We start from the raw sequence: 65,747 nt of genomic DNA, 5'->3' as shown, positions 1-65,747 counted from the left end.
GCAAAGTAAACATTTCATTTTTTCTTATAGCTTGATGTAGCCTACTAAAATAACTAAAAATGAAATAAAAATGAATAAAAACTATATATATATATATATACATAAAAAAAAAGACAAACAACAAAATTGCTAAACTAAAACTAATTCAAAATATGAATAAAAACTATAATAGTATCTCAATGATACTTAATGACTGCTTTAGAGCTACTGTATATTACACATAAAATTAAAAGTTTATGGCAAATAACATCAGTCAAGAAACACTGTAATATAAACATTTTAATTACCTAAAATATAAGAAAACAGTATAAAATATGGAAGTGAATGCAACATAACAGTAATAATACCTACTTATGACAGACACGGCATTAAGTGGCGCTATGAGAGAGAGCGGAGCAAAAGCATAAGACACAAACAGAGCGCCCTCCCCCAGAACCATCAGCATCAGGCCGGACCACCATGTCTTAGTGTAGTAGTATTGCCTCGGGTCTTTATTTCCTGCCAACGTCACATGACCTTGTTTCTGTGAGAGAAAACATCAGTCATTATGCATGTTTGTCTAATACACCTTTTTAAACTTACTCTCCTAGATACAATACCAAACAGCAGCAGGGTTATAAAACAAGATGTTGGGAAAAAGCAAATAAAAGCAGATGACTTGCACAGGGCGTAACCTGAACACACCCTGATCCTGAATTACAATGTAATTATAAATGTAGGCTGCAAATACACACTTACCTGAATGCTGACTGAGATGCTGACCAACAGGTTTCCAAAGATAGCTAACAATGTACCAATGAGGTTTTCCTGTGTATAAATCACAAAGATAAGACATGTTAAAGTCCTGTTAAAATGTAACGATATTCGATATATATATATATTAGTAATGTGAAAAAAAGAAAGTACACCCTTTTGAATTCTATGGTTTTACATATCAGGACATAACAACAACAACACATGACATATTACACCGTGTCATGGTTTATTTAACAAAAACTAGGCCATGTGTGAAAAACTACGTACACCCTTACCGCTTCCATAGGAATTAAGAGGGTAAGTAGCAGTCAGGCGCTACTAATTAAGTGTCTTTGATTAACTGATCATCAGCAAGCGTGACCTACTCTATAAAAGCAGAAGTTTTGGCAGTTTGCTGGTCTGGAGCATTCAGGTGTGTGATAACACAATGCCAAGGAGGAAAGACATCAGCAATGATCTTAGAGAAGCAATTGTTGCTGCCCATCAATCTAGGAAGGGTTACAAGTCCATTTACAAACAAATTGAAGTCCATGCAGATGAGCTGTTTTTTCCCTTCACTTATCCCCACAATCAAACCTATGTTTTTAAAAATGCATTTCAGACTCTACAGGCCTCAGTTAACATGTAAATGAAAATAAAATGAAAACATAAAAATAAAAACTATAATAACTGATACTATATCAATATGTGAAAACTATAATAATATCTCAATGGGGCAGTCGTGACCTAATGGTTAGAGGGTCTGACTTGTAACCCAAAGGTTGTAGGTTCGAGTCTCAGTACCGGAAGGAAATGTAGGTGGGGGAGTGCAAGGCACCAAACCCCCAATCACTCCCTGGGTGCCACAGTAAAAATAAGCTGCCCACTGCTCCGGGTGTGTGTTCACAACTCCTAATGTGTGTGCACTAACTTGGATGGGTTAAATGCAGAGGACAAATTCCAAGTATGGGTTACAATACTTGGCCTTCACATCTCCCTTTTTCACTTTCAATGATACTTATATAACACTGTTTCAGAGCTGTTAAAGTTCATGGCAGTACAATTAGGAAAGAATAGACAAGTATGGCATGTTTGGAAGCGTTGCCAGCAGAAAGCCTCTCCTCTCTAAAAAGAACATGGCAGCACGACTTAGGTTTGCATGGTTGCATCTGAACAAACCTCAAGACTTCTGGAAACTTTGGACAGACAAGACCAAAGTGGAGATGTTTGGACATAATGCACAGCGCCACGTTTGGCAAAAACCAAACACGGTAGTGGAGGGGTGATGATTTGGGCTTTGTTTTGATTTTGATTTGTTTTGCAGCCACAGGACCTGGACACCTTGCAGTGATTGAATCAACCATGAATGAACTCATCCAACGTATTCTAGAGTCAAATGTGAGGCCATCTGTCTGACAGCTAAAGCTTGGCCGATATTGGGTCATGCATTAGGACAATGATCCCAAGCACAACAGCATTTCTACAACAGAATGTCTGAAAAAGAAAAGAATCAAGGTGTTGCACTGGCCCAGTCAAAGTCCAGACCTCAACCAGAATTAAATGTAGCGGCGAGACCTTAGGAGATCTGTGCATAAACAAATGCCCACAAACCTCAATGAACTGAAGCAACGTTGTAAAGAAGAGTGTGCCAAAATTCCTCCAGAAAGATGTGAGAGACTGATAAAGTCATATAGAAAATGATTTCTTCAAGTTACTGCAGCTAAAGTTGGTTCTACGAGCCATTAGGCTAAATCAAAGTGTGTACTTAGTTTGTCACACATGGCTTCTCCATTTTGGCTTAATTTTTGTTAAATAAATAATGGCACGGTGTAATATGTCATGTGTTGTTATTGTTGTTCATCTGAGGTTGTTTTATCTAATTATAAGACTACTAAAAACCGGCAGGTGTCTTTAGACCATGACAGTATATGCATTAGTGTAGCATCAAGCTATATATCAGTATTAGGCTAACAGTCAGTTTAGTATAACATACTCGCTATTTCAAGATCAGCTTTTGTAATCAGCTTTTCTAACTTAGTTTGATTGTTATTGCAAACATTGTAGCATAGACTCACGGTGTAAGAGTCTTCCGTCACACTGTCGTCTCGTGCCATCCTCACGCCGTTCATCCTTACTTCAGTTGACTTCCTTCCCCTACACACGCATCACCGAGCCCGTCTCGCAGCTCAGTCCAGTCGGGACTCGGATGAAAGACAGTTCTACTTTCCTCTGTTTGGGCTGCAGTTTACGTGGATCGCCATTTTCGAAACGCCGTTTCTTCCGGGTACACCTGTCAATCGACTTGACGTTGTACGCAGGTTCCGTGTGACGTCGAATTTGTGGGATGTGACGAAGCACGCATTCTATGCCAAAAAAAACCCCATGTCGTGTGACGGTGTGAATGATGGAGATATATTTCCACAATATATATATGTTGACAGTCTGGAGGCTGTAAAGTTGCTTTGGACTGGAGCTGTGAAAAACACTTTTAAAAATAAATTAGAAAATTAGAATTGAAAATCTTTTTCTAATATTCAGGAAACTTGTAGGCTACTTTGTAGAAAAATTGTACGCTATGTGCTTAATACAAGGTAAATAGCCTAATTGAATATATATATATATATATATATATATATATATAGCCTATATATATACAGACAATTGTTTAATTTTAAAAACAACATGCTGTCTTTGTAAAATCATGTTGACTATTTTCGTCAGACAGTGTATAAAGTATAAAGTGGTCTGTATATGAAGATATGAAGGCTACCTTTATAATTTAGGAAGGGGCGCCTTGCAAGGGGGTGTCCTTGGCATTAGCTGATAGCCTAGCCTACTGAACACAAATGAAGATCTTTTTGATGGAATCTGAGAGCTTTCTTTCCATAGACAGTCTACGCAACTACCCACTTCAAAATTCATAAAGAGTTTGTAAAACTAATCCATATGTGAATTAAGCGGTTTAGCCCGAAATTTTCTGAAGAGACACGATCGTTTTAATTTAGGCTTTTATTCATTCATCAACTCACACATCAGTTGTGGTAAATGAAAGGTCAAGCATGTTCGCTTGTGTTGATATGTAAATAAGCCTAGATTCAAACTGTTCGTCAAATAAAGAGATCGAGTCTCTTCGGGAAATTTAGATTAAACCGCTCAATTCATATAGCTTAGATTAGTTTCACGATCTCTCACGAACTTTTTAAAGCCTCAAAGTGCAGTATAAGGAACAGAAATTTCTCCGATTTCATAAAAAATATCTTCATTTGTTTTCCGAAGATAAACGAAAGTCTTACAGGTTTGGAACAATATGAGGGTGAGTAATATAAATGACAGAATTTTCATTGTTGAGTGAACTATCCCTTTAATTGTCTGCCATCTGTAAATTGTTACTGGGACAGTTCCATAGGTGTATGTGCAATAATTATTTATGGTTAGTTCATTGAACAAGCATGAAAAGCATTGTTTAAACCCTTTACAATAAGGATCTGTAAAGCTTATTTGGATTTTACAAAATTATCTTTAAGATAGGCTACATCCTGTAAAAAGGACATCTTTCTTTCTTTCTTTCTTTCTTTCTTTCTTTCTTTCTTTCTTTCTTTCTTTCTTTCTTTCTTTCTTTCTTTCTTTCTTTCTTTCTTTCTTTCTATAATTTGCTTAAAACACTTAAACATTGACACTTGGTGTCTGTTTTGGACAGTAGATGGCACCAGTGGACCTTCTTAAAGTAAGTACACATAAATGTCAATATCAGCCTGGTCAGGGTTTGACTCTGCTGTTGTACCACACAATGAAATAAAAAAATGTTTTTTGTGAGAGTAGTTTTCTTCAGAAAGTACAGTTGGCGTTAAGATCAGACTTTCCCAAGACCTACACCCAGACAAAAATAATAGCACATCTGGGCCATAACACCATTGACAATATTATCAATATCTCAACTTTCAATAAAGTTTCACATGAGGTTCCCCAAATTTTTCAATACTTGGTTACATCTTTATACCAGAACCTCTGAGATCCAGACCAAGACCTGTTATGCCACGAACCAGGATTTATATTCTAATGAATTGAAATGCTTACTTTCTAGTATACTGCAGCCAAGTAGCAGTTCAAAACCATTGAGGTCCTGTGAATTCCCTGCAGTGCTGAGGATATTTATTGTCCCAACTTGTGGTTGAGGTAATTATCCTCTATAGTTTGTTGGAAATAGAGTAATGACCCACATACCCTCAACAATGTTTATATGAGCCCAAGACCACAACCTTGAGATGTTCCAACACTGATATTTAGATTTCCAATATCATATCCCAGAGCTATGGGGCTTTAACAGACTGCTAACAATTATTATGACATTCATCAATCGCACAACTGAAATTACTCACATATTAATGTTGTTTGAGGGTTCGCTCATTCCTTTAGGCAAAAAATGTGTATTTTAACTTTTTTTTTTTCACCTGCTAGTGACAGATAAAACACTGCAGACAATGAATAAATGTAAATTGGTTTTGGTGTAGCTGACATGAAACGAATCTGTGACCTTTCACCATTTTGCGAAGGATAAAATAATCTATAGCTAATTCATTTTTTGTAGAGAAGAGGTACACCCATGTCATAATAGTTACATGATGTTATGAAATGTGTCATCACTCAACACATGTTCAGATGTCATTGGGTGTGGAAGGCCTGTGGAAAGCTTTAGATCATCAAGTGTATGTACCAGGATTATTATTATCTCCTGATCAGTAGCACACCTATGGAAAATGTCCAACATCATTTTAATCATAGAAACATTTAATTGATTATGACTTGGAAATAAACAGGAAGACAATATTCCTCGCAATAATTTTAATACAATTTAAAAATGATAAAACTAAACCTGTAGTTAAAAAAAATAAAAATGATTTGCTGTAAAAATGACCGGTAAAAAATAGGAACAGAAACATCTCTGTCAAGCAGCAAGGTATCATATTTCTTTTTACAGTTCCATGGAATGCATCTAGAATGAATATTTGACTTGAGGCAAGATCTGAAATCACGTTTTTAGTTGGCAAGTTTTATAAAAAGCAGATTGTTTTTTACAAAACGCTGGAGAAATGCCATAGTATAGATGCATCAGATGGTTTAGAGCATTAGTCTTCCCTTCTGTGATGTTTTCAACACTAATTATGAATGATTAATAATGCTTCTATCTCTGTGGAGAAAAAACTCCCTTTCACTGACATCACCCCCGGAAGAACAGGAACATTCTTTCCCTTAAGGTCTATCCTCAGGAGGGAAACAGCACCCCTGATGGAATGGTGTAACGTACTGTAAAGTTTCAGATTAAAATCAAAGATTCTTAAATATTTTTTTTAGAGAAAAATGTCACTGAAGCGTTTGCTTGCGGTCTTGAGGGTTCAACAGTTTTTTTTTGTGTGTGAATGATTTGTCTCGTTTTGTCCCATTCTTAAAAGCTTGTGTAGTAGTATACCAGAAAATTGCTTTTGCCTGTCAATGTCAAAAAATCTATGCTGCAGGAAAAAGCCCCTCAAAAAAGACTTTAATATGAAAAATGCAGAAGTCAGAAATCAGTCTAAAAAGGAGAAAGCCTCCCAGGACAATTGTTTGAGGTTCAATCCATTTTTTACGTATTTTGGGAAATACCAGAAAATGATCTGTCTTTTTCCTTCCTGAAACTCTATTATTCTACCTGTAGGCATGTTACTACTGTCATTTTTGCTTAAGCCTTTTATAATTATTGTTGACTCATGAACTAATTTATTAAACACACTTATTAATCATTCAATTTATTCATACTTCTGTTTATTGCATTTACATTTGGTCATTTAGCAGACACTTTTATCAAAAGTGATTTGAGGAGCATCACAACAGTATTTGTTGTACACATTGGCAAAGTAAAAAAATTAACTAAAAATGTCTAGCCATTCAAAACTTTACTGAATTTTTTTTTTTTTCTATAATTTATGGAGATTACAAATGAATGAATAAACCAGTCAAATAGATGCTGTAGCAAAGCTACCTCTTCTGTTGTGGTTTTGCCTAATGTTGCAAGTGTAGATTCTAAGAAAAATAAATTCTTTGAAACATTCCTAAAACTGCAGCATTTTTCTGTTGTTTATTTTTGATTTTACGAAGCACATTCAGATCACATCTCACAAATGAAAACATACTAAATAAATACGAATAAGACTAAAGCTTTCTAAGTAATACAAAGTTAACTTGTACTGTGTGACAGCAGATACCTGTTTTAAAATGTCTTAGTAGAATACTGTAGAACCTGTAAAAATAACTATAATTCAGTGGCTTTGTATATCATAAATAAAATATATAAAATAATAAAACATCATATTCCTACCTTAATAAAATCTCTGAATGCACTTAAGTGATTGCTTGTGTTGGATATTCCAAAAAAAAAGCCTAAAAATCCAACAGTTACTTTTGTCTAAAATCCTTTCACTAAAGAAAATTTGTATTTGACTAACTAATTATATTTTTTATCCAACATTTCAATCAAACATTTTGAGAATGGAGAAATTATACTGATCAGTTTTAAGACCAACAATGACTTATTTCAAATTCAATATTATTCATATTTAACAACCACTTAAGAAATTGAGTAAGTTGAACACAATTAGCAATCATGTGCAAAAAAGTGGGAAATTGATTTCCCCAGCATGGTTTGCCATGGACTGTATAAGGAGAGCAAGTGTTGAAATTAAGTGTAATTTTGTTTGCTTTTGCACAAAATTAATATAGGAGAAGATCTGTTAGTGTTTAATGTTCTGTTATTTTGATATTTAAGGTGTTTCTGCTTCTGTTGGCATTTTGTGACAGTTGCCATTGTGGTGAAGAGTGTGTTTAGATTGAGTACGGGCCAAGAGACAAAAGACTATTGCAGGTTTTGCATTTTAAAAGCAAGTACTATGTGTGCCAATGAAGTGATCATTTCTTAGTTATTCATATACTTAAGTTTTGTTGTTGTTGTTGTTGTTGTTGTTTACTCAATTCATAAGGTATATTTCATTGATTCCACAACTTTAAAATGTACTCAATTTTTTATATTCATGTTAAAAAAAAAATCAACTTACACCATAGTTTAATGATCATTGAAATATTGCAATATCTGTATCTTTTTTGCATCATCATTTTAAAATAACAGGTTTATTTGACACAGAAAGAACAAACTGTCATGGGTGAATTTCTTTAATGGAACTCGAAACAAGATATAGGCTACTCTATGAATGTGCAGGTCATTTCTTTCCATGCATTTGCAGTGAAAAGATAGTGCAGCTTTAAAGCTTCAAAAAATATGCAAAAGCGCTAAGTATCATTAAATTGGTCTATAGGACTTCTGTGCTTTATTCCAAGTCTTCTGAAGCCATATGATAGTAATGGCTTAAATGTCTTTAAAAAACAAAACAAAAACCAAACAGTGCAATTCTTCATAATTTCCTTTTTGTGTTTCACAGAAGAAGGAATGTCATGGGTTTGGAACATAATAAGGGCGAGATATAATATTCAGTGCAGTTTGTTGACAATGCATCTGATAAGAAAAAAAAACAAAACAAATTCTCTCAAGATTAAATAGATCTTAGGTCCTATGTAGATCCTATTTCTCTGATTTTATTCCTCAAAAAAGATTGCACATTTCTCTGTGCGCAGATTATTAAAGTCTGATCTTTCATTATAAACTCTTTTCTCACCCATCATTTCCAGGACTATTTTTCTTGTTTATAATGATTATACATTTATTTTATTCGTCTGGTTTTTTTTCTCCCTAAAAAAATCCGAGAAATTAAGCGTAGCGCCGTCAGTTCTGGCAGGTCACATTAGTCAAGCTCTTATCAGCTGACTCTCAGCTGATCCACGTCTACCTATAGGAATACGACGCCTATCACTGTATACATAAGCTGCTTCAGTATTATCAGCAGCAATCGCGTTTCTCAGGAGCTAATTACCCTCCTCCATCCCCAGCTCCTCCTCTCGTGCACTCAGTATTTGGAATTCTGATTCCCCTTGAATAAGAATAAATTCTCGAATTATGTTGTACTTTAAAATCTTGAATTAATTAATTAGGGAGTTCTCGCCCAGAACGGAACCGTACCGCCAATCCAAACTGCTAATTGTCAATCGTATTTGACGATAGTGGTCCTGACAGAAACATTTGTTTTATTAGTCACTTCTTTCTTTATCGAATTGTAACTTGCTACTACTTGCTAATCTTAATAATAGGCTACTATAGTGTTTTTACCCAATTTAACAATATAGAAACGATTATATTTCATTATACAGACATAAGATTTGTTCCTGATTGTTGCTATTTAATTTCTCAGAGACTCAAAAGAGAATTTCCACAGCAAAGATACAGTATCAAGCAGCAGAGGAACTGATGCAAAAACATTGAGCTTGAATTTCACTATACGAGACAATTATTTGAGTGCACAGATTATGATTCTTTTTATGAATTCATGACCTTTTGATCGTTCCTATGCTTTCATGATTCTCTCTCTCTCTCTCTCTTTCTGTGTGTGTGTGTGTGTGTGTGTGTGTGTGTGTGTGTGTGTGTGTGTGTGTGTGTGTGTGTGTGTGTGTGTGTGCTCAGGGGGTTATTCAGACTAGCTGACAGACCAGTTGTCTGCATTTCCTCCTTCTAAGTCAGGCGTTTCTATAACTCTACCTTTATTCATGCTACCTGCAGGCTCATACTTTGATGCCACTATAGTCTTCCTTTACAGCCTTTCGCATTTGAAAGGTTCTTCATGTTGCGCTTGCTGATTTGACTCCAATTTGTCCCTCAAGTTTACAAATGAAAAGCTAAAAGGACCTTAAAGTGAAGAAAATTCATGCGATAATAATTTTAGGGGGGGATCACTGAACTGTTTTTCCTCGACTAGGAGCTGCAATGCGAGCCATGTGGACTTCTCTGTTAAAATAATTTAATAATATTTTTTTTTACTGTTATATAATTCAGTTTGTAGTCTATAACACACCACCCACACTAAACACAACTTTATTCGAAATAATTCTTCATCATAGACATTATGGGGCCATGCAAATGACTTTATCACAGTTGAGTTGCTCTACACATGCTCACTTCACACTCTCACCTCCAGACTTAAAATGTATCTTCTCTTTTAATGTCACTTCTGTGTCTTGTCATATGTGGGTGGCTGTCTTTAAACCCCCTCCAGCACGAAAGCGTTAGCAAATAACTCTGTCCTGTTTCATTGAGAAAGAATGCATGAACGTTAGCGATTGCAGCAGCAATGAAAAAATAAATAAATAAATTGGTAGCTACTCCATTTCGCTCTATTTTTGGCCTTTCCATTTTTCTCCGGAAGTAGGGTTTTCTGGCGATACCTGATTTTAAAAAATTTTTTTTTTTTTTTTTACTTTTGCGATGGAATGAAGGTTCGTTAGAGGTTTGTGGTAAGGCAGGCTTTTCCTAAAACTTCCACAGGTTTAGACTTGCCTTGGTACGCACTCAGAGGTATTTAAACATTGATCCAAAAGACAACAATGACAATGACACCTCAGTCCAAATGTGAGCGCAGCCATGAGGGAGAAATGAAGCATAACGCGGCTGTGACTCGTTTAATCAGAATGACAGCCATTAGAGGATAATAGGGTGTAACCATACCTTCATCATGTGTCATAACATTTGCCTTAGAAAGACTTAATTAAAATGTTCTCATTGCAAGAATGTAAAAAAAGCCTTATGTCTACAAATAATTCGGTGATGGATACACAAATGCAATGTTGAAACTGAGAGCAGTCTGACTGTGATCCATTCGTTCATGGGCAGCACAATGCAGCACTTTACAATCAGTTTACAGTTTATTTTGGTATAGATGTATGCTGCATGCTGCATGCCAAAGCAAATATCAAATGTAATAGCGTCTGCTGAAACAAAATGTGCATATGATTGATTCCCCTATTGTGTCATATGGGCCTAAAATGGCCGTCATTGCGACTAATGCATGGTATTCTGCTAAAAACTGTGAGGTATAATGGCTTTTCTTGTATTTCAAATTGTTAAGGATGTTTTTCACTGTCCGAATACTCATGAATGATACTGTGATACTCATGCTTGTTTAATTAAAATATTTATGACCTGCTTAAAATGAAATCATTTATGATGGCTAAATTTGTAACGGTTAAATTTAAACAAATAATATAATCTTCTGCATCATTCATTTGTGCATATAAAGTAATATATATGTGTACAGATTAATATTGTATTTGTATAATATATATATATATATATATATATATATATATATATATATATATGCTGTATATGAAGACTTCAGATTCGCAAAAGCCTCTAAGTGCCATCTGATATTTTCTTCTAGAATGATCATTTTTTATCAAGCTTGTATGTTTATGTTCAGTTATTTCACTTTAATGGCAATGAAAATTACCTATTTATTGTCATTAAAGTGAAATTACTGAACTTAAATATGCGAGCTTGATAAAAATGCAGATGGCACTTAGAGGCTTTTGCATCTGAAGTCTTCATATATATATATATTGATTGTATTTTTATTATTTTTATTTATTTATAAGAAAAATAGATATGTCCTATAGATAAATGGGCAAAAAATAAATAAATCAGCATCTCATAAAGGACTGAAAAAACCAGTTTGAACTTCATGCATGGATTTAATCTTTACATCTAATTACGTCATATATGTACATGTAAAAGTGTGTGCATGATTTCTTGTAGGTTTGATTAGACGCATGATTTCACAAATAAATGCTTAAAACAATGAAATGCAATATTTAAAAATAAAGTATAACATGAGATAAACTATATAATGTATTATATAAATTAATAAATTAAATATTATAACTTTTCAAACTATATATAACTTATAGAATATAACTTTTTTATAAGTTTTCTTTTTGGGGAAGAATTTAGAATAGTCTGTAATAGACGTCTATGGGATGTCCTAATTGTGAATAGCTAAGCAAACGTGTGTCTTTGACGACTTGTGAACTGTCACTTGTCTAGGTCAGTGTTAATGCAATAATGGTTTGTTTGTGCAGACTTGTGCTAACCGTCTTCTCTGTGTGGTGAAGAGATGGACATATAGACAGACACACAGGCGCAGGGGAATAGGAGCTCTCCACGATGAGCCCTGACTTTTCAAAAGCCATCACGTTGGAACAAAAGGCGCCGTTTCATTTTCTTTCTGTTTGTTTGTCTCTTCCTTCATTTTTTCAGCACCTTGTAATCATAGCCTTTGTTAGCATTCGGTTCAGGTTGAACCTGTTGTGTTACTGTGGGCACCTCCTCTGCTTTATGCACGTTTGCCCCTTTCTCTCCTTTGCCCCATCCTTTCATTTGCAGGCGTGTTTAACAGTTTAGAGCCATAATGACATAGCATTTGTCTTAGCCGAGTCCCTTCTCTGCTCTTCAGCAGGTGTCTGCTGTTAAAGCTGAGCAGGTGCATTCTGCATTCTTTCACTCCATGACTCAACTTCACTGGTTAATCCACAGATCTTCTCTAGATTACAATCTTCTTCCTAACCCATTATTCCTTGGGATTACAATAATATACAGAGGAAGTCATTCATTATGATGTATTAAAAGAAACAGTTAAAAATGCCTAAAGCTTTAGGCGGTCCTAATCTAATTTATAAATTAGAATGAATATAAAGTTTGTGGATTTTGAGAAATAAGAAATATTTAAGATTTTGCACTATATATAGGTCACTGATCAAGTAAGTGAATCTGTTTCCTTGATCATGTGAAGTCAAAGCAAAAAGAAGAATACCACACTAAATAAACCTGGAATGCAGGTAAAACTAAATTCACATGATTTCACTCAAATGGTTATGATGATCTTTTGAAATAATTATTTATTTATTTATAAATAAATAAAATGACTCCACTGTGTATAAAACGGTATTTACAGGAAATATAAAGGATAGGGCTTATATATAAAGGATCTATTGAAAAATATTTAACATAACATATAACATTTGTCCTCATGGGTTATAATTTGAGTTGTTGTCAGCTTGTTAAATTACATAACATGTGTCATCCAAATCAGCAAATTCTCTTGTTTGATTTATTTTAAATGTGAAAAAAACCCTTTCCTTGTTGACTCAAAATTGCACAAAATGGGACCGACATAATAGCAGAATTGTAAAAATGTTAACATGCAAACACAAACTATTATGTTTTGAAAACCAGCATTTGTTTTATGTAGTTGTTCAGTATAACTTGCCAATTTACCTTTTAGAATAATTATTTCTACATTTTTTTTTATTATTTTTTTAAATGCTTCAAATGAAATAGGGCGGAGTTGGGAAAATTTTTTATTTTTAATTTTATTAACAAAATGAATATATGTAAAAGATGTGAACTCACTCATAGTGTTAGTTTAGTATCAATGAGATAATTATTTAAATATTTTGAAATAGCTTAATTAAAAAATATATATATTATATTTTAATTTTAAAGTTTTAGTACTTTGTGTTTTTTTTTCATTTGTATTAGTGTATTGTGTTTTTTTTTATTTAAAAAAAAAGATCGTTTTTATTAATTATTTTTTTATTTGAGTTATCAAGTTAAACTGAAAATGAGAAATGTTGCTTGGGCAACTAGCTGAAATAAAATTTTAATACAAAATTATTAAAATGTTGATTTTAATTTTATTAACAAAAAGATTATTAATAGTTAATATTATTTGATTAATTATTATTATATTTTAGTGACAGACATTTTTTGAAGTTTTAGTTCATTTAAATAATAACCCTGCTTTGTACTTGACATTGTACATTGGTTTAATTTGAAGTAGATAATAATAATAATAATTTTATTTTACTTGATTTTTTATTTGTCATCTTTACAAGAACATTTAATGTAACATCTAATGTAAGTTCTGTAGTAATCTCAACTATACAACTTAATTCTGTTTTAATGAGCACATTAATACAAATAGAGTTGAGACTCTCTTCATCTCACTTTCTCTCTCTCCTGTGTGTCTCTCATTCTCTTCAACAAGACAGGACTTGTAGAGTGAAACTGGGTGAGAGATTTTGTGTTGCACACATGAGAGGTGTGTGTGCTTTCTGAAGTTAGAACAAAAGTACTTGCAAATTTTATCTGAGCGGTAGGAAGTGGTGAGGGGATTATTTTTCAGTGTGGGTAGATTTTAAGGATGGCGTATGTGTGTGTGTTTGGAAGAGGGGCACATGTGCGTGTTGCAGAGGTGTGGAAGGGTAACAGGGTGATGGTTTGGACATGTTTCCAAGGTTATTTACAATAAGCATGTGTGCTAGCGTTTGCATGCGGGGTCTTGACATGTTTAGTTTCTATTGCTGTTCACAATGTGGTAACGAATCCTGGAAAGCACAGAAACCTCACAATCCCACGGGAACATCTTAACTCATCCAGGGAAAAGGAAAAGAGAGAGAGGCAGATGCCTATCACGCAGGGGAACAGTGAACTGCTCTCTGCCTCCCTCTTTTATTGGTGTAATGATGGATTGTTTCGCATTCAGTTTTGCTGCCAGTTCCCAGTGAGAATCCCACAGACCATCACAAGAGCTTAGTGACTGTCAGGATTTCTATTACTCACCAGACCTGCTGACAGAAATCAAACACTGACATAGCACAAACTTTACATGAGGCAAGAATCTGACAGAAGAACAGCTTGCGTGTGTGTCTGTGGTCCTGGTATATCCTAAGTTATGGGGACAAAATGCCCCCACAAAGATGGCAATATCCAAAATCCTTGTCCTTTTTTGTCCCCTTGAGGAAAACAGCTTACCGTACAGTTTGTACAGTATAAAAATCCGTATGTCTATGGAATGTCTCCATAAAACATGAAAACCCAACGTGTGTGTGTGTGTGTGTGTGTGTGTGTGTGTGTGTGTGTGTGTGTGTGTAAAACACACTCTGTGACTCTTTAAATATTTTATTTTCAAAAGATTTAGCTTCAAGAAATGACAATATGATGAAGACTGAGTCAGATTTGGACTGATTTATTTAATCTTCATCTGTTAAAACAATCACATTTCCTGGTATAAAGGTTTGTTCACGGCCTTGGCTAATCTAAAAGTGAATTTTGTTATAATGTGTGATAGCGTTTGTTTTGACATATTTTTAGCATGTCAAATAATATTGAATTTAGAAAATGTTTTCTGTAGCAGTTTGGTGTAATAAAGCTGCTCTCATTATGTAAAAAAAAAACTAATTTAATCTAAATTAATGCCATTTCTGATGTTCATTTCTATAATGTTTTGGAAAACTGTTTTGTGAATTGCTCTGTAAAATGCTTGGCATGACAGCGGTATTGGAAACAATGATTATTTGGTTTTTTTTAAACTTCAGATTGTACACTTACATGACAGTTAACTGAAAAATGCATCCCCTGATGTTAAACGAATAACTTATAAATGAATTGGGTAGCCCAAAATAGAGAAATTCTGGCAGAGTTTAGCATTTCAACATTTAAAAACTAGAAAATAATCCCAAAAAAAGAGTTTAAGGCTATTATAATATGTTCTCTAAGAATGATTACCTTAAAAAAAAGCAAAGCCCTTTATTTTTTTCTTTATTTAAAATCATCCTAAACATTCCCCTAATTGAATAATCACATTATTACAGATTTAATACCATTTTCACAATATTAACCAAACTGATAAACTCATTATTTTACATAAAGGTACAAATCCGCTTTTCATTTCATCTTTGTCAGTTCAAGAAACTGCTATTGATACGGTGTGTCACAGACATTTCTGTTCTTCTGTTACAATCCCAAAGGAAATATGAGACAATTGTATCTGTGCAGGTATGTTTTAATACTCCGCATCCTTCAGTTACAACAGTCACAGTGCAGCCTGAGGAGAAACGTGAAGAAGATTGTAGTGTGACTGTAAGAAACTTCCGATTGTGTGATTGTGTGTGTGTGTGTGTGTGTGTGTGTGTGTGTGTGGTCCTGGTAAACCCTATACTTTATGAGAACAAAATGTCCCCACAAAGATGGCAATATCCGTAATCCTGGTCCTTGTGGGGGCATTTTTGAACATGTAAAAATAGAGAAAGTTTTCTGTGATGGGTTTAGGGTTAGGGGATAGAATATAGGCTACAGTTTGTACAGAATAAAAATCATTATTTCTATGGAATAAAACCCCATGAAAACCCAACGTGTGTGTGTGTGTGTGTGTGTGTGTGTGTGTGTGTGTGTGTGTGTGTGTGTGTGTGTGTGTTGTGTGTGTGTGTGTGTGTGTGTGTGTGTGTGTGTGTGTGTGTGTGTGTGTGTGTGTGTGTGTGTGTGTGAATGAAACTAGGATTACATCTGACTGATAGATATTACAGGCCACACCTCTTTTTTTTTTCCATTACAATATGTGTGTGTGTGTGTGTGTGTGTGTGTGTGTGTGTGTGTGTGTGTGTCCTGATCCCTCATGAATGATGCAGAGTGATCTGAGGTTTTGACCCTATAAGGGATACATTTTCAGCACATCTTGGGCAACATCTGGCAGTTTCATTGGGTCATATTTGAATTTAGACTAAGAGGAAGTTTAAATGTGCAATAACAATTGAGCTGAATCTTTCAGATCATAAAATCATTGCTCCTCTCAACCAAATCTCATCTGGCATTTCGTGTGGTTTTGTTGAACATTTTAGATCAAATAGAAGACCTTTTTAACCAAAGAACTTAAGATCAAACTTAAGAACAAAATCAGATCAAAGCTTTCAGATCACATTTACATTTTATGCATTTAATTACATTACAAATGAGAATAGTGCTACGGCACCAAATTTCCATAGAGTAAATGCGTTTATTAAAATAAACATGAAAAGTTTTATTTTTTTATTTTTTAGATTGTGGTGGATTCTGCTGTTTGGACTACATATATTGTTATTCTACTCATTTAGGTAAAACAAGCCATATTAGTTGATATAATGCTAGTTCAGATCAGCGTGTGATGATAGATATGTGATGCATGAACAGTGCACATAATCCTGTTCTCACAGATTTAAACTGATCTCACCCTGTGAATACACTGCAACACCGTTTGCAAACCACAAACACTACATCTGATTTTGGTTATACATTTAGCTCAGGCGATGAACAGATCATGTGAAAAATTAAGATGAAATATCATACAATCATACAGTGGAGTGCAAACATCTCTAATTTGCACAAGTAAATTTGTGATATTGATCATGTGACTCTTTGTACAGTCAGTCAGATGTTTTTTGGATCATTTTAAGTCATGCTGGAGGACATGATCATCATATAATGGTATTGGAGAATGTATATAATTACAAGGATGCGAAGTAGAAGCATTTTCACTGGTCTCAGACTTTTGAGCCCCACTTTATATTATATTTTATTTGATAGTAAGCTACTCTTAAGGGTTTTGACACATTCCAGATCCAGAGAAATCAGAATACTCAGAACTATTATGTAAATAGTGATGGTTCATGTTCATTCATGCATTGATTTTAAAATGGATTTAAAGCTGTTTCACTTTAGGATTGAGGAAAAATGGAGTGTTTGCTATTTTTGTCACACCTTGAGAGAATCATAATAGAAACCATGAAAAGACAGGAGAGTGTGTGACCCTCTCGTGGACTCTTAGGCCTCTTAGCCCTGTTTACACCTGGTATTAAGATGCGTTTTGGTGGATCGGATCACAAGTAGACGAGGGAAACATACCCGTTTACACCTGGTGTTTTAATCTCTCTTTTGTCCACTTTCGACCACTTCTGTCCTGATTTCTTCAAGGGTCTATGTTGCATGTTTTTTTTATAGTTTTTTTTAAGATCTTTCCATTTAATGGACAAAATAAGCTTGTGCAATTTACATGAACATGAACGGAGATGACAGAAAAGACGACTAAAACTACCTTTAAAAGTTCTTAAAAAGTTCAAAACGAAACCCCGTTTATGTGTTTAGTGTCGACATCTTAATGTTTTCGTTATATGAAAACCTTTATTTCCGGAAAAGCCTTAGTTCCGAGGATACTTCTTATATAAATTTTCCCTTTTTCTTTCTCTAGTCTAACTCCATCTTTCTCTTACAAATGCCTCAGTGATGGAGCATTTACTCAGGTTTCTGTTTTTTTGTTGTTGTTTTTTTGCATAGTTTCTAGGTGTGAAATGATCCCTTTAGAAAAGCCTCTCAATCTAAGAGCTCGTTCCCTTTACATTGACACTTCCAGCAGAACAAAACGGATCTCAATGTGGCTGTTCACACCTGCTGCTTTAAGCATAGGAATATAGGAATCAGGATGGCAAAGTGAACAAGATGGAATTTTGGGATAAAATGTATTTTATGATGAGATGTATTTTAGTTTGACATTATAGAATTGAGATAAATACTGTATGTTTCTGACATAGGATTCTTGCTATTAGTGAGAAACTGTCAATTGACATATAAATATGCAATATTTAAATAATAATCTGGTATATACAGTATGTGATCTGCACTGTATTTGCATAGTTGGTTTTCAAATGCAAATGGAAAGTTACTACAAACAAAAATATAATCACACCTTTTTAAAGTATGAAATTGCATGTGTGTCCAGGAACTTGCAGTCATTTACTGTAAACCACTAAAGAGTTATCAGCATTCCTGACTTCCTTCCTTACATCTTATAATCTATTTCATCTATACATTTTTTTTGGTTCAACTTCGAGATGCCTGAGGGGTTTGATGTGTGTGCGTGTGTGAAACTGTGAGGGTGTGTGTGAAGGCAGACCGCAGAGCACGCACCCTGTGTGACATAATGCCAGATACCTTCAGGCCTTAACAAAACTAAGATTAATAGACAAACATAAATGCAAACATGGCTGCAGTTTATTTATGCATAAAGATAATATGCAAAGACTGAAAATATTGTGCACCTGCTTATTTACCTTAAAAAAAAAAAAAATTGTCTAGTGTATAAAATATACCAAAACTATCATTATTCCAATTGACAAATTCAAAAGGTTTCATATAAACCAAACGCAAAATAAAAATGTTAGAGATTTTAAAAGGTGCATATGCAGTCCTTTATCAGTTTGCACCAGTTCCCGTCTGAGATGCAGAGGCATATTTGACATCATTCTGACATGCCAGAATTTTTATCTGGAAATGATGCATTAAGACTTTGTAGTAAATGTTTTGAAGGAAAAAAATATTTCATTTGCAACTTGCATTAGAAATAAATGATCAAGAATTAAGCATGATACACATAATCATATTTGCTTTGGGAAAGTATGGTGTAATGGGAGAGTAATTAAATGCACGTAAATAATTATGACTTCATTATGACTACATTATGACCATGTAAAAAAGAATACAGTAAAATATCAAATAAAGCTAAATTAAAAAAATTATTCAATTAATTGGAAAAGGCCATAAAAACCATGCAGCCAAAACCTCCCCCTTTCATTCTATTGGAGATTGAGAGAATGACACAACCTTTAATTTGCATGTTAAAACCATGTTCTTTCACCTGTGCCTTTGGTTTCTGATCCCAAATAAGATGCATTTCACACCTGTGACTGCAGACTCTCAGTCTTTTATATGAGGTGTTAATGAGTCCCCCCCCCCCCCCCCCCCACCCACTCACTCACACATGCTGAAGTTTCTCTCCAGCACTGAGAGGGTTAAGGGAGGATACACCTGTCCTATCACACACCTGTCTCAGGCTGCCAGCCAATCAGAGCAAAGAAGGCAACCTGCTATAAATGGAGAGACGATGTGGATACAAATCAAACCACCTCATTTATCAGGATATAAACACATAGACACACATTCAACCAGACGTACAAACACATCTGGGAGAAGAGGCAAGATAACAAACTAAGGATTTTATCACCACTGCCTGTCAGAGGAGTCATGACCAAGGAGATTGAGTAAGTCATTATTTGTTACATTTATTTCCATTAAATTTTACAAAGGTATTTTTTTTTCTTTCTTTTTTTTTTCTTTTTTGTTTGTTGGTTGGCTGTGTTGAATACATACCATTTAAAAAAAATAAAAATTACTTGCTATAATTGCTTTGCAAAAATCCTTTTTGTTTTATTAAGGGTATATATATATTTAAATATGAAAAAATATATTATATTTAATATATTATCAGCAACTGTCTAGACATTCTCAAATGAGCTGTTAATGCAGGACTAAAAAATGCATTTTGTTTCATATGATTCATCTGATTTCTTTGTGGGTTGCGTTATAGTTTGCAGTTTCACCGCTCTAAGCTCTTCCTCTTGAGTAATGTCTTTCTCCTCTTCTCCCACTCTCCCTCTGCTCGCGAGTAAACGGGCCCCCACATGAATGAGTACATGAAGATAATTTCTGCTGAAAATTGACACCAGGACCCAAACACACATTCTCGGTCTCTTACGCTGACAGACAGCCTAGTATAACTGTCCTAAGGTCCCGAGTGCACAAAAACAGAAACACATCAGTCTTGTGCTAATGTGTTGCGGGTTGGGGTCTATGTCAACATGCAGGTGCCTAGAATTAGTCAATAGGGGTACTTAACAGGGATTCAATTCTATGCAGGTTTTTCTTTTTTCCAGTGTTTTTTATTTTTATTTTCTTTTTTAAGAAATGAACCAAAAATGCTCATTCATTAAGTGTGAGCACAGGTGCCTAAACAGTTCTGTTTGCATTTTAGCTTATCAAAGCAGACCACCTCATTGCTAATCCTAGTAGTTCGGGAAAGTCCCAAAACAAAACTAACTGTTTGAGGAGTTCTTCAAATCCTTGTCTTTTGTTTGTGGTGCTTGTGTTAAGTTAAAATTAAGTTCTTTGCTTCTGACCGTTGATCCGTTTCAAGAGTTTTTGCCCTTCAGAGTATATGAGAAGAGAAAGTTAGATGTTTGCCACCATTTTTCTTCACATTTAGGCATTTTTTTTCTTTTTTTTTTTTGCCTGAAATGATGTGATTGGGGAGGTTTTCCTGAGCATTATATTGGCTTGAAGTGTGAAGGCTTTACTTCATTAAATTTTGTGGTTTTGTCACTGAGCATCGTATGTGCACCAGAGGCACATTTTTGTGGCCTTTAAAGCTGTTATTAAATCATTTTGCCATACATCACACTACCGACATTTGCAAAATCACATGTTGCAGTTCTTGGGAATGCTTGATGTTTTATCTGTGCTAATATCTCATTCGTCTTTCCCCTAGGGCTCTCATGGTACAACAGAACGAGAGTTTCAACTACTTGCGCTATTCAGACAATTACATGATGGACTCTTGGCCTTACGAGGACGACATCAGCAAGACTAAACCCAGACTTCAGTCAGATGAAGACCTGGCTATTGACATCTTCTATGATACCTGCAAGGTACTTTATATATATATATATATATTTTATCATTATTCAATTTGTATTATAAACAAAAGTTAGATTCTAAATATTTTTTTCAGACTTCAAAAGAGCCGATGACGGCATGTACCCGTGGTAGCAGCATGTACAAACCCAGAGAGGAGAGGTAAGTTTGACCATAAAGTTTTATGATTTATGAATCAAAATGCTTCCAATACTAAGCATACAAGAAGTACAGTCAGTTTATAGTATCAGACAGAAGGCAAGATGAACATATGTCACAACAGTCATCTAGATTTAAATGTCACATTTTCTCCATCCAGTACTATATTGCTAGGTTGAGTAATTTAGCCAAAGATTATCTGAGGTCAGAGCTGGTTCAGCTGTTAATCCTTTTCTCTTCAACCCATCCCAAAAACGACTGAGTCACTACACAGCACCCTTTTGTGCTAGTGAAAAATAGCTGCCTATAGAGCTTGTTGTTGGTCTCCCCGATGTCAAACCCAGCCGAGAAACTCAAACAGTGAAAAAAAAATCAGCGTTAGGTAGCAAACAGCTCCCGCCCAGAGTGTTTGGCTTTCCTTTTCATGAAAAGAAAGCTCCATAAACAATGCCGAGATTGAGCAAAGCTTTTATTGACTTTAACACTTTTTTGTCATCATTGTTTAGATAGGTAACAGATGCCCTTGTGTAAATAGCATTAAGGATTGAGTACCATCATAAAAAATTCCATGTGCAACTAGAAGGTTCATAATATGTATTGGCATTTATCCCTTAGGACACCGAACAGCTCTTCCCCTGAGCTGGCCACACTGGAGAACGCTCAGATCATGAAAATTCTTTCTGACAATATTCCCTTCAGCCACGTAAAGCAACCATTAGCGAGCACTGAAAGCTACCCAGTCAACATCAACAACATCTTGGAGTCGCTCCTCCCCCCACAGTCACAGAAATCATGGCAATCTCACCCAACCTTCCTCGAGGTCACCCCTGAGGTTTGCAAAGCACATTTAAAATGATTTTTTATTTTAAATTAGTATATATATTATTTTTATTTAAATAATAATCTTGTATATTAATAATAGTATGTATTTTTGTTGTTGTTTCTGAGCCATTACAACAAATACAACAAAAAAATGTGCCATGAATGCCTAAAACAGGTGCTTTGTCAAATATAATTACCGTCAACTTATGACATGTGTTTGTTTTCTTCAAAAAACAGTCTCTAAACAACCGCAATGCGTTTGTGGGACAGACAAGCCCTGTATACTCCTACCCCAACTCTTCTCCAGAAAGATACAGGTGAGACAGGCTGCCTGAGCCTTTACAAATCAGTCATAGTTTTTTCTTTCTCATTCTTTTGCCTCTATAAAAAATAACTGTGTCATTTGGTTACTTTATACAAGCTATAAAAAGTAATAGATATTATAAAAAAAACTGAGCAATGCTGTTGCATAGAAATGTTTTAATTTGACTGTTTTTCGCAGGAATGACTTCCAATTCGTTCTTGGCTCCCCACAAGCGTCCCAGCACAAAACTACAGAAATACCCATGGTGTACCTCAACAAGGGGCAGTTTTACCCCATCACGCTGCAGGGAGTGGACAGCACTGCTGGGGTGTCATGCAGCAAAGTAAAAGTAAGTTACACTTTCAAAAACTCACATTGGGAATTTCTAAAATAGCACATTTGTTGGAAATGAAGGTCAGAATCCATGCTCACCATATAACATATTTTTTCCATCAAATAATCTGCTCCAAAGAGAAAGAGTTACAAGATAATTTAGCATCTTTTAAAGTACCGTATTTTGACATTTTGTGGCTCAGTAACCTTGACGTGACACTGCAAAGAAGATTCAGGGCAAGTTTCCTTAACTCTATACTAGGCCAAAGCCTTTGCATACTGTAAGACTCTAAACTCAGCTGAAGGAGAAGAAGGTGTGACAGATTGGCTCTTTTCTTTAAAGCACACACTGCTATGGTCAGTGACAAAGCAGAGAGAAAGGGGTATTAGTGTGAAAGGGGTATTAGTAGAAAGGGGTATTACATCACTTGGTAAACAGCAAAACGTCAAGTATTGTCCTATAGGGAGTCACCACTCTCTAAAAACCACAAAGTAACAGGTTGTAAAAAAATGTATCTATTTTCTCTTTCAGACGGTGATCATGGCTGTGTTTGAGAATGACAAGAGTCCTGAGATGCAGCTAAAGTACTGGAACCACTGGCACGCTCGACAGCCTACCGTCAAACAAAGAGTCATTGATATCGGTGCGTAATATCACTTTACCTAAAGAACACTGCAAAAATAATTCTTAAAATTTAGTCGATTTCCTGTCAAAATATCTTTATTACAAGATATATTTATTTAAAGATTTTTAAAGATATGTTGAATTACAATATTTTCATTTACCTTATACATTACATGGCGTATCATTTTTATTAATTTTATTTGGGGGGGGGAAAACAATACTGATTGACTACTTTAAAGTCAGATGTCATTTAAGGTGGAAGGTTTTGATTGATGTGTTGAATTTAATCCAATATATATTCATAAATTCTTCTATATTGACTCTCAGCTGACTACAAGGAAGTTTTCAGTGGAGTGAGTAATTTGGAAGAGGTTGCTTTCAACGCGCTGTCCTTTATCTGGAACACCAATGAAGAAGCAAAGGTGAACATCACACACACGCACAGATCCACCTGTCACTTGTTTTTGTGAAGTGATGGGTTGAAAGGAGGATCATTTAGAGGAGTGTCAGAGAGCAGTGGTATCTACGGTATGCAGCCTCCTTAGGCACTTGTCATCATAGGGAATAAAAAAGAAAGAGGGAGGGAAGGAAGCAAGCAGGAAAGAAGAGAAAGAGAAATAGGGCACATTTCAGCATGCCCCCAGGGTAGTGATGGGTGGGACAACGAAACTCACAGCAGGTGGAGCAGAGACAGAAAGAAAGAATACAATCACTGTAACGCACTTTTATTGACTTAATAAAAGCGCAACTACAGCAAATGATAAAAGTCATTTTAAGATTTATAGCTTTAGCTAATAATTGGAACAACTAAATAAACAATTCTTCTGTCAAATATCATAATTCATTAGTCTAATGTTAGAATGTTTATAGTTGCCAAGCAATATGGCAACAGCCCTTTTTTATAATCAGAATTTGAATTCAAATATTTCAAATGTTAATCTGAAAACTCGGACATCGGCAACCTGTTCATTCATTTATCCTTCAGTTTATGATCATCATCCTATTATTTAGATGATTGTTTTTGATTGTTTTGCCTCCGGTTCTAACATGTTGGATCTCGCCGTGTTGTTCTCCATATGGACACTCCTTTTCTTTTGAAATGAATTGGAATTATTGAACAACCATTCACGCCATATTTGCATATGACACATCTAATATGTCTTATCCCTGACCCTTCCTTTTGTCAAAGCATAGGGTTTTTTTGACAGGCCTGCACATGAACTAAACAATGCATGTTCTTTTACTCTACATTTTTATTTTTCTATATAAACTGTCATGTCATTGAGTAACAAATCTAGCTTCCTAATTAAACAATGCTTTCTTGAGATTTCATTTATCTGATGTGTTTCACAGGTTCACATTGGCGTCAACTCTCTGAGCACTGACTTCTCCTCACAGAAGGGGGTTAAAGGTCTTCCTCTGAATCTTCAGATCGACACGTATGATTTCAGCTCAGGGAACAACCGTCTTATTCACAGAGCTGTTTGTCAGGTCAAGATCTTCTGCGATAAGGTGAGCCAGTGCCCAATTATGTGTAAAAAAAAATTTTTTGTTGAAAAAACGTATATAAAAATATATATATAAAATGTTGAACTTTTATGAAATATATTTAGATTTTAATAATATATTTATAAAAATATAATTATATTATTAAATTATAAATATAAGAAGCAAAACCAAAAGAGAATCTTATAACAGTGTGAAAAGATGCACGCATACATTTCAAGGCTTGATGAAAACTAAAACACTTATCAGGGTGTGCTTTGGATTTCTGTAGCTTGTTTGGCTCATCTTGGACTGCGTCATAAACTCTAAAACAAAACATTGTCCTGACTCATGACCTACTAAGTTATTTACTCATAAAGCGGTCTATGTCTGACCTCGGATCTCTTACTGGCACATTTTCAGTTATGCGATAACTGTTTTCACTGAAGCAGAAAATAGACAAGTATTTGTTAATTTTTATTTTCACTCTTTCGATGTCACTCACCCTTACTCTATCGGATTCCTATTGATCCCTTTTGTTGAGCTGATCAGATAAATGACAGCACACTGCGCTATCTCTCATCTCCTTAAAGCTCGTTTGAGCGTTCCACGGCAGCCATAGTTATTAGCTGATTGACTGTGTGGGAGAAATGCATGATTGGAAGGTCAGATTTAACACACGTCTGACTGGTTTAGCAGCAAAAGGTGAACAGAGTTCTTTACTGCATTGCTGTGGTTTCTCTAGCTGGATCAAATGCATGTCTACTACACAGCTGGCACCTAAACTAGACATGAACTCGGAGTTGTTTATAAGAGGGGTTTTATATATAATGTTATTTCTTACTGGTAATACCCTTTGTAATGTTCGTAAATATTTGTAAAAAAACAACAAAAAAACCCAACAAAAAAACCCATCTGTGCAGTTAAGAGTTTTAAGAGTAAAAAAAAAAAATGTATTGTGAATTATTGGTTTAACAAGCTGTCCTGAAATGCCAGATACATTTTTATTTGCTCAGATTCTAAATGTTTTATTGCTCTTAAATGCTTGCAGGGTGCTGAGAGGAAGATGAGAGACGAGGAGAGGAAGAGAAGCAAGAGGAGGACCAAGAATGTTGCAGACTCCAGCAACAATGGTGAGTGCCATCAGTCACATAATTACAGCCTGAGACTCTCAGGGAACACCCACCCATTACCACCCTACCAAAATCATAAAGAGAATACAGAGCAAATTTTCCCCATTTGGTGTCCATGTGACTAATGATGTGTAAAAGAGGGCTCACAAGCTTAAATTACCTGCGCGGGCTACTAGCCAAGCAGTGTTTTCCACCAGGGTCTAATTTTCATTAATTATGCCTTTATGAAACATTTTCATTTATTACTTTGAGTGTTATGTTAAAACGTTTTTTTCTTCTTCTCAGGTTGCAAACAGTCCCTAGTCTCAAGCTCTGTTGGAAAGGACTCTACCTTCTTTAAAACTCTAGATGATCATGTCACACAACCTGTTTTATTCATCCCAGAGATGCACTTCAGCACTATGCAGCGCTGTGGCCTGGTACGTCTGTCTTTCACACATATACACACACATGCTCTTCCCTACATCCTAGGATATGCGGCTTACCGCAGCATTGTTGAGTCATGTTCACCAACACCCCGAGGGGTGAGAGTCTGGGAGCGAGAGAGGGAAAAGTGTGGGAAAAAATGTGGTGGGAAAGAAGTGGGCTTGGAAAAAAAGAGAGAAAGTGATCTCGAGATCAGACATGCTAACTGGTGCGCTCCAGAGTTTACATGACAGCGAGCGAAACTCACCTGAGATGGGGACGGCCATGCTGACTGACACAGGGATTAACCCGTGGGAGCTCAAACACACGCACACACACATACTTCTTCTGAGGGTGTTGAAGAGATGCTTTTCAGCTGTGTTTACACAGGCTAAGAGAGGAGGGATGGAGACTGTTCCGACAGGCCTTTTTCCCACAGTCATTTTCAACATAATTTCATAACACCAGTCGTTTGGTCTTTTTACATGAAGAAAGAGCCCATATTAACGTCTTTAGCATATTAGCAAAGGATTAGGAAATCATGAGACCACCCTACATTTTGTTCTGCATTGTCACTGTGATAATATTACTATCATTATCATCAGCATGTGACATTTTAACAACTTTGATTTTATCTCTTTGTTATTGTCCAGGTGCCCCCTGTTAGCCTGGAAGAAATGGACAAGACATCACGGAAACGTAACAGCAGCTACGCAGATGTCGGCGACCAGAGCAGCTCCCCTCCAAGCAAACAGGCCCGTCGAGACGAGCAACAGAGAGGTACAGTAGACTCAAGATAATTTTAGTAAAGCAATAACCTGAGAACATAACAAAACAATCTCAGTCTCACTTTGTTTCGCGATAAAAATCACAGTGCCACAGTGTTTTGATAGTAGATTCTTTATTTTTTCTTCAGTTTTACTCTACGTCAGACGAGAGACTGAGGAAGTATTTGATGCCCTCATGTTGAACACGCCAACCCTCAAGGGCCTGAGAGAAGCGGTGAGTTTCTCAACCTCTCTTTCCGTTACACAGTTTAGCGAAGATCTCACTTCGAACCTTGAGAGGAATTGTACCTAAGACATGACTCATTTCTTCCTTCTCAGATTTCAGAAAAGTACGGTATGCAAGAAGACACCATTGGGAAAATCTTCAAGAAGTGCAAAAGAGGGTGAGTGAGATAAAGCTAAACTTCACTGGGCGAAAACGTTTGGGGACTGTTGCAAGCTGTGATGAAGTCACGGATACAGATAGAGGGATGTCGAAACGCTCTTTCATAGAGTTGAACGACTGTTAAACCCATTTATTATAATCTGAGCTCCATCTCAACAAGCTGCCAGGAAGCAAAGTCGACAGACCGGGTTGACAGGAGATCTATAGTGTCTGGAATGTGATGATTGCTGCTCCCCTTTAAAAAGACAGTGAATTAAAAGCAAAAGAAAAGGAGGAAGACAAGATGATTTCAACATAGGTAGTCATCTGACTGCGCTGTATGTTTTTTTGTGGTTTATGAAGCTCAGAGAGAAACAGTAGAGATGAGGGCTCTGATAGGAAGGCGGCGCTGGTGTCTGGTTGTGTAAGAGATACGTGCGAACTACTGAGTCCCGGCTCAGAGAGCACCATTTATCTCTTTGGTTGGTGATCACCCATGACACCATGTAGATATTTGCGCTTACCTGTTCACTCATCCATTGAAGAACATGTGTGGGAATAACTCACCTCAGTGCATCATAAAGTATAAGGCATTAAAATAAAGCATATAATTACATGGCTGTATTTCACATGCATGCTGAAGCGTTCAAGGAGCGTTTGACCTAGGTAGGGCAAATAAACATGTCCAGGACTTTCAAAAAAAGCATTTGTCTTAATCAACCTAGCCTAGAGCTGTGTAACTTGGAGCTTAACTTTCCTCAGGCCGTTAGCTGATGATATGGCTGAGGGATAGGGACAGGTCGAGCAGCATTCTCGGTCGTTCTTTCGCTCCAATCTTCAATCAGACTCCCTCCACCCTCAGGGCTGGGAGAACTGGCACAGTCTCGCTCTTAGTCTGTCATACACCCGAACATCGTATACATGTTGTCCGGTGGAGACGACTGTTGTGCCAAATAATGGATTGCGTAAATCGTGAGATAAAGATTTGTGTTTTTAAGGATCTAAATCAGGGTCTGCCCTTAGAGAAGGAATGATGAATGTTTTAGAAGACTGAACATGAATGCTTGAGGTTTCTTTCAGCAGTCGGTAGGGCACAGTTCATCTGTACGTCAGTCAGTGTCACTCAACAGCTCAACACAGACATAACGACTAAAATAAATAATGTGGAGTGATGTGCAAAATGACTGGGTATCAGAATTAAAGCGTTATGGCTTTTGTGTTGATGAGAAGCAACTTTTGATCTAAAATATCACTGTAAAAAGGTATCAGTTGACTTAACTTAAAAAAGGTGAGGAAACCTTCATGCGTATTGAAAAAAATTAAAGTTATAATTTTTTTTTTTACAAAAATAACATTGTTATGTGAAAAAGTTAAGGCAACAGGTTTCCTAACTTTTTTTAAGTTAAGTCAACTGATCACTTTTTACAGTTATGTAGTTTGTGTGTGTTTGGTTCTAAAAATACACAATGGTACCAACATGTATCAGTTATCACCTATCACTATTATGACAGTTTTTTAATGTATAGGTATATAAAATATGCTGTTTTTACATTTAGATTACTTTGTTGTCATATTACACTCTCTTATATTTATTCTTTAAAAACACTAATAATTTAATAACAATGTTAAATGTAATCTTTAGAAAATCTCAAAGTGAATATCCATTTTTCATACTGTGCATTATCATGTCGTGATGCCTAATTTCACTTGTAGCATTTAAAATGCTTTTTGTGTTTTCATTTATTAAAATAGTTTCGAATTTTAATATCGCCAATATATTGGTTATAAGCACAGCATGAAAATTATAGGGCAGAATTTTAACAAGAATTCTAGAACTTATTTTCTCTCTCTTTCTTTCTATCCACAGGATTTTTGTGAACATGGACGACAACATCATCGAGCATTACAGCAACCACTCTGCCTTCCTCATTGAGATCACTGAAATTATGATCAGCCACTTCCAGATAACACTAATGGAGTTATAAATGACATCATCAACTAGACACACCACACCTGGTTCTGCTGGCAGCTTCTCTCTGCCCTCTCGATCGAAAAGCAGGACTGTGAGACAGATTCTGCAGTGCCAGAACTGTTGCTATGGAAACAAAAGAGCTCACCTGCCAGTTATATCATTATCAGTTTCAACAGACATATCATTATTGACCAGTGTAAATATCAAGTTACCTCTTTTGTACCTTTTGTATTTTATCTACCACTATTTTATAACATGAGCAATTATGATCAACAAGGTACATTGTAAATATTAATTGTAAATAGACATAATTATCATAATATTGTGTGTTGACATGATTTTTAAAAAAAGTTATATGTTATTATTTCAATGATAAACTTGCCTTTTTAATGCTGCCTCTTTGCTGCTTATGATAGGCCTATCATTTCTAGGACAGGATGTGAGGCGTTTGTATCGCTTTATGGTTTGCATGTTTATTAATCTTTCCGCGTGTTACTTAAGCATACTTCCAGTCAGGGTGCTGTAGCTATCAGTCTTAGTTTCACATCTGAAACCTTCCACAAACACACACAAGTGTCTTAGACCATTAAGTCACACATTTCCCCCCTTAAGAGCCGTATCTGTCAGTATTTAAGATCATCACATTTTGAAAACTGACTCCACACATTTCGAATCTGTGTGGCTGTAACGGTTGTCAGGACAACCGGACATTTGTCCTCCGACATTTAACAAGTAAGTTCGGACGAACCACTGCAATATCGAACTTGCCCAAACATCAGATTAAATAATGCTGACTTAATTTTGTGGTTTTTGTTTCACAAAACTTACATTTCAAATGCTTTGTATTTCTGTCAAACAATTTTGATATACTAAAGCTGTGTTTCCTTTTTTACTGCCTTTTGCTTTTGTAAGGAAAATAAAATCCAAATCAAAAATCCATAACATACTCAAGTGTGTTGTCATTGAATTTCCTTGCATAATAATCATCAATTCATTAAGTTAATGTGTAAAAAACTCAAACTAAAGTTCACAGGTTTCCATAATTTGCATTTACCTATTTCACAGTTGTGTCGCAGATCACAGCATGTTTCCCGCCTTGCTTTTCAGCGGCGGAGCTACTCGCGGTTCCCACGAAAACAAACATCACAATAACCTTCTGATTCACGCACTAATGACTCATATGAATCGTTTCTTTAAAATAATTGCCCCAAAGAGCCACAAACTCTGGAGTTGCTGGTTTGAATCGAATCCTGCCACCGAATCCATTAGACCAGCTAACTGCCTTGACATAATTTTTCAACACGGAAAATGTTTTCTGTGAATGTGCGAGACTTCCGATTTATTAGCCGGTAAAATATATCAAATAATATATATAATTAAGAAATAGGCCAACCAGTTTGCAATATTAATCACCATAACAAGCTGTTTATGCTAAAAATAACTGGAAGCAAATGACACCAGAAATGTTCCTACTTCCCACTTCTGAAGTTGTCATTATGAACTCGGCGCATTTAAGTTCTTATTGTCAGAACAGGAATCATGGAGGACACCATTATTAGTATTGCATATTTATTGGAAAATCTTATTAAAGACAAAATTATAGGCTATTTAGCGTCCCATTATTAACAAATTAAAATTCGCTGCACTATCTAGAGTTAACTTGCTGACAATTCAAGAATTTCAGTCAAATACATGCTATTTTCACTGTGTATGAAACATAGTCTACAATAGCCTACACTTCAAATTATAAGGCTACTCATATATAGCCTACGACAAGGCGATGTAGGCCTAGCTGTTTTGGAAATTAGTTCCAGTCACAGCAATCCTCTCCCTTCCGCCATGTTTAAAGTTTACTATATGGCTTACTATTTACTATATGGCCTTTACTCGAACTCGGACTCGGTCAATTTCAAATAATTTAAATCTTTGTGGACTAAGCCGGACTCGACTCGGAATCGGATGTTAAGGATTCGGACTCAAGTCTGACTCAGCCCTCTTTGGACTCGGACTTGGATTCGGACTCGATTGTTAAGGACTTGGGCTCGACTCGGACTCGACAAAGGTGGTCTCTGTTTTGGACCCAACACTAAAATGGCCCGCCCAACTCGAGAACTTGGGTATCAAAATGATCTTTGAGCTTCCCAGTGGTAAATACGACTTGAAGTTGAGAGGGTGTTCATGTTTTTATGTAGGGTAAGATGGGATAATATGTCCTTGACAAGACTGCACAAAATCCAAATACATTTAATGATATGGCTATGGCTTATTTTGTGTCTCTGGAAAACAGTGATCTGTAACATTGTATTATGCTGAATATAAAATATGTTTGTGTCTATTTTTTTAATGAGGGAATTGTGGACACAATGTTTTTAGATTTAAGGAGTAAAGTGCAAAGGTAAAATTAGACCCTTGGGGTAAGATGAAGTATTAACAGATATGATACGAATTTTAAATTAATATTTGTTTTCTATCCATATATCCATGTCTCTTTTTCTTTCATCAGATCATCTGGTTTAGCAGGCAGTCTGCATTTTGCAGTCAGCACACGTCAGACTTGCTGTTTTTTCTGTTCTGTTTTGTGTGTGTGTGTCATCCAAAGAAGGATGGGGGTGTATGGAAAGCCTCATATACAAAACTAGAGAGAATATGAGAGTGAGGGAGAGAGAAATGACAGAAAGCAGAAGGATTCATCTCAGAATTAACAAAAAGAGCAGCTGAATGATCATTCATTTTTCTCCAGAGAGGTAAGTGGATGACATCTCTGCTATGTGTGATTCCAATAGAGAAGCAGATGACCGTAACATCTCCGGCAAATGCAAAATATAAACTTATCTTGCATCTTTGCTTTCTGTTTGTATTGTCTGCTGTGAGTAGTTTGCAAAAGCCTCATCCTGTTGATCCTTGTCATGATGGAATGAGCTTACAGTTTTTTTCTACAGAAAAATCAAAGCTCGACTACTGTGTCTCTGATCATACTGTGATGTTGTTTTTCCAGATATTTAATAACTAGTGCGGTTTGAAGACAGGCGTCAAAGGTGTCAGGTGCTTTCACAATGTGAGTAGCCTCATTTTGTTGATGTGGCAGATTCTGTTGTTTTTTCATAAACGTATGGGTGCCAGCCAGTGCACCATTTTAAATGTTTGTTTTTGGGTTGCCATGCAACAAAGGTGACTGAAACAGGAAATTAATGTGATGATAGACAGTACTGTACTCTAAGCGCATTAAGCGATTGACCAAACTGTTGAAACGTACATCCACACCCCTTCCGCAGACACCTTTGAAGGTGATATTGTCAAGACGTTGGTTAACAACCGATTAGATGATGAAAATACACCGCTCTTGTCAAACAATATTGGGTGTCTACAGGTTCATGTATTAAAAATAACATCAAGTCAATTGAAGGTTTCCTTTTGTCCTTGTCTTCTATGAATGTGTGTGTGGAACAGACATCAGCACGCTCTCTCAGCTCCCAGATGTCTGGCTTCCTGTCTTATATGTCTGTAGGACTGTTTCAAAATGTGTCCAGTTCACAATATCAACATCGATGACAACACAACCACACATTTACGTCAGAAGACACTAGCACCTGTGGCTGTGTACAGAACTGTTTCAGATATACCGTAGGATCGTCCAGGTTACTGTCTCTTAGCAACAGCAGGCCATGCACCTCCACTGTGCTGGTTGCCAGGAGTGACGATGTTTCTTAGAGCTCAAAGGAGAGTCAACGGCTAACAAGACGTGCATATGCGCACTCTTTCTCTTTTAGATCTAACAGACGGCAAAACCAGGAGTGTATTTCTGCCAATGGACATCAGATTTAAATGAAAGCATCTTCTAGAATCTGCGAGTAGAATGAGTGTAACTGAAATGTGATTCTTTTCACCAGGTCTTTGCCGGTGGTTTCTTAGCATCGTCCTGAAGAGCTGAACATCTACAAAGAAACGATGCAAACTCCAGCGTCCATGCTGATGGGAGTGGTGTTCGCTCCCTTGGGCCTTGTGCTGATGTTCACTGCAGCGATCACCCCGCAGTGGAGGGAGGGTCATGCGCGGCTTGGTGTGGCAGGGCGGGGCGGAGCAACGGAGCTCCTCCTACTCCGCTCAGATGGCCTATGGGAGAGCTGCCTGCAGGTGGTGCACTCGGAGGTCAAAGAGTGCTGGCCCGTATCGGGGTCCTACCAGCGGGATGCTCGGGTTCGAATGGTCCAGGGGATGGTGCTGTCGTCTCTCTTCCTGTGCAGCGCAGGGATCCTGCTCGCCAGCGTGGGGGTCCGCTGCTGGACCGATATCCCGCTCAGGAGTGTAGCGGCAGCCGGTGGCCTGTTGGTTGCGCTGGCAGGCGTGCTCAGTTTGGCTGCCTTAGGAGTGTATACTCGGCATCTTTCGAAGCTGGGGATCGAGGTGGATTCAACAGTATCAGAGACACAAGGACTCAACGTACACAAGCCACCCTGGCTAACGCTACACCCGGCCGGGTCGCTCTATTTTGGCTGGGTGGGAGCTTGGGTACAGGTGCTGGGAGGGACTGCACTACTTTTTGGGTTCAAAAGCATGAAGTGTTCATTCCGCCATAAGCAGGGACTCAAAGACAGTGTTGAGATGTATGAGGTGAACTGTTAGATGGACCGACCATTTGTGAGAGATGAAGAGACTCTTATGCTGTTCAAACACATTGAGATGGGATGAATAAGGCTATGTTCAGACTGCAGGCAAATGTGGCCAAAATCCTTTTTTTTTTTGCTCATATGTGACTCACATCTTTTTTTTTCATGACAGTGTGAACAACACAAACCACATCAAATCTGATTTCTGTCAGGACCACTACCGTCAAATACGATTGACAATTACCATAGGATTGGCGGTATGGTTCCCTTCTGGGCAAGAACTCCCTGCGCATCCATGCAGCCTAGCATGGATAAGAGCAGGGAGAGCAGCTGAGAGTCAGCTGATGCGAGCTTGACTAACGTGACCTGCCAGAACTAACGCTACGCTTGTTCTTTTCAATTCTGATTTGTGCCACTTCCATATGTTGTATTAAATCCGATACAGGTCAGATGTTTTGCAGTGTGACCTCTCTGAACAGTCAAATTGGAATTCATGCGACTTTTGCATCACTCTAGAGCAGGGGTGACCAAACTTGGTCCTGGAGGGCCACTGTCCAGAAGTGTTTAGCTCCAACTTGCCCTCACACAGCTTCCTGGAAGCCTTTAGTTTTGCTAGTAAGACCTTTATTAGCTGGTTCAGGTGTGGTTCATTGGGGTTGGAGCTGAACTCTGCAGGACCGTGACCCTCCTGGAGCAGGATTGGACATTCGTCTCAATTCTGCACTCAAGGGAGTCAGATTTTACCAACCCGAAATTATCAAGACAGTTGCGAAAGGTAGTCAGTAATGGACATTAATGTGTCAAAACTCAAGTATTACAGTGACAGCTATTTGTGATAAAACCACAAATTATACAGATTTGTGATACAAGCAACACAAATCATAAATGTTTAAAAACTCTGCTATGTTTTTTCGACTTTGTTGCAGATCACACTATAAATAAACTCGTTATCACTTACTTTAATGTTCTCTGTGTTTACTTCCCTATGACAGCATGCTGCGTGACGTCTTTTATCGTTCTTTCACGAGTTCACACTTACGAATGATCAGAGAGTAAATGGTTATGCGTATTTGGCGTGCTGTCCGGGGGGAGGGCTCCGAGCTCGGAAATTGGGCCCGAACCCAGAGTACTCCCCCCATCTCTGGTTAGGAAGATAACCATGCAAGTGTGAGGAGATGGGGTGGTGGAGGGATGCTGAAAACTGTCGAGGAATATGGGTGAGTCGACTGCGTATATTTATAGGTTTAACTCATGCTGATTGAGTGGACCTGTTGATTACTGATTGATGACAGCTGGTTGGAATGACTTGATTGCTTGATCATTAGAACGTGTTGTTAATAAAACATCATTTTGCGCATGCGGGTCATTTCAGGACCATGATCGGTTCACACTGAAATATGATATTGGTCACATTTAAAACAACAATGTGAGCAACTATACTCAAAAATCGGATCTGAGCACTAAGGCTTTCATTGTGAACTTAGTCTAAGAAATGTGAAACAGTAGGCTACATGTGATGTTTCTTAAGAGAACCATATTAAACTGTACAAAGTTACCAGTTACCAGAAGGCCCGTTCACACCAAGACCGCTAACTATAAATATAATGATAACTATTAAACTAACATTGTTTATTCATATAAGTTTTTATCGTTTATCAGTTAGCGTAAAGTAGTAAAGTAAAGTAGCTCGGAAAGCGATTCCATTGATATATTTCTTCTGTGTCGTTAATTAGAATGATTAACGAACTTTATAGTTAGCGTTTTTGGTGAGAGCGAGCCTTCAGGGCCGGTGTTGTGCCGAATTTCGACCCCCTGCCAAATTATTACCCCCCTCGTTGAAGTCAGTACCTGATTGCCTAATCCTAACCCCACCCCTAATCCTAACCCCACCCCTAATCCTAACCCCTCCCCCACAGCTAATCCTAAACCTACCAATACTAGGGGGGTAATAATTTGGCGGGGGTCGAAATTCGGCACAACTCCGGTTCTCACAATGCGTTTTTGCATTACACTGCACTGTATGTAATTGTTTTTCTATGTAAACATGCGTTAGACAGACATCTTTGACCATTTTGCTGCTTTTTTCAGCGTTTTGCACATGGGCTCCGTGATTTAAAATGCCTTGTCAAGTTTTGTTGACTTCTTTTCCAATCTGGTGCGATATGTCTTGCATTTGTTCCTTAGTTGCTAATACGTTAATGATTGTATGCGGTGTCTGTCTGTATTTGTCTCATTTCGAAGGCTGCGCCCTCTGGAGGTCGCATTTGTCAGCCACATATGCCAGTGAGGCTGCCTCATTTTAGAAAATTACATTCACAAGTAAAACAAAAACTACAATAATTTACGCCAGTTTATGTCATTTTTTAATGGTTACTTTTCTGAAATGAAACATCCCCTATGACAGTCGGCAAACGTGACAGAGGGCACAGCCTTCAAAATGACACAACTTTTATTTCGTGGCAGACTTACTGTTCATCATGACAGTATACTGTTTTGTTCTTTCCAAAGCTGTCCTGAAATGTAAGAAATGTAGGCTACTAGTGTCACAAGGCTGTAGGCAATTTAGGCTTTTCCCACTTGTGCGTAAGAAGTGTTGTGTCAATTCGCTAAAGCCTTATGACTAATACACATTTTTAATATTTGGACAAACAGTATTAATCTGTAATATATTGATCTGTGTTACTAATTCTAAAATATGTGTTATTGACTGTAATGCCTATGTGTAAGGCTACTGATTAAATGTTTCAAAGCATTTTTTCCAGCTTCTCATGTTATGTGAAAAGTCAGACTGCTTGAAATATTTCAGTCATCACATCTGCTTAAATGATCTGTTGGTTTGTCTTTGTCATGCTAATGATTTTACACTAAACCACTAAACAGCTTGTTTTGGTAAATACATAGTCTGACCTGTACATTCCCACATTACAAGAAGCAGAGGTCAGATCACGTCAGCAGTTTAAATTAGAAAAATCAAATACTTAAAAAAAAAAACAGACCTTGCATATGCAACCTGTGCATATGTTTTAGATTGAAACAATAAAATATTCTACTGATTTATAATATTTGATCAAATGTTACAATCAAAAATAAAAATAAGGCACATTGCAAGGCATATTTAATGCATTAAAAATACTTTTATAATGCATTATATATAAAGTCTTTAAGTAAAGTGTTACAGAATGAACAAAATAGTTGTTTTTTCCCTCCAAAAAACTAATGAGCATTTAAACCAATTTAAGAGGAACAGATGCAGTGAGATTTGCTCTAAATAAACAGTAATTGTACACTTTTTATTAACATAAGGCAAATAACAAATTTCTATATCTTTTTACATTTTTTATCTATGTTTATAGATGTATGAACAAAAAATTAAAACAGCAACATGAAATAAATTATTATAACATTTTGCGATTCCAATTTGTCTACAAGAGCATGACACACAAGTCGTTTAACACTCTTTCCTTTGATCAACTGAAAAAATAAAATAAAAATCAAGCTATTTGGCCGGTGATATTTTAGAATAAAATAAAAAGACTGAAAGAGAAGCTTCAGATAAAACAACATATATAGACATGCAGCCATTATACACATGCACAGTGTTGGAACGAAAACACTGAAAGACTAAAAGGAACAGGTGGCATATGCTACACCTCGTGACCAAAACACAGGGCGCCACTGTGTGGCAATTCTGGGAAAATGACCAACGCTGGGCATTTAATACAAACGCATTGCGAGGTTGAGGTAATCATTTTTTTTCCTCAGGAAATATAGTTTTTGAGCCTGCTAAACTTGTTTTCAGGATCTGCAATGTCAGAAATTATCTACAAAATAAAAAGGATAAATTCTTATAAAAGAAATACTTTCTTGTCTATTGTGTCTGAACATACTGAAAACATTCATACAATTTTTTTTTACATATTTAAGCAAACCTTACACACACACCTAAAGTAAAAACAAATATGCATAATAATAATAATATAATTAATCTAAAATATATTTGTAAAATTACATACATCAGTATAATCAACATTTTTAGCAAGTGTCTTAAAGTTAAATTTGTTCTTTTGCTAGCATGTTGTAGTTCATCATACATTCAGTGACAGTTTATAGTGAATGTACAGTAGAAGTACAAAGTAGTACTGAAGTAGCTGAAAAGCTCCAGATAACAGATCTTTCTTCTTGTGAAACGACCATCGCTCTGTGCCGGATGGCTGCAATTCGGCTCCACACATTTGTCCCAGTGTTGCACTTTTGTTTCTCTATCTATTTGTTTTAATACAGTACACAGGAGGAAAGTGGCTGCGTTTGGACATTCTGTACCCGTGTCATATGTAAAAGAAGCTCTCTGTAGGTGTTTCGCCTGTGACTGGTGTGTGCGTTTGCATCAGCACCTGTGCATCTGTAGGAGTGAAGCATCCGTCATCAGGTGTCTCTGCATCTACCAACTGTTCTCCGTCACTCAGGGACAGTCCGCTTGCCTCGTCGTTGGCCGTGGACGCTGTGTCTATGCTTGGCGACTCTGCCTGTTTGTACAGTTTCTCAATGTCCTGCAGCAGCTCTTCATTGCGCTGCTTCCACTGACGGAACTTCTGCGATGAGAACTCAGAATCCTCTAGGATCTTGTTAATCAGGTGAAGCTCCGCCTCCTTCGCCTAAGAAACACAGGCAGCCAATGACAAATGTTGAGACCACTGTGTGCCTGACCTCCTCTACCTGGGTAATTATGTAGTACTGCATACTGTCCATCTATTATTGTTGACGTGAGTAGGAAATAATCCTAATAACAGTTCATGTTTGTGTGTGGTAGTGTGTGTGTACTTGTACAACTATCTTTGTGAGGACCAGTTTGAGTTTTAGACCATTGGAGTGAGGACAAAGAGAGTAAAGTGAGGACATTTTGGCTGGTCCTCACTTTCTGAGACCCCTTTAAAGGCCTGTTTGAGGGTCAAGACTTGGTTTTAGGGATAAGGTTATAATTAGGTTAAGAGTAGGTTTAGGGTAAGGGTTCGGGTTAGGCGCTTAGTTGTGATGGGTAAGGTTAGGGTAAGCGGCTAGAGATTGCATTTTGTCAATGAATGTCCTCATAAAGATAGATGTACAAGAATGTGTGTGTGTGTGTGTATCATGTCTGACCTTGAGTGTGCTCTGGAGGGCACGGAGTGTGTGTATCTTCTCATTGATAACAGGGTTTTTGTTGCGTTTAATGAAGGATTTACGAAGTTGGTCGTGAGTCGTCGGCTGATTCTGACCAATCAGAGACACTCCTCCTTTCTTCAGGCTATGGAACATTTCATCCATCTCATCTAATTTTCCTGAGACATAGAGAGAATTTGTTTGTTTATCTTGACAAAGTTTCCAAAGGATTTAAAGATTCAAGATATTAAGAAGCTGATAGGCTGATACAGTTTATGCTGATCCTTTACCTGCGATTTTGCTGCCCCCTGCTTGTGAAATAGTTAATGGCTCTGACATCCTGTTCTGCTTACCCTTTGTCCGAGGAAGTGTGTTTGATTGAGTTTGGGTTTTCTGTTACAAAATAAAGAGGAAAATCTGTAAGGCATTTTAATTTCCAAGGAAAAGTATACAGCACACAATATTTTTCAAGTTTGGATATTGGAAAAATGTACTTTTTTCCACATTGATAATAACAAGAAATGTTTCCATCTCCGAACCAGTAAATTATTGTAATAAGAAATGTTTTCTGATCCCCAATCATATCAATGATTTCTGAAGGATCATGTGACACTGAAGACTGGAGTATCTGCTGCTGAAATTTCAGCTTTGCCCTCACAGGAATAAATTACATTTTAAAATATATTTAAACAGAAAACTTGTAATAATATTTCACAATATTATTGTTTTTACTGTATTTTTGTAAATATCGGGGGGGAAAATTCCATACAAAAAATTTAATCCTGCCGGTTTTGAACAACATGAGGTTGAGTAAATTGAATATTTCTTTAATTTTAGGTTTTATTTTATTCTTATTTGTTTTGTGTATGTATGTGAGGACTGCACGTACATGTCGATGTGTATTCGTGAGTGGGTGTGTCTATGTTTATTCTCACCGTATTGAGTTTCTTCCGATGAGAAAGAGGTGAACGTGATGTTTCCTCCTCAGATTCAGTTTCACTGTAACAGTCTGACAACAGAAACATCATTCATGAATCCAGCAGTGACAGAATTTTTTTTATAGAACACAACATAATAGAGAAAGGTTACAAATACACTTGAAAGACAAGTTAAAAAAAAAAGTTGCAAATACACTTGAGGAATATGGAAACATAATATTCAGTAGAATAATTTTTTTTTATATAGAAAGAACATTAGAATAAGTTACATAAGATGATGAAGGCATCAAGTTTGGACTTTACAAATTCTATGCCAGAATTAAATCAAAATCCTCAATGACTGTATATTGAAAATATTGCATAGAAACAGCATAAGTATTGGCATATATACTATGAAAAATGCGTTAACACATAATTGCCTACCTTCTTCACTGTCTGGCTGACCTTGGACATATTTCTTGTGTTTCTGAATGGCTGCAATTAGGCAATTAATCCATCTTTTTAGAGAGAGAGAGAGAGAGAGAGAACAAAAGCAGTCAAAAACACTGATTTATCAGTGATAAATTATCACCAATCCACATGTCTCACCATCACCAGTTTCCAATTTGCACTACAAGTGATTTGTATCGTGTTGTATTAGGCAATGAACAGTAGGGGGCATAGGTGACATGTGAGAGATCCTGCATGCATAAAAACGAATGATTATGTGTGTGTGCTGTAGAAAAGAGCAATAATAGGCAGGTAAACATGAGGTGGGGAGTGTTTAATAGGTTAAAGGCGTTGGCATTCACATTGTCTCCAGTGCCGCAGACCGAGACTGTTGCTCTCTGTATCTGACTCACTGCTTTACTGCAGCTCCTCAAGTGTTGCTCAAGAGGTCAAAATCATTAAGAGTCATTTTAGAGTTCAAAGCTTTTCATACTGAAGCTCAGATCAACCACTGCAACTTGGCAACAGAACATCTGAACAATCGTGCCCGTAAATAATGGACATAAATGGCATAAATCTCTTTAGATGAGACCAAGTCACCTGATTGGTCTACTATTATCATCTGGCAAATGAGTGGGGGAATGATACATGATAGTTAACATAACTGCCCAAGGTTCTCTCCAGAACATCATATCATCAGCTCTATTATTAGAGGTATGAAGCACCTGAGTTTGACTGGTCATTGGACAAACCATGCAGTGTAAAAGAGAGCACCAATCTGTAGTGCTATTACATAAGATGCTCAGCCCTGAATTTATGCAGAGGTGCCATGCAGTGGATGTTGAATTATCTGATCAATGCTATAAAACTATTTATTTTCTAAGTTATTTTCACAAAATATGTTTTTAAAGAACAAATACAAGCCTTTCCAGCTTATTTACTGTATTATATTAAATTATATTAATGGTGAAATGTGGAATTTCTGGTTTCCAAGCAGATCCTGCTGTCCCCTTCACCCTGTTTAAAATGCAAAATTCTATCTTAATAAATTGAAATTTATTAGTGTTATGCTAAGCTAGTAGACTAAGATGATTGCTTGTTACCCAAATGTTTATTTTACCATTTGTTAGCCTCAGTAATATAAAGTAATATGTGATATGCAATTAAAGATATTATTTTCATGATTAAGATCAAGTCTGCTAGATTGTGACAGTCAACTGCACAAGCACTACCGACCCACAAGATCAGGTTACACAATTGTGTAAATTGCACTAAGCACAGATTTGTGAGCGTGTTTCATCATAACCTGATCTGCATTTTTTTTTTTATATCAATAAAACAAATCAGTTCGGCTGTCAGTATATGCAATTTGTTCTGAATTCCCCACACAGCGTTTACACTTTTTGTTAAGTCAACCCGTGAATCACTTATTATACTAGGCTACCACAGAAGTAACACTCCACCTTTAAAAATACAATGTCATTTCATCTAACACATCTATTTAAATTCACAGATCAAAGCACAGTCATTTGCACATGAAGATAAACTGCAGGTGCACAGCAAGATCTAATCATTGTGACATTTCGCTACTCAATAATTTTTTTTACAAAATGCTCTCTAAGACATAACTGTCGTTTAGAGAAAATGCTTGTTTATATGCAGCCAGACTCACTTGCTCATGTCGTTTACATTTTCAGCAGCGAAGAAAAAATTCTGGAAGCGCGGGTGGCGCATTTTAAAAACACTAGGAGAAAAAGAGAAAGAGATCAGATGATAATAACCATTAATCTTAGGGCAGAAGCTTTAGCAGCTTAATGAAAACTCATTTGTCATCATGGTGGCAGGTTGTGCTGTACAGTGTATGTGGACTGCGGGGGAAGATCTGAGGAATGTAAAGTGTAATTCTGTTATTAACACATCTCCAGCTAACTGCCCTCCTGTGCCAGATACTCTCACTCTCACAGCCAACCACAAACACAGAGTCCGAGGAGCCGGGCGACTTCTGTTTCTTTATGATAGTGTGAACACAAACAATCACGCTGAACGGGGTTTAATGTTGTTCAGTCAATAGATATGCTTTCTTTAAATTTGATACAGCAGCAAATAATGAATGGGTAAACCACTGCCAGCATGTTTTGTATAGTGCAGAAGATACTCACTACTTCCTCTTGTGTTCTCCTGCGCTCTCTATATTGTAGCTTCCGATCTTGATTAAGCCCTCCGCCTTCTCCTCCTGCACAAACAAAAAAGGGGTTCAATAATTATTTTGTTAAGTACATCAAATTTAACTGATTTTGTACAAAATAGAGGTACAAAGATAGTACAAAGATAGTACAAAGATATAGGTACAGAGGAAATTCTGTCTGATACCGATAAACTAATAACTAGTATCATTTAGTGGGCGATATTAAAATTCTACACCATTTTGTCTCAGCAAATTAAAGGGATAGATAGTTCCCCAAAAATGAATATTCTGTCTTAATGCACTCACTTGCATGTTCTTGCAAACCTGTATGCATTTCTTTCTTATACAGAACATAAAAGTAGATATTTTGAAGAATGGTGGCAAACAGTTTTGGTTCCCAGTGACTTCCATTGTGTGTGTGTGTGTGGGGGGGGAATACAATGGAAGTCAATGGGAACCAAAACTGTTTTTTGTTTTTTTATACCAATATTCTTCAAATTATCTTCTTTCATGTTCCATAGAAGAAAGAAGGTCATAAAGTTTTAGAATGACATGAGGGTGAGTAAACGACAGTATTCTCATTTTTCCCTTAAAAAACAAAACTGTTGAAAATAAAGTTAAAATTTTTAAATGCAACAAGTTAATGTTGGCATCACAACATTATAATGTACAGTAGGAAGAATGAATATTCAGATTATATTTAACACTGTTATTAAAGACTGTTACAATATCCAATATTGGCTAAATAAAAAATAAAAAATCGAATATCGTCCAATATTGTAAAGATAAATTGTGCATCCCTTGTAAAGATGAAAACACTTTCAAGGAGAGTTTAGTTTAAAAACTTTTAAAAGCTTTTTAATATAATATGTTACTTGTGTTTATAAAGTGCCAATTTGTGTATCCACTTATAAGTTTACTTGTAATTCAACCACTTTACAAGTAAACTCATACTAACCTGTTGGCTGTTATACCAATACAGCGTAGGACCTTTCAGGACGAACCAAAATCTCTGCCATTTCTGAGTCATGAAGACATTTGCTTCTTTTCTCTTCTTCCAGAGCCAACCGTCACAGTCTGGCCGGCCAAGTTCACGACAGGACACCCTCCTGCGGCTCATCGCTGTCCGTGTTCCTTATGTATACATACGAATCAGGTTAGATTCATTATTTTGCAATAGATGATTTTTTTTTTTTTTTACAAATAGTGAATGAACAAATCCATGCCTGACCTTTAGTAGAGCTCTTCTTGTTCTCCTTTTCTTCCTATGGTTAGAAGAAACTTATCATTACTCTGAGATCACATGGTTCAAAGAACATCAACTTCTGCTGACGTCATCCCAGTTGCTGCATTAAAACACTTTCTTGTGAGATGCCTCAGCAGATGCTTCTCAATGACTCACGATGCACTCGAGTGTACCATACGCAAGGGCACAAGGGTGACAAATCATTATAGTGTCTCTCCAAAATGCATTTTGCTCTTTAACAAGGAGAAAGAACAAAGTGTCCTGAATTGGATGTCACACCAAATGAATGTATTTTTAGTGTTCTTACTCTTAGTCCTGCCATGTCAGGACAGGAGCTGGTGCTGGCTCGTTTGAGCTCCTGGTCTTGTGGGGATGGACTTCTTACTGCAGATGAACTGACTTCCAAACTGTTTCGACTCGCACGCTGAGAGTCTATAAGTGTGAAGACAGAATTATATTTATCTTATAGAGCTTATAAGCTGCAGATGCAGCTTTAAATGTATAGTCTATAAACTAAGGAACAATTATACATGCTCAGCAACACAGAACCAATGAAACTATGGCCGTTGAAAAGACTACCTTTAAGTAACATGAATTATAGAGCTGTTTCAACCTAGCTTATGCTGTTTACTGGTAGTTTAGCTGGTAGAGCGGTGCTGTTAACTAGAAAAATATAGCTGATGAACAATATTTGGGACAATTTTCTATTTTATATAGAGGTTATGTATCTGGAACCATTTCTAATAACTATGTTTTTTATTATCTCTGATATCTAAAAAGATTTACTAACTTACCTCTGTTCTGTTATAATATTTATCTCAGCCTTGTTGCTTGTGTATAATGTGAAAAGTTTGCCATGATCATGTTAAATCAAAGCTACGGAAAGATTTCCATTTTAATATATTTTAAAATGTAATTTATTCCTGTGATGTTAAGCTGAAATCTCAGCATCATTACTCCACTCTTTAGTGTCACATGATCCTTCAGAAATCATTCTAAAATGCTGATTTGGTGCTCAAGAAACATGCAGTCACTTCTGATCAATTTAATGAGTCCTTGCTCAATGATAGTATTTAAAAAAAAGTATTTTTACAGGAGCCAAACAACAGTGTACGTGAAGCGAACTGTACATATTATGAATTGTGATGTTTGTGACATTTTTTATTTATTACTCCTGGGTGGACAAAATGTAAAAAAAATCTGCATACATTATGCATACATAATGGGGGCTGATGTCTTCAGTGTTTTTTGTTCAATCTGCAGTGACTTTTACCTGCCCCTGGCTGGTGGCGTTTTAAGGTAATTGACTGATGTTCATCAGAGCTTTGATCACTAGAGAGCGCTGATTTCTCCCGTTTGAAATGTGTGCCGTCTGATGCTGATCTATGGTACATAAACACACACACACATTATATGATTGCATACAACACACACACACAAAAATCATCTAAGTGGCCCTTTGCAATGCTATTATACAGATGCAGCTTTAATGCTATGAAAGCTGACCCACACGCACACATACTATAGTTTAGCCATGCTGTACACACACACACACACACAGAGACCTGAGATAGCGGAGTACTCGTATGTCCTCACTGTAGCTTACAGAAAAGAGTAATGAAACAAGAATTTAGTTTATGAAACACACAAGCAGAGGAATGGAGACTTTCACTTCTTATACAATTAACTGAATCCATGACGTTAACTAACCACACATGTATTATCTTATAGCTGTATATTACTGCTGTATGGAAATTACTTTGACACACTCATCTCTGGCTGATAACAGAAAACTTCTTAAATTCTAACACTGAATCAAGCATTTTCTGTAAAGCTGCTTTAGAAACAATCCACCAGTTTCACAGACAAGGCTTAAGTCTAGTCCCAGACTAAAATGCATGTTTGAGCTGTTTTAACTGAAAGCAACATGCAATAACATATCTTAAAATATGTCAATGTCATTGTTTTGTCTCAAGATGCACACCAGTGATGTTTCTTTCTAAGGCACATTTTAGAAAAACTACTTAAATGTCCCAATTGAACTAAGGCCTAATCCTGGCTTAATCTAAACCCTGTCTGTGAAACCAGGACAATATGTATTGTGAAAAGCGCTTACAAATAAACTTGAATTGAATTGAATTAAATTGAATACACAGTAAGTTTACTGTAAAATAGAAAAATAATGGAAAACACAGAATCCGTGGTAAGCATCATGGGTTATCTGAGAGAAGCAGACAAAACTATCCTATTACAGTATGTCCTACCACATTGTAAAACCTATAGTTACTATAATTTATTCTCCTTAATGTTTGAACAACAAATCTCATATGGGAGACTTGAAATGGTTCTATAGACCCTGAAATCATGCAAATTTTGTATCAGAAACAGCAGCATAGTAAATATAGGAGCGTCAGAGGAAATTCAGCATCAGAAACAGCAGCATATATAGTGATTAAAGGAGCGTCAGAGGAAATACACTATCAGAAACAGCAGCATAGTGATTATAGGAGCGTCAGAGGAAATTCAGCATCAGAAACAGCAGCATATATAGTGATTATAGGAGCGTCAGAGGACATTCAGCATCAGAAACAGCAGCATAGTGATTATAGGAGCGTCAGAGGAAATTCAGCATCAGAAACAGCAGCATAGTGATTATAGGAGCGTCAGAGGAAATTCAGCATCAGAAACAGCAGCATAGTGATTATAGGAGGGTCAGAGGAAATTCAGCATCAGAAACAGCAGCATATATAGTGATTATAGGAGGGTCAGAGGAAATTCAGCATCAGAAACAGCAGCATATATAGTGATTATAGGAGCGTCAGAGGAAATTCAGCATCAGAAACAGCAGCATAGTGATTATAGGAGGGTCAGAGGAAATTCAGCATCAGAAACAGCAGCATATATAGTGATTATAGGAGCGTCAGAGGAAATTCAGCATCAGAAACAGCAGCATAGTGATTATAGGAGCGTCAGAGGAAATTCAGCATCAGAAACAGCAGCATAGTGATTATAGGAGGGTCAGAGGAAATTCAGCATCAGAAACAGCAGCATATAGGCTAGTGATTATAGGAGCGTCAGAGGAAATTCAGCATCAGAAACAGCAGCATATAGTGATTATAGGAGCGTCAGAGGAAATTCAGCATCAGAAACAGCAGCATATAGTGATTATAGGAGCGTCAGAGGAAATTCAGCATCAGAAACAGCAGCATATACAGTAGTGTTTATAGGAGCGTCAGGGGAAATTCAGCATCAGAAACAGCAGCATATAGTGTTTATAGGAGCATCAGGGGAAATTCAGCATCAGAAACAGCAGCATATAGTGATTATAGGAGCATCAGAGGAAATTCAGCATCAGAAACAGCAGCATATAGTGATTATAGGAGCATCAGAGTAAATTCATCTGAGACGGCCAAACTCACCTGAAGGACAGAGAACGGACTGAAGCTGCCACCCTCCCCAAAAGAGAATGTCTGTTTTTCTCTTCCTCTTCTTCCTCTTCCTCTTCTTCCTCTCTCTGAAAGTAAAGAATCGATGAGATCGACGTTTGGAAAAACCCAATGTCACCTCAGAGAGTGACTCCTCATGTGGCAAGTGTTTTTTATTGTGGCGAGACATGTAGATGTGTGACAATGAGTTCATGTGTACGTTCATGTCTTGTGAATGACCATGGTTAGTTTGTGGCATGCATTAGTACATTTATATGTCCATTTCCAGTTAGACTGTGCTAGTGCCTGTGTTTGTGTGTGGGTTTATAAAGCAATACTTTGGGGAGAAAATTGTTCCAAGAAATCATTATTATTATTTTAATTCTAAAAATGCAAAAGCTTACTTTTAGCTTTAGGCTTCATAAAAACAATAGATGTCTATGTGTCCTTATTTAAAAGTCTAAGTGTTGGGGTTATTATTGTTAACTAGAACAAAAAGTAAAACCATAAAAAAGTATTACTTGAAATAAAATAAACATTAACAGAAATAAAATTAATTATTAAAAAAAAATTGTTGTCAAGGCAACATTTCTATTTTTGTTTAGGTTGAGTACTAAAATAACTAAAACTAAATCTAAAACATAATAAAAAGAGACATATTTAAAAAAACTAAACACTCAAAATTGTTTTATTCAAAAAAATCTTAAAATGAAAACAGAAATATAAACAAAATGTAATAAACCTAAAATTATAATAGTATACAAATGATAATAAATTAACACTGGAATGTGTTTGATAGCTCACAAAGTGATTCATCAGTAAGTAATGGGTCTGGTAAGAATGTGTGCATTTGTCTGAGCTCTTTGCGCAGCCTGAGGATCGGACTCAGGGTAACCAACAGACCCAATCATTGTAAAAGCCACATGACTGCTACATCACACACTGCTTCAGAAAATGAGCTTTTTTAATTTTACTGGAAATACACACATACTAGATCAAACGGCAAGGAGAACAGTCTCTCTCTCTCTCTCTCTCTCTCTCTCTATAATATACAGTATATATATACTGTATATTATATACTATATACAGTATATATTAATAGAATGTTCAAAAGAACAGCATTTATTTGAAATCAAAATCTTTTGTAACATTAAAAAAGTTTTTACTGTCACTTTTCTATCGATTTAATGCATCCTTGCTATAATAAAAGTATTAAAATTGTTTCGTTTTTTTATCTTACTGACCCCAACTTTTGATCGGAAGTGTATAATAGTCATCCAACCTGTATGAGTGTGTATATGTGCGTGTGCGTGTGTGTGTGTGTGTGTGTGTGTGTGTGTAATATCAGGAGGGTAGGAAGTCACTGCTGTCATGACGATGCACTCAATAAACAAGTTCAAATTAAAATCCGATTGTTTCTTTCATTGGAAACCGTTTATTGTAAATGTGTATGTGTGAGAGAATGTGTATTCATCGCAGTGTCACAAAGAGGAAATGTGCTCATCGAACAAACACAACCACGTGTGACGTGTGAACATGTGATGTCAATAAATCTGTTGCAACGCAACCACTAAAAGAATCAACAATGTAAAACGCTGGCAGCACCTCATATGAGACTCATGTGTTCATTTCAAGCTTATTATTAACACCGTCAAAATACATTCAGCTTTTTTTTTTTGACAAACAGCAATACCAAATGAATGGAATATAAAAAATAAAAAAATGTTTATAAACCTGATCCAAATCACATTCGGAATTGGTTTGAAATCTGTTTGTTTTTTAAAGTATCTTGTCGTTAAAACTACCTGAATGCCAGTCAGGTTTTTTATCTCATCATTTCACTTTTTATGTCATAACAATGTTTTTGTTTTGTTTTTGTCAAAAATTCAACTTTTTATGTCATAATTATGATTTGGGTTCAGTCCTAAAGATCAGATTTGATAACCAAATCAAATATGAGTCCAGTGTGAACAAAGCTGAAACAACCCTAAAGGATTTAAAAAACTGATTCCAGAGTCATTGAGCTAAACTGCCAGTTTAAAATTAGTATTTTAATGTATGTATGTATGTATAATAAAAGGATGAGCCTTTAGTACCTCAGAATTTGCTCGGCTCTCTTTGCGTTTCAGGAAACCTGGAAGCCTCCTCAAAACCAGATTTACTCCATTTGGATTCTCCTCTAGTTTTTTAACAAGGTTTGTCCTGCTCCAGCCAACCTGGAATTGGATTTATCATTTTTCATTGTGTTAAATGAATGTATATTTGCATCCAAAATGTAGGTTCCAAAATGTAGGCACCTAATGCTTGATGTGGCACCTTTCTATGAGTTATTTTCAGAAAACTGTGCTAGATTTATTTATTCATTTCATTTGAAAAAGTTAGAAAAAAACCCTGAAAAAAAAGAGGACATTTCTTTTTCAAAACATTTTGCCAACCCTGTTACATTCAGAATGTTTCAGTGTTTAACATCAAGAAGCATCAACGTTTGTATTTCTTCTAGTGTGCCTATCAGTAATAATAGGACATTGGGCCACAAAATAACAATAATCCAATTTAGTGGACAAAAGACATCTGCTCAAATCCAGCGGGCAGGTCATCAAATGGACGGACGTCTCTCACTGTGCTAACCCAGGGTTCAGCCCCTCTCATTAAAACCCTGTCAAATTTCCTTCCTTACAGAAGTCTTTATGTAAATAACCTTTTACTATTATTTAGTACAGTTATCCAGTTCCTACTTACTACTATCTGTCCGTTGACCTGAATGACCTCATCTCCCGCTAAAATCTTCTCGCTGATCTCTGTAGGAAACTGTAAGACAGGATTTATGATTATGTACAACAGAAGATGTTCAACTGAGTATATCAGTACCAAAAATAGCAATGGCATAGAAGGAACCACCCAGAAACAGAAGCATCATGCCCATTCAAACTGACAAGTGCCGCTTTTGAAACCAAGTGCATTTAGTATGAAAAATCAACATCTTTAAGGTTGGATAACTAATTATTTTAAATAATAGTGTAGGTTAAAAACTGTTTAACTTAAAGTTGAGTGAGTGAGTGATTAATTGTGCCTCTTTTCTGAATCCAATATATTTAAATGAAACTAAAGGAAATTACATAACTCCCCTCTTCCCCCATTTCTGACCATAAGGCAGTTTACTTTGAAGCATAGTTTTCTCTTTTTATATAGGAAAGAAAAATGTGCAAAAAAAATTCTAACTCAAGATTCTCATTTTAAGACACCTTTTAAAATAGCCCACTTTTTTTTTTACAAGGAGGAAGTTAAGATTTCAGTCACACTGTTCTGAGAGTCAAGTTTGACTGACTGTATGAGTCGATTAATTTACGAGATCATTGACAGCAGACTTCAAAAACACCCTCACGTATCTCCCAGCAGACAATTCAAGGGGTGATTTAAATTTGTATATGCTAGAAAAACCCGAATTTTCCACCTAAACAAATGAAATTATACTTTTCCATCTTCCAAAATATATGAAGCGCTGGGGTACCGTCAACCTGTCCTACCTCAGCTGCTGTTCCAGTGACAAAATGATTTCTGGATCCTGTGGTGGTGATCTCAATTCCCTATGTGAAAGAAATAATTTGCATATCAAGCCAAGATTATCTTAGACCTCAGCTAAACTATGATTCAATGGCTTATATAAAAGAGATGAAAATCCGGGCTGCTAATTGGTCTGTGAACCCTGCAGATTCGCTATAATATTTAGCCTTCCTGCCATCTAGATCAGCAAGCATTATGGAAAGAAATTCAAAGGGAGAACTGAGGGAGATTGTTCAAACCGGCATTGGTCAATGAATCGACTGCAGTATCAGATGTTAGACAAAGTCCGATCGAAATAGTATTGATTCTGCTGAAAATGTGCTGTAAGTACAGAGACCTTCTGCTTAAGAGACAATGAACCAGGGTGGGATCAATAATAATCAATCATGTCCAATTATTATACTGCTGGAAACAGCAGAGGCAGGTCTTTCTTGGCAAGAATCACAAGACAGACATACCTTTGATATTAAAGTACAATGTACTAAATATTGTAAAAAAAAAAAGTGTTATTAGATTTCCTCAAATGGTTTGTGGATGACTATAAAATGTAATCATGCATGTTGCATTGAATGTTTGTGTCTGATATGAAGACACACACAACATAAACGCCCCAAATTAAATTTAAATATATCAAACATGACAAAAGACTATGTGAGCCTTTATAACTAATCAAGTTTCTAAGAGTATGGCTGTTCTTAATTCTCAAATTTAAACCAATTATACTATTTTTAATTGGTGTAAATTTGCAGGCACCTCACAGAAAAGCTTCTCTTTTGTGAAGCTGCTTAGTGTTGTTAAGGTACAGAAAGAAAGAGCTTTACATGATTAAACAACATATTAGCTGAATATAATACAAAGTGCAAGGACTGTCTGAGTAGAAATGTTTTTTTTAACACTGTTTAAAGAAAGAGATAAAAGAAGTGCAGAAAGAAGATGCATTTGGTTTAAACTCCATCTGTACCTCTATACTAAGCATGGTTAGTTCTTTAACATTTGCCAAACTAAGGAGTAAATTTAACAGCACCAAAGTATCTAAATAAATTATGAATCTAGAAAATACTTTTACTGCTGAAAGCCAGAGAAAAACAGGGAAGCAGACTGGACAACATAGAGGATGAAACAGAGAAAAAATGAATCACTGTAAATAATTTGAGTTATAAATGATAAGATGCATTACCACGTGATCTCCTGGTGAGGCAGGGACCAGTTCAACACTCTCCAGCTGTGCAGAATGGGTAAGAAGAGTAAATGGACTAACGGTCAAAATCTCATCACACACTGCTACCAACTGACGACACTAGACAGAAAGACAGAAAAAGAAAAACACATGTCAGTTTAACTGAAGATGGATCATCTCTTCTAAAGTAATGAATATAATCCTACATATAGTTGGAGTTTAGCGAGTCACATGATTACTATGATATGCATTACATTTGTTAACAAACAAAAATATAAAGAATGTTTATTTAAAGTAGGGCTGTCAAAACGATTAATCGCATCTAACATAAAAGCTTGTGTTTACAGACACAAACACACACATATAAATATATGTATATATATATATATAATACATATATGTATATGTGTGTGTGTGTGTGTGTGTGTGTGTGTGTGTGTGTGTGTGTGTGTGTGTGTGTGTGTGTGTGTGTGTGTGTGTGTGTGTGTGTGTACACACATATATTATATAAACAAATTTTGATGTCAGATGTGATTAATCGATTTGCCAGCATTAAAATAAAGAAAACCTTCATATTCATAAGGGTCAAGAGACATGCGGAAAGTAAGAGTGAAAACAGAAGACCCATGATCTCTTACTATGGAGATGATGTCCTTCTCTTTTTCAAACACAGCGGTTTCCTACAGGGAAGAGAGAGAGAAAATAGAGAACATTTACTAAAAATGCAAGTGCTTCCACCCACTGAGGATTTGATGCACAATCCAGAGATCTACAAACACAGAGTTCATCTAACCCACTCACTCCTAGGCTGATTCAGCTCGTTCAGCCCTCTCAATGAAACACTTCCTTAAAAAGAGTGACGCTACACACAGCTAACAGCCCTCAGACCATTGAATCCACAAGCTGAAGTAAGAACAAGATTGCATACACGTAAACACACTCTCATGCGTAATACCTGGAACATGTAGATCATAGACTAATTAAAGGATTATGGTGGCCGCTTAGGATCAGTGGCATCCAGACATACTGATGCGCCAAATCTTATGTAACATCCCTAAGGATAAACATTGAATCCCAGACCACTAACAGATTCTCTTCAGCCAATATACAACTCACCCAGCCGTGAAGTTCAGTACAAATAAAACCAAAACAAATAAGGGCTCATATCCAACCTCAGATCTGTTTGAATTGGCTGAATGTTTTCAGTTAGTCCATCTGAGGCATAAACGTATGTACTTACTGGACTCAGGTGTGTGAGAGAGAGGATATGACAAGGCACGCAGCTGAATAATTTTGAAGGAAGGGATGTGTGTGTGACAACGATAGCTCACTTCTCGTTATATTAAACAAGTGTGTCACTTCCCCTCCTGACAGAGCGACATAATGTAAAAAAAACAGCAGGTGGAAATACAGATTCAGAGAAATAAAAAAAGGTGATTGGATGGATGGATGGATGGATGGATGGATAGATAGATGGATGGATGGATAGATAGATGGATAGATAGATAGATGGATGGATAGAGGGATAGATCCTCTATAAACAGTTTTGAGTAAAACAATGAGATCTGACAGAGAGTTGGCGTTTTAACAGCACTGGCTGCAGGGATTTCACTTCAAATGAGAGCAATTATCTGCTTTGTTTAAGGTTTTTGATAAGGATACAGTTGTGTTTCCAAACAGGTTTTTATGCAGAAGAGCTTGAAAGTAAGATGTGCCGTTGTCACGGAAACATATGTAAATGTGAAATAAATGGAATGAGGATGTGTAAGGTCAAACAGGACACACATACACACACACTGGTCATGTAATTTAGTATAATATCTTCAATATTCACACCCTGCCAAAGAAAACTACCAAAGTGTCTTTTTATAGGTCATTATGGTGCAGTTCAAGCACAGGTCAGTATACAGCCGTGCAGAGGAGACCAACGGCCAAGATCAAGAATTTCATTAAATACTACATTCAATTTCGGTTCGTTTTTTCAATAAACCCTATCGGATACCCCCAACACACTTGGAATATCTGGCACGTGTCTCATGGGATCATTCTGTGATTCCTTTACATCTTAAAAAAAAAAAAACCTTGATACTGGTTGCCATTCATTATATGGACTAACGCGGGCGGTTTTAATTCTCCTTTCGTGGTCCATAAAATAAAGAAGGGCATATGGAATTAGAACAACACCAGGGTGAGAAAATTATAACTTAATTTTCATTTTAAGGTGAACTATCCCTCTAAACCCTTTTGTATAATCAACTGCAAGCTCACATTTAGATCTGCCGTTTTTGAGTGCAACTCCCACATTTCAAAATCCATTCAACAACCAATAGGTAGTACCACTACCCGGCCTTCATTTTTTTCTTTCCTGATAATACATTACACCTAGATCACATCACAATATGGAAGACAAGAGCTGTCGCTACTTCTCCTTCTGCTTCGCTACTTTAATTGAGGTAAGAAGGAGAGATTATCATCTCTTCTTGCCCTTGCTTAATTTAATTTCTTTTCCCCTTTCTCTAAATTAAATTTTATTGTATTAAGTTATTCATATTTCTTTTTTAATCACTATAGATATTTTGGCTTTTGATAATTTCTGAGCAAATGTTACTGAAAACTAAATTTGAAAACTCAGAAAAGGAGTGAAAATGAGAGACATCTTTGAGACACACCTGATATTCACTGTCTCCCCAGTAGCTTTCCTTTCCTAGCTCTATTGAGGCTGACATCCTCACACAAAGGAGCTTCATTCAGCTCAAAAGCTTTTACCTTGTTTTCTTCTAGTTCTCAACAAAGCTCCTCATTTCAAATTGATAATGATCATTAACTCTATTTTAACACTGCAGAAAGAGAGAGAGAACTTCCTTCAGTGATAAAACACAGGTCAGCTGTTGTCTCCCCTTTCTATATCTTCCTCTCCCTCTCCTTTTCTATGGTTTACTGGCGTGAAAAATAACTGCATTTGCAGCTGCATAACAATGACAAAAATGGAGCAGACCAAAGTATATAAATGCTTCTGTCTCAAGGCAGAGACTAACAGCTAAATCCAATGCTCTAGCAAGGGGTCACAGCCTCCAGGCCAGCAGACCTGGAGATACTAAAAAAAGATCTGCCTCACATCCTGCATGGATTCGTTTACACCTCTCCAAGGCATAAACAACACACATGCTTGTTTTCCCATCATGGTGGGAACTTTCCATTGAGCTGATGAGATTCTATGCCCCTATAACTAAAACTAAAACTCTTACAGAAACCTTTATAGATTTTAACATTGTCAATAAGGCATTTTGGAATGTTTCTTAAGCTTACATTCCATACTGTAATACCTTCTAAAACTCTACAGAAGAGACGACTTCTAAAATTCCATGACACCGACTGTTTATTAAATGAAACAACCATTTCCTCTCAACACAAACCGGCAAATATTAAACTAAATATTTCTGAGGCAACTTCAGACATGTGAACGTTGAGGGAAAAGTGTATTTCGGGTAAAAAAGATAAAACAAGCACACACAGTACCTAACAGACGTGGCCTTTTCTTAATCCACTGATGTGTTATTTCAGTACAGTGTGTGTGTGTGTGTGTGTGTGTGCGAATCTCCTTTTACACCCTCTGTCTAACTCCCGGCCTCTTATCTCTCTTTTAATTAATCTATCTTTCACTCCTTCACCTCTCCTTCATTTTAAGTTCATTACTCCTTTCTCTCTTTCTCGATAAAGTCATCAGCTGACTGCTAATTATTCCACTCCCCGGGGAAGCGCTGCCAATACAGAAAAACACACCAAAACTTGCACAGATGCAATTATATCCCTGATAAATAGAGCTTCCCTTCATATCTGGGTAATCCCTGGAGTCACTGAATATTTGTTCATCTGTTCATCAAAAAACACCACTCACCACCAGTGAGCAAGACACAGTCATCCATGTATGACACACACTAGTATCACCAGAAAGTTTTGCTTGACATGACCTTTGGTTTCAGGTGACGTGGTTTCTATGAAGATCAGAAGCCCACCTGTCCCCTAACACCTGTTCTAACACTCACCTTCATGGTTTAAATGTCACAAACTTATTAAAATGCAAGTAGAATGAACACTCTATTCCCAGAAACCTTTATCCTACTGTAATTATTAATAGAAACTGGAGTGGTCTGGCCTCATTCAGATGTGATCTGTTTTGATTTAGGAGTTCATATGGGATTTAATATACACACAAACAAATCGGGTCATGTATATTGCATTTTCTAATTAAACACACACAACTTACATTGCATATATAATAAAATATATGAACGTATTATTTATGTATGCACTACCGTTCAAACTTTTGGACGGAAGTACCGGTATATCAAATTTGTTTTTTCACAGGTGGTGTCAAAGCGTTTGACACCACTGAATGTGAGAATGATCATGTAAGGATCAGTGACCCAGAACAGCCCTCAGTTTGTACATTAACTCTTCTTTTACTGCTACCATTCTTACATTCAAAAGTTACTGATTGCTGCACAAAAGAAGCATTTGCTCATATAATAAACACAGAATTTGAATTGTAGCGTAAACAGGAAGTATACAAACAATGCACTTAAATTAGAAAAGATACCATCAGCTTTAGGAAAACGAACTCAGCGACAAAACATTGCGGGAGAGAAAACAACTACAAAGTGATTTACACTGTGTGTGTGTGTGTGTGTGTGTGTGTGTTTGCTACAGCTGACAGAAAGTAGCTGATAGCATCAAGTGTCAACATACTTAGTGTGCACATTGTTTCTCCATACACACACACTTAGCTTCTTTCTCATTTCCACACTTTCCTTCCCCTCTTTAGCAATGCTGTTAGCTTTCAGAGTAGAAGACTGAGTCACATCATCAATGATTCAAACGCTTTTCTGTTATTTTCCTCTGTGATTACACAAACAGCACCAAAATGTCCTTGAAACTTTAAAGCGAACAAGAAAGTTGCAGGAAACATGAAGCAAATGGTTCAGATACCTTTCGAATGACGAAGCAAACACAAATCTTGAAATAGATGCTATCTGATTTCCAACGACACTGTGAGTAAGTCAACATGTTTTATCATTAGTATATCTGTACGTGTGGCTCTGTGTGCACCCAAGTAAACTGTAAAGACTGTTAAACTTGTGAAACTTTCTAGGTAAAAGTATGAATGAATGGCAGAAAATGAGAAATAAAATAAGCAATCAAAACCTATTGAAGTATAAAATTGTCAATAGACAACAAACCTACTATTCCATGTCCAGATGAAAGATACTCTTCTGGTGGAGTGAATATCATGTGACCTCTTCTTCTGTACGCTCACCACAGGTGAATAACACACGACCAAAAGATCTTTCAGTTCTCATAGTCTGTTTATTAATGCCCCTCCCCCTCCCTCCTCCCTCTTCCCTCTCTCCCTCCTCCCTCTCTCCCTCCTCCCTCCATCTCTCTCTCTCCCTCTCTCCAGTGAATACACATAATGAAAAACATCAGTCATGAAGCAAACAAGCAAAGCAATTATTGGACAACATGTAAAATGCATCTCCAAAAATATTTAGGTTAGCAAGCTGCACAAATAATACCACAAATAGGCGATATGGACAGACTTAAAAATGACCAGAACCTCTATTTGACTTAAATCACTTCAGACTGATTTTTAAGTCAGTTTGCCTGAGTGCACATTCAGATATTTTCAATTAATAACATTCTAAATTTCAGTATGTTACTTGCAAAAAGTTATTGAATGCTTTCAGAAGACTTGGAATATAGCACACAAGTCATATGGACCAATTTCATGGGCTTTTCCCCCTCTTTTTTTTTTTTGGGAGCTTGACAGCTACCCCCCCCCACTCACTACCATTGTATGGAAAAAGCAATGTTTCATTGCTTGTGTCAAGAAGGAATGTCATATAGGTTTGTAACAACATTAAGGGGGAGCACCAATGGCACAATTTTCATTTTCGGGTGAAAACTCCCTTTAAAGCACTGTAATATGATCACACTCACCTTATGCACTGTGGTATCCAGATCTTTACACAAAGTGGTGACTTTCTCATTTGCTGTGTATCCGGTCTGCTGTGCAAACTGATACCTGTAAAAGACATACACATTATGACTGAGAAACAAAATATCACAACACTACTCCATGCTCGAACTCATGGCCTGAATACGAACGCGGTAAACATCGCTCTGTGGTTCAGACTGTGATTCTCACCTGCTGAGCATAGATGCAAGTCCATTGGATGCTGTGATCACGTCCACCACCGCCTGCAGTACCTGTTGTGGGAGCTTGGTGGCGCTCTGTCCGTCAACGGTATTGACACGCCAGCGCCCCTGTATGCTCATCTGCAGAGTGTGAGCCACTGCACGCAGCCTCTCCGTCAAACTGCGCAGACTGTCACCCCCAACACTGTATGTCTGTGCAGACATGGGAAACAGGACAGGTGCCATTCACATCATGTTCAGAAAGTGTTTTTTGCATTTAAAGTGGAATAAATAAAAAAACATGATCTTGAGATCCGTTTTTAAAAGCTGAACTTTTTTAACGTCATTCTTATGATGCGTTTCATTCCTTCTGAAAAGTTCATATTTACAAGTTGGGAAGTTGTAATTATGACGTCAGATGCATTCCAGTTACTTTGCTTGGAGCATAAGCAATGTATCTTTTTAAATTTTACTTCAACAATATGATGAATAAAGAATGCGCATCAGGTGTGTTTTTAGTTTTTTTTATTCAAATTATGAAGGTGCTGTTTTATATATTCCAGTGGTTTTCAATCCTGGTCCTGGGGACCCACACTGCTCTGCACATTTTACATGGCTGCGTCCAAATCATATACTCTTTTAAGTAGGTACTCATTTTGAATAAGTACTTACATTGCAAGCACTAAAAAAAGTGTTCTACAGTTGTGGTCAGAATTATTGGCACCCCTTGTAAATATGATCAAAGATGGCTGTAAAAAAAAAAAACTGCATTGTTTATCCTTTTGATCCTTTCATTTAAAAAACTGAAGTCAAATGGGTGGGGGGGGGGATACATTTTTATTCTCCAAAAACATGTTGGCCACAATTATTGACACCCTTTTATTAAATACTTTTTGCAACCTCCTTTTGCCAAGATAACAGCTCGGAGTCTTCTCCTATAATGCCTGATGAGTTTGGAGAACACCTGACAAGAGATCAGAGACCGTTCCTCCATACAGAATCTCTCCAGATCTTGCAGATTCCCAGATCCATGTTGGTGCTTCTTCTCTTCAGTTCACCCCACTCATTTTATATAGGGTTCAGGTCAGTGAACTTGGACTTCCATTACAGAAGCTTCATTTTGTGTTCAGTGAGACATTTTCGTGTTGATTTTGATGTTTGTTTTGGATCGTTGTCCTGATGGAAGATCCAACCACTGCCCATTATAAGATTTCTAGCAGAAGCGGTCAGGTTTTGATCTGTTAATATTTTTCTAGAATCCATGATACCATAAATAGTCTGGAAGCCAGGACCTCTGGCAGAAAAATAGGTCCACAACATTAAAGATCCAGCTGTATATTTAACCGTGGGCACGGGGTACTTTTTATCTCTGTTTGCTGCCAAAAATCTCTTTTTTTAGTTTCATCTGACCATAGAACCAAAACCCAGTATTGTCCGACAATAGAATATGCTGGAGTTTGTTTTTGGATGAGAGAGGAGGATTTAGTAGGGGTTGTTCGAATGTTTTTTTATTTTCAGGCTTTCTGACCCCAAGACTCAAATAATCTCTGCAATTTTCCATCTATGATCCTTGGAGATTCTTTGGCCACTCAAACTTTCCTCCTCACCGTGCATTAGGACGATATAGACACACGTCCTCGTCCAGGCAGATTCGTAATATCTGTAGTTGATTGAAACTTTTTAATTATTGCCCTGATGGTGGAAATTGGAATTTTCAAAGTTTTAGCTATTTTCTTACAGCCACTTTCTCTCTTGTGAAGCTCAACAATCTTTTTCTGCACATCAGAACTGGTTTTACTCATTGTGATGGATGATTAAGGCAATTTGGCCTTTGTGAAACAAGACGTTATAGCTAGACAATTTCATCTTCCAAGTCACCCTGGTGTGCTAAAAAATGTAAATATTAATGTGAATATACTTTAGAGATATTTAACCATAAAAAATTCTAGGGGTGTTTCATAATGTGATTCCCCCACTTTCAATTATTTTACTTGAATGAAAGGAAAGAATTTTTGCGAGTTTTTTTTTTTTAAAGAAAGATCAAAAGGATAAACAATGCAGATTTATTTTTACAGCCATCTTTGATCATATTTATCAGGGGTGCCAATAATTATGACCACAACTGTTTATAGTATGAAAGTAATCTGGACGTCCTACATTTGCCATGTTGTCATTATCATGTGACCTACAACGTCAGTTCCGTCGCTTCACTGCCATTCACAAATCCTCTCCCATTGGCTGCATCTGAAATCGCATACTTCCCTACTATATAGTAGGTAAAAAATAATAAAAAAGTATGACAAAAGAAGTATGTCCGAATTCACAGTACTCATAAAACTGTAGGCAAAAACTTTGTGTTGTAGTTCACGTGTTCAAGTCATAAATACGATCTTTCCGACATAACTTGAACACACCATTAAAATAAGGCAAAAAACACGAGCACAACGGTCTGTCACGCACTCATTTATATAGAAAAACAATTCTGTGTAAAAGGCCTATTAGCATTTATAAGTGCATATGTTCTGAATTCCATCAAAATAATAAATCACAATTCTCTTTTTCTCTCTATTAAAATCATCTGATGTCCTTAATTAACATATATACCTTGTATATAACGCTTATATCTCATTTTATCACTCATTATTTACCTTTTAATCCACTCTAAAATGTCTGACATGTTTCCTATCATTTATCTCTCTCTCTCTCTCTCTCTCTCTCTCTGGAGCAGTTGAGCCTGACGTTTACTGTTACGACACACGCAGGGAGTCCTGGCACCATCAGGTCCACATTAATCCTCCCAGCAGGCAAAACATTTACAGCACATGGAGCATATCCACTGTCAGCTCACTGGAAGCTTCAGTCAGCGAGCTAGCAATAAACACATTTGTGACCCTGGACCACAAGACCAGTCACAAGTCACACGGATATATTTGTGGCAATAGCCAACAATACATTGTAATAGACAAAATTATTGATTTTTCTTTCATGCCAAAAATCATTAGGATATTAATAAAAAATCATGCCCCATGAAGATATTTAGTAAATTTTCTACCATAAATATATAACAAATTTATTTTTGCAAGTGGATGCAGCAGAATCACGGACATAAATGGACAACTTTAACAGCGATTTTCTCGATTTTTTGCACCCTCAGATTCCAGATTTTCAGTTAGTTGAATCTCGGCCAAATATTGTCCTATCCTAACAAACCATACATCAATGAAAAGCTTATTTAATCAACTTTCAGATGATGTATAAATCTAAATTTCTAATTTTTGTGACAGGTTTTGTGGTCCAGGGTCACATTTTTGCTCTGAAAATGAATGTCCTCTGAGACCCTGCTAGAGTCAGCACTCAGCAGGGTGAGCAACTCTCACAGATGTAATGAAATTAACAGACAGCGAGCGAGAGAGAGAGAGAGAGAGAGAGAGAGAGAGAGAGAGAGAGAGAGAGAATGAATGAGAGATATTGTATACAGAGCAGTTCAGTCTCAGACTAATGTTATAACTGTTTTAAAAAATGATAGTGATTCACTGAAGTGCTACAGCATTCTTCCCCTCCATAACAAAGGCTCTAAATTGGGCAGCAGACGCTAACTAACACATACACTACCAAAAACTCATACAGAAATACTTCAAATCAGATGAAATAACAGAAGGATTATTACAATACAATTACACCCTGTATCCACAAACCATACACTAAAATCCAAACTTTATCGTCTTTATCACATCCTTTGTTCTAAACAAAGGGCTAGTTATAAATAGACTAAATTTAGCACTAAAAGCATTCTGAAGTGTGAATTAAGGTATTATTTAGTCCAGGAGCATTTTTAGAAGTTTTCGCAAAGATGAATGTGATCCAAACACACACACACACACACACACACACACACACACACACACACACACACACACACACACACACACACACACACACACACACACACACACACACACACACACACACACACACACACACACACACAGTCCTACCATCCTACCAAAGCACAGAGTTTTTCCACAGCCTCTAGTATTAGCTCCTGATGTCCGATTTTATGCACTCCGAGTTTCTCCAGCCTGGAAGAGGATAGTTGCAGCAGATCTGAGCCAGAGAGCTGCCACTCAGAGAATGAGTACTGCTGCAAAGGAGCATCCAGACCTAACAGACACACAGACATATCACAATTCAAGTTCATCAATAGTTCAAGTGAGAATTGAAGTTCAACACAGTACCAAATGTTACTGGATACAAATGTAATAAAATAAATAATAATACTATATATACTACCATTACAAAGTCTAGGGTCAGTATGATATATATATATATATATATACATACATACATACATAATTTTTTAAAATATTTATTCAGCAAGGATGTATTAAATTGATCAGTGACAGCAAAGACTTTTATATTGTTACAAAAGTTTCCATGTCGTATAAATGCTGAAAAAATTTCACAAAAAATATTAGGCAGCAAAACTTACAACAAAAACTTTAACATAGATAATAATAATAATAATAATAATAATAAACCTTATTTACAAGTAACAAAACGCATATTAGAATAATTTGTGTAACTGAAGACTGGAGTAATGGCTGGTGAAAACTTTTTGAATAAAGCTTTGTCATATAAGGAATACATTACATTTTATAATATATTAAAATAGAAAAGTTATTTTAAATTGTATTAATATTTCACAATATTACAGTTTTTACTGTTTTTTTTTGTTTTGTTTTTTTATCAAATAAATGCAGCCTTGGTGAGCATAAAAGACTTCTTTAAAAAATAAAAAAACCTTACCAACCCCAAACTTCTGAATGCATCTAAAATTAAAATGATCTTCTTAAAATATATATAAAGTTCAAAAAAATATATATAATCGTCACCATTATAATGGAGAAATCAAAATCAAAATATTGAAAGAAAAATGAGTAGCGAGTAGAAAGCACATTATGAATGAAAGGAAATGGCTACATCATGAGAAGCTCAAGAACCTCCCACTGAACAATCCACATATGAAAACAATTCCACGTATCTGTTGTAATGGAAGGAAATGAGGATGAAGAAGGTGCCCAGGAGGCATGTGGGTCATACACACTAGTGTGCAGCCAGCTGTTGTAGTCATTATAAAACACACACCTGCTATGTGTTTACTTTAGGAAAAAACACTTTAGAAGTTTCTATTGTTAACTAGTTTGGAATGATCAAGATGAAGATCCAGCTGAAGTTACTAGATGGATTCTCGTCTGCACATGCTTTACTCCTGTAAACTCATGTGTGTGACACTAAGCTGGTTTCTCTAAGCTGGTGAAACACAAAGATTTTAGGCCCCGAAGGAAATTCCTTTGCGTAAGAATTTTACGCAACTACATCCCCAGCCAAAAGATTTTATAACCATATGAGACTATTCTCTAGTCTAGATTCATAACACATGTAAAGTATTTTTACCATGATTTGTTTTAAAAATCAAATGAAATGCCATATAAAATGCAATCTAACCACAGTGAATATAAGGCTTTATCATATTTGGTTTGATATAATATTTATTCAGCCTTTAGAGATCTCATAGCTCCAAAACAGGATCTAAATGATCAAAAGATACAACCTAATGTCCAACATTTGTCACAAACAAACAAGTTAGAGAATGGACTCTATGCTTCTGTTACAGTCTAATAGGTTATAAGGGCTTCAATAAGATCTACACAATCACACAACTAGACAACATTAGTAAAGTGCACATTAGAATACTTGTATTTTACAGTGTATATAGTTTTACTATTAATATTGTTTCGAACTCAAAAGGCCGATTTGTTTACATTTTATTTTAGGAAAAGGCAAGGAAAATTGATATTATGCATGTGTGAAACAATAGGTGAATTACAAAAATAGGGTGAAGATCTTATTTGAAGTTAAGATATACAGATTCAAGAAACCGAGTAAGTGGGTGAAACTGTTGCAAGCATATAGAAGAGATAAGGCCTAGTTAGGAAGTCAAAAGGCCTACATTTCAGTTGTATATGCTGCTGTCAAACACCCGGCCTGTTCAAAAACCCCTTAAATTAAAATCATTATTGTTAATTATGCCCTTCAAACTAAAATGTTTACAGTATTTAAACTGTTTCATAAATATTATTCAAATTTTGCTATAATAAAGGCCCGTTTAATGCTATTTTGTGCACTAATTGTGACAACATTTGGCATCATATGTGTTCAATATCTTTTCTTCTGTGCAATATTGGTCAAACTTTTCAGTTGCCAAATACTTTACGGTATGTGCCTAACTGCCTATACTAAAATTGAATTTCAGAAACATTCATTGAAGTATTAGGCTAAGTAAACAGTACTCCTAATTCATATTACTAATCCATTGTAAACACAATAACTCAATAGAAATATAAAGCAAAAACGAAGTACATAAAGAGTAAAAGGACAGCAGTGCATAATCAATGTTATACTTTACACTTCATAGTTGGATTATACATGAAGATATAATATTAAGCAACTGCTGCACAAAATAACCATTATGGTTCATTACGCAATAGCCTACTACAGTATAGTACACTATAATACTAATATAAATATATTTTAAACACACAGCGACACAAACACTATTGTGAAGTATAAAATAAACGACATTGTAGAGAGTTCGAGTGTTAAAGTGAAACCACAGAACATCAGAACCGAGCGACAGTGATAGAAACATGCGCATATAGAACGATGTGGGCCAGTCTGGACACGCACAGAGAATGACAGCAGCAGATTTTATCGCTTTGCATATTATAATCGACGTATCAGTACTATAGCATAGTGTTTTTGAAGTTTGTTAAATCGCCATTGTATTCAGCTGAGTTATCAACAAACTAAAAAGCGCTTCCTCATTCCACCAACACCTTCCGTTCCTTAGGGATTTGTGTCGTTCCCTTTTTATTCGGCCATATCTTTCTGTCGACCTACATGAAACTAACAGTCGGTCTCCTAAAACACAAAGACACAGACATAAACAAAAACACACCCGTTTACCTTTGAGCCACTCGGTGACTCTCTCGGTGCTCCAAGACGCTACGGGCTCCATGATCTTAGGAGCATGAATTCAAATCCCTGAAGTGGATCAGAGCAAAGAAAAGTTCATCCTGCTGTCTGTCTGGTTGGCACACCTTCCTACAGGTAAAGCTGCGCTCTTGGCCAATGGTGTTCTGCGCACACTGCGCCTGTCTCCGTTTGCTGGGCGGGGTTCATGAAACTGTCATAGAGGCTGTTCAATGTCCCGAGAACAAATCTGTTTCTTTTTTATCGGTTTGCCAAATTTCCAGACTCTCTCCTTGCAAACTTGAAAAATGTTTGATCAGCTTTCTGCTAGCATTAGAAAGTAAAACTATTTTAAATCCAATTTCCCCCCTTAAAGGGATAGTTCACCCAAAAATGAA

General features: G+C 36.5%; 4 protein-coding genes across 9 annotated transcripts in view; 2 read left to right on the top strand and 2 right to left on the bottom strand.

The window, feature by feature from the left end:
• nipal3 (NIPA like domain containing 3) overlaps positions 1-3,035 on the bottom strand; it is a 6,979-nt gene extending 3,944 nt beyond the window's left edge. Inside the window, exons 1-3 of the mRNA XM_082142682.1 lie at positions 2,811-3,035; positions 739-807; positions 352-523 (exon numbers count right to left, since the gene is read on the bottom strand). Of these exons, the coding sequence (XP_081998808.1) occupies positions 352-523; positions 739-807; positions 2,811-2,864 (295 nt within the window). The 5' untranslated portion in view covers positions 2,865-3,035. The remainder of the gene's footprint in view (positions 1-351; positions 524-738; positions 808-2,810) is intronic.
• Positions 3,036-19,451: 16,416 nt separating this feature from the next.
• Positions 19,452-30,370, top strand: grhl3 (grainyhead-like transcription factor 3). The gene is made up of 15 exons (XM_082142621.1): positions 19,452-19,605; positions 20,889-21,048; positions 21,132-21,196; positions 21,809-22,025; positions 22,253-22,332; positions 22,518-22,668; positions 23,185-23,296; positions 23,605-23,699; positions 24,631-24,789; positions 25,814-25,895; positions 26,181-26,314; positions 26,954-27,080; positions 27,217-27,302; positions 27,407-27,471; positions 29,320-30,370. Exons 1-15 carry the CDS (start codon positions 19,589-19,591, stop codon positions 29,435-29,437), a joined length of 1,668 nt encoding a protein of 555 aa, XP_081998747.1. The 5' UTR covers positions 19,452-19,588; the 3' UTR covers positions 29,438-30,370.
• A 937-nt stretch (positions 30,371-31,307) lies between these two features.
• Positions 31,308-35,813, top strand: cldn23l (claudin 23-like). 3 transcript variants are annotated; one of them, XR_014199114.1, is made up of 4 exons: positions 31,312-32,168; positions 32,420-32,479; positions 33,312-35,154; positions 35,519-35,813. XR_014199114.1 is itself a non-coding variant. In XM_082142622.1 (3 exons), exon 3 carries the CDS (start codon positions 33,370-33,372, stop codon positions 34,042-34,044), a length of 675 nt encoding a protein of 224 aa, XP_081998748.1. In that variant the 5' UTR covers positions 31,312-32,168; positions 32,420-32,479; positions 33,312-33,369; the 3' UTR covers positions 34,045-35,467. The 3 variants fall into 3 exon arrangements, 1 of the variants encoding a protein (XP_081998748.1); XR_014199113.1 differs by lacking the exon at positions 32,420-32,479 and having other exon boundaries at positions 31,308-32,168; XM_082142622.1 differs by lacking the exon at positions 35,519-35,813 and having other exon boundaries at positions 33,312-35,467.
• Positions 35,814-37,304: 1,491 nt separating this feature from the next.
• cnksr1 (connector enhancer of kinase suppressor of Ras 1) lies at positions 37,305-65,530 on the bottom strand. 4 transcript variants are annotated; one of them, XM_082142523.1, is made up of 21 exons: positions 65,344-65,530; positions 62,321-62,478; positions 58,328-58,530; positions 58,120-58,204; positions 52,761-52,802; positions 52,123-52,242; positions 50,909-50,968; positions 50,124-50,192; positions 49,481-49,600; positions 47,379-47,473; positions 45,233-45,342; positions 44,267-44,391; positions 43,945-43,978; positions 43,672-43,847; positions 42,688-42,761; positions 42,201-42,272; positions 40,523-40,596; positions 40,097-40,170; positions 39,452-39,554; positions 39,162-39,340; positions 37,305-38,680 (listed from the first exon to the last, which is right to left on the bottom strand). In XM_082142523.1, exons 1-21 carry the CDS (start codon positions 65,393-65,395, stop codon positions 38,354-38,356), a joined length of 2,352 nt encoding a protein of 783 aa, XP_081998649.1. In that variant the 5' UTR covers positions 65,396-65,530; the 3' UTR covers positions 37,305-38,353. The 4 variants fall into 4 exon arrangements, with proteins under 4 accessions (XP_081998649.1, XP_081998650.1, XP_081998651.1 ...); XM_082142524.1 differs by having other exon boundaries at positions 47,379-47,467; XM_082142525.1 differs by lacking the exon at positions 50,909-50,968.
• Between the last annotated feature and the right edge of the window lie 217 nt (positions 65,531-65,747).

The sequence above is a fragment of the Leuciscus leuciscus genome (genome assembly GCF_965113295.1).
Source record: "Leuciscus leuciscus genome assembly, chromosome: 17".
NCBI lineage: Eukaryota > Metazoa > Chordata > Actinopteri > Cypriniformes > Leuciscidae > Leuciscus > Leuciscus leuciscus.
Note: the sequence above shows the minus strand (reverse complement) of the source record. Positions and strands in the feature narration are given on the sequence as shown.

Bases quoted from the DNA above. Each gene is read 5' to 3' on its own strand.
- cnksr1 (XM_082142523.1), bottom strand. From the start codon at position 65,395: ATGGAGCCCGTAGCGTCTTGGAGCACCGAGAGAGTCACCGAGTGGCTC. The intron at 52,803-58,119 runs GTGAGTGTGATC...TCTTCCCTGTAG, and splicing joins TGGATACCACAGTGCATAAG to GAAACCGCTGTGTTTGAAAA. The intron at 45,343-47,378 runs GTGAGTTTGGCC...TATGTACCATAG, and splicing joins GTCCGTTCTCTGTCCTTCAG to ATCAGCATCAGACGGCACAC.
- cldn23l (XM_082142622.1), top strand. From the start codon at position 33,370: ATGCAAACTCCAGCGTCCATGCTGATGGGAGTGGTGTTCGCTCCCTTG.
- grhl3 (XM_082142621.1), top strand. The intron at 21,049-21,131 runs GTACTTTATATA...TATTTTTTTCAG, and splicing joins TCTTCTATGATACCTGCAAG to ACTTCAAAAGAGCCGATGAC. The intron at 22,026-22,252 runs GTTTGCAAAGCA...TTCAAAAAACAG, and splicing joins TCCTCGAGGTCACCCCTGAG to TCTCTAAACAACCGCAATGC.